This window comes from Benincasa hispida, chromosome 5, assembly GCF_009727055.1.
Source record: "Benincasa hispida cultivar B227 chromosome 5, ASM972705v1, whole genome shotgun sequence".
NCBI classification, from domain to species: domain Eukaryota; kingdom Viridiplantae; phylum Streptophyta; class Magnoliopsida; order Cucurbitales; family Cucurbitaceae; genus Benincasa; species Benincasa hispida.
The window spans coordinates 3,466,796-3,538,884 of NC_052353.1; the positions used below are offsets into that span (position 1 = coordinate 3,466,796).

The window sequence follows — 72,089 nt, forward strand, 5'->3', positions numbered from 1 at the left end:
TGCCTGCTTGCTTTCTTATGCGTTGATAAACCAGCATCCATGATACTTACAATTATAACTCACTACATCCTTTAACTAAAAGTTGCATAGCTCACCCCACTTTAGTAGCCTTTTCAAAATTTGGCAGTTTAAGTTTTATTTTGTGCAAACCTTTGTTCAAACATTTGTTACCGCATTCCTGTTGATTTTGTCTTTAGCTTTGCGGCGAGAGCGCTACCAACCTTTAAGTTTGGGGGTGGCAACGATCTCGGAGAATTGCGTTCTTTACATTGTGATCATTATCAAAAAGAAAAAAAAAGAATTTTGAAAATAACAACTCCACTATCAACGCAATGGGGAAACCCATGTTGATAAGAGTTAAGTTGTGAAAGGCACTTACCCGTAGTTGGATGTCCACATGACACACATGGGAGCAAGCCAAAACGAAGGTAAATCGCCAGGATCAATGCATATGTGAAACTCCTCTGTGTGGCGCAAGCCAAATTAAGTAAGACATGAGTTGAGTTGAATATGGAACGCAACCGAAGTTGGATGCCCGCATGACACACGTGGGGGAAAGCTAAAACGAAGAGCGCAACCAGGTTCAACGATGCACTCTAATAAGAAATCGAAAACTTTGAATTGTTTTGGACGAACGCATTCTCAAAAGCTAAATGCAAAGTTGCAGGGAATGAATAAAAAGTTTTTTAGCAGAGGATTGCCAGATTTTAAATTTAGAAAATATCTCTTTGAAGAAGTAGCAAAAGTTGTGGAGAGCGTGGCTTCCAAGGTTAGAGGTATGGGTGAATTATATTGTGAAAAGCAGGTCATCACAAAGGAAATCTAGAGGATAAATTTTGAATTTCCGAAGTATAAGGCATGCTTGAGGACAAGCATGATTCTAAGTTTGGGGGTGGGATAACTGGCAGAAATGCCAGTTATTATAAGCCTTTTATTTAGAATTATGAGGGCTAACAAGTAGAAAACGCGGTGATAATAATTAGACTTTGTGAAAAAATGAGTTTTGCGTCGATCATAACCTAAATCCTTGCTAACCCCAATATTATGCGTTATTCCGTTTCAAAATGTCTATTTTTGTAGCTATCGCATGAATCAAACGTATGTGCTGGAAATAAGAAATCGCAAAATCAAACGCATGTGCTGAAGTCAGGCGACCGCAAAGACAATCGCATTCGGTGAAGCCAAGCTATCGCATAAACGAACGCATACGTTATCGCATACATCCATCGCATGGAAGTTGTAGCCATCAACTACATGCATCCATCGCATGAAAGTTGCGGCTATCGATTGAATGCGTTCATCACTTGAAGATTGCGGCCACAAAGTGATAACCTTAACTAGAAAGGTGATCGTAAGATGGGTGGAATGCGTTGATACTTCAGTTGAATCAAGCTCGAACGCATACTTAGGGAGTATCAACAAGATAAGATGATGTAATATTGCCCATACTACGACAAAGGCAGCAATGAGACATAACGCAATCATGATTGCTGTCGGCGTTTAAACTCTATAAATAACCCCTTGGACCTTCATTTCAAGGCATCCTAGCTTCTGCCTTAAAGCAGATACTTGCGGTCACAGATGAGAGCATGGGCGAGATATTCTTTGAGGATTCTTCACCTCCATAACCCATGTCGACCAGAGCTTTCGCCAGAGTTAGAGCTCGAGAAAGACGTTTCCACCATCCATCCATGGCACCACCAGCAGCCTTGACGCATAGCCTTACATTTCCTTTCTGATCTCTGTATTGTATTACATTTTGGGCTTAAGATACTTACATTCTGTAATCAATGCATTTCCAAATTCCTTCAACGCCATCTTCTTCATCTTCTTTATCTTTATCATCGTTTATTTATCAAGGGCGACCGCATACTCAATCGTGTAGCTAGAGATAGGACGCATGTAGTAACCCATCGAGAGGTATGTGTTGTGCAAGTATAGTAAGTTAATTCTCTTTGCTTGATGAGAGGCTGTAGCAACGCTTGTCGATGGGCTATTGCAATGCTTGTCTATAAGTTAATTAGCCGCATCTAACTACCTAAGAAGGTAAGAGGTAGACTTCACTAAAGCAAAGTATGCATTGTTTCTAGAGATAGGCACGGTCTTATGCTCGACGCAACCATGCACTATAGAGATATAGTCATACGGCTGACCACCGAGAGGTGTGCAACGCGTTAGTGTGACGAGCTGGGATTACTCGAGCGATTTAAGATAATAAACATTAATATGCGTTAACGTTGTTGTATATCTACTATTCTCATCGTAAGTCTTCCATTGCTCAATCTGTTTAGTTAGGAGTAGGAGCAGTGTGTAATTCATTAACTTATTCTTTTTACTTTTATTCATCGCCTCAAACGCATTGCTTCACAAACGTTATTGAGTTACAAGTCTCTGTGTTCGACCTCAGATCACCCGAGAAACTTGCGTTCTCGTTATACTTGGCAAGAAGGCAAGAAAACTTATGATAGGAACGCATGGTCATTGAATACTAGATGAACGCATACTTTCCATTCCACTGCATGACCTCCGACGCATGGGTACAAACGCATAACATAAAGACATGCATCAAATAATAAAATGCATTCCCCGTGCCCCCTAAAAGTAATTTTATTTTATTATCAACACCCAGCAAGGCAGGACAAACGTCACCAATAGGGTGATCAGATGCCCCTTCATTGGGATGAGACACTCTCAACCATTAGGTAGAGCCAACTCTTGGAACTGCACCTAACAGTCACCATTTGTTCGGTCCAAAACTGTTAACCCTTAACAATTCCGCGTAAGCGTAACCCCTCGTTTTCGACTCCAGAGTCCCGCCCTAATGCTCCCACCGTAGGGAAAAAGCATATTAGAACAAGAGACTAAGAAACCTTATCCTATACAGGAGATCAAATAAAGAAACGTGCAAAACTACCATCCTATAGGGGGACACTCCCAAGGTGCCTCGAGGCGATGCACATAAACTTTATCCAACCTAATGAGAGAGACCGTGGGATATGTTGTCACACATCCCACTCCCACTTACTATGAACATTCTCTCCATCCACCTTGATATTGACCTACCCAAATACCATCCTTTAAGGGGATACTCCCAGGGTGCCACGAGACCAAGGATAGATCTCACGGTGTGAACAATGAAGGAAGAAACGCGAGAGGTTTAAATGAAGCATCAGATGCCCCAAGTACCTCCCACCGAATGTTCGACCTAGGGGTTCATTAACTTAGACAATCCAGCTACTGATTTTAATCTAAGTCCGCTCAATCCGCTAAAAAAAGCACTTTTGTCTTTAAAATTAATCAAGTTCAAGTAGTCACATTAAACTCTGATGGACTGTCCTCAAATTTGCATGTATGCATCAAATCTATCTAATTCACCTTTCCAGGTAGGTTCCCAGGTAGGGGTGTTCCGTTTCCGTCACCTTAAATACCCCAGCCTAGATAGAACCCGCCTTAGACAAAAGGTCCCTTATAGATATATTTGCTACACTTTAACCTTTTATTAGTCATTTAATCCTTTAAACTGACTAAGAGATTAAAGCCTAAGGTTGTTAATCTTATTAGAACCGTGATCTTAAGTCTATCTCCACCAAGTTTTAAAACAATTTTAAAACCATGATTCAAACCTAAGTTCGCATGCATGTCTTTCTTATAGATTTTAGGTCTAATTTCCTTATAACCTTTATAAAAGAAGCAACTAAAACCACATTGCCACACAACTAGGTATTTATAACACTTATAAATTTAACCTGTGTGTCATGCTTCATGCAATATCCGTTCATTACTATACATAACTTTTATATACAAGTAACGAACCAAGCATGCATGCTCCATACATCCTTATACTATAACACTTATAATATAAAGATGATGTATGTTTATGCTTTATGCATTCATAAATATCACTCTTATATAATATGATGCATGAGCATGCTCTTACGTAATTTAAATCATGCTTCTCTAAATCATAACACTTATAATAAAGAGATTATGCATGACCAATGCATAACCTAAGGTGGGATTTCTTCTATATGACATACAATATGACATATAATAAGCATACATCCTATGTACATTCATACGGGATTAATGGACCAGGATAAACCACCTTAAAACCAGAAAGAAAAAATTCTATCTATTACATTTTCCATCGAGCAAACAGGTTCACAGGCGAACCGGGTCTTGAATCACCGGACGAAGCTCCCATCGTTTAGTAAATGCGGCTAGTATACGATCTTTTAGCTACGATCGAGTACCAATAACTATGCGATAAAGCATGAGGTACTCGGTCGTTTAGTGCACAAGACAAAAACACGTGAGTTCTAAACGATCGTTTAGATGACAACGTAGTTGTGAAGCATGATCGTCTAAACAATCACTTAACAAACGATAAGTAAACAATTTACTCCGCGATCGTATAGTCAGGAACTAAGCGATGAAGCTTGCTGAGCTACATGATCATCTAGTGCGCGCACGTCAACCTACTGCCGAGTATTCAATACTCAACGATCGTCTACCCATCGTTTACACGACCCGATAAACACTTGGTCATCTTCATCCTCGAAGAACACCAACCCTTGCCTTGAAGCTTCTTCACGAACGACTCACAGACTAAAACAAATTTGAAAATACAGACTCGATAGTAAGTTAATACGCCTAAAATGTAGGGGCCCTTATAATTAACTTCAAATGTAAAAGTTTAAACAATCCAGAGGATTCGTCCCATAAACTCTATTAATCCCACATCCACAAACTATTTAACGCTTAAACAGAGAGTAAAAATGCTTTTACCCACTGAGAAAGTGAATGTTATTCTTTGCATCAATGAATTTGGAATATCAGAACCTAGCTCTGATACCAATTGAAGGAACTCTTATCAAAGAGTACCTCGGAGCGGAAGCGAGATCGTTCCAAACTCATTGTGACAAAATTAACGCATTCACAATTAAAGGGAATAGATATGCAATATACAACAAATTACCGACATGCTTTGAAACTTAAACAACAAGAGAACAAGAAACATACCAGTTGAAGAACCCTTCTTCACTTTATAACTTGTTCTCGTACAAGGGCTCTTCCTCTTGCTCTCGCTGAGAATGTCCAAGCAATCATCCACCAACAACCCGATCGTCTACCCACAAACGGCCTCCACACGAACACAGCAACGGGGAGGACACCACCACTTAGAACCCTCGGTATTTTTGGTGTGAGAATCCAGAAGGTGTGGGCTCTATTGGATTTAGTAGAGGGAATGAGGAAGAGAAGATCGTATACCACGACCAAGCAAGTGGGAGAAAGGTGATGTCTATCGTATAGACGAGGCTTGATCGTTTAGGAAGAGGTACACGATCATTTAGTAAATAGGTCGCGATCGTTTAGGAAAAAGCTAGACAATCATTTAGAAAATCCTATGCGATCGTTTAGTAAGTTGTGCGCGTGTATACGATCGTTCGTTGAGCTATCATGTAGGCTCTCGGTTTGCTATGCGATAGACAATATACACTTCATGTGAGCGAATGACCGATCTCTTTGCAAAATGAAAACAATTTTCATTTTATTCTTCAATTACGAAAACTGAAAGCAATCTCCCACTATCACACGGTTACGAAGAAAATGTCGGCACAATTATCCCATAATTGTCCAAAAATAAATAATAAATATAATCATATTATATTTATTAACCTATGGTTTAATATCACATCAAGTGCAACATATGAACCATAGTCTTTTCTCTTCCACTAGATATAAATCATATTTATATCCATTTTCCTCCAATTAATGTATCTCATACATAATGTCAATCATATCATATATAATTAACCAGTTTAATCATATCATATATATAATCGAACTCCCTCCTGTCAATTTGAACACTTCAAGCTGACCCAAAAACTAATTCTCAACTTGAATCCATTGAGCTACCAAGGGGATCTTATGGACCTAGGCTCGAAGCTCTAACGGTACGTGAATAGCTTACTAAACTTTTTAGCCACGAGATCCACCATCCGTTAACTGCCAGGCATTCCACTAAAGACCATCAGCTGCATTCTTCTCACCATAGATATATTTTTGTGTCCATTGGATATAACCAATCAACAGTACGATAACCCTTCACATATGCTCATAAGTACAGTTGGACCAACTTACCATTTTATCCCTATAGTTACATCTAACTCCTTAAGTACGACTGATCCCTCTAATGAATAATACAACATAGTTTTACTATGTGTGGACACCTCTNTCTAACTCCTTAAGTACGACTGATCCCTCTAATGAATAATACAACATAGTTTTACTATGTGTGGACACCTCTCGAGCCATGAGAAAGTGTGTGGTGCCACATCATTCAAGCCCCAGAATCAGCCCTTAAGGGAGCAATCTATCTACTTACCCCTGCTTTAGGGAAGGAGTGAATTCCATCTTGTGTAGTTGAGTTCCCAGCTCCTAAATCATACAAATCCCCCAAAGTGGTAGGTTTTAGTCGACGATCTGGCCACTCACACCCATGCAAATCAAATGACCGCCCTAAAGGCAGGACTTTCCAACTCACTCAGAATTAAGGTCATGTTACCTATGGTCATCCTAGTGAAGTGAAGTCTCTGTCATGAACGATGTTATATAACGAGACTATAACACTTCGTGGTCCGATCTTATATAAACTCTTTGTATAAGACGCCCCTGCTCGCATGTCCCCACATGAATGATCAGGATCAGACCATCAGTAGCAAGTCATAACACTTGTAACTATTCTACAAAGCGGGTCGCATCTGTAATGTTACTAGAATAAGGTTTCCCTCATATATCCATATACTATAGACCATTTTGGTTATCACTTAAGACATGATCCACCTGTATGTCTCCACATACATGCTTAAGTTATAAACGACAACCAGGGATCTTAGTTTATTGGTTTGTGGTAAAGCAAATAAAACATCCAATGTTCATAGATAGAAAATATCATATATTATACATCACAAGCGTTTGTTCAAAACTGTGTTTACAAACTACAGGAAACGAGAGTTTAGGGTATCATCCCCAACAAAGCCGAGCATGGATCTCACGTTGTGAACATACAAGCACATAGGAGCAAAACTTGATATAAACATCTCGTTTTGTACTTTTCCTCCCACTTAAGTGTCCTACCATATTTTAGGGTTATTTAATTTAGATAAATCCAGCTAAGACAATCAATCTAAGTCTATGCCTATTATAACTCTTATAAGAAAGGTCTTTACACTATTTTCTAGGTGAGTTAAACCATTTTAACTAACATAGTGACATTACATACTAACATTAAACTATGATTAATTCAACTCATTTTGCGAGTATGTTCCCAAGTAGAAGGTGTTTCGTAAACCGTCAACTTAAATACCTCCAGTCTTAGACGGGAACTTTACCATGCTTTTCCTACTTAGTTCATTAAAACTATTTTAATACTAAGTAAGAAATAATTCTAATCCTATTAGAATTAAATTAATCTTAGGTCTAATTAATTTTAAAAAGTTTAAAATTAATTGATTTATCCTATGATCCTATGTTTGCGTACAATTCTTGATTATAGATTGACAGTTTCTAATCATTAATTTTTAAAACTATTTTCAAATTTTAATGATTGGCCCTATAATTAATGGTTCAATTTAATTAAAAAAACATATTCTAATGAAATAATTAAACCATAAATAATGCATTACATGAATATAATATAATAATTATATTATTACTATGAATGTGTCATGCACAATGCATCTTGATTTTCATATTTAATTAATGTAACTCCTTATATTAAGCTAAACATGAAAATCATACAAGCATGCTCATCATATTGCATTAAATATAACTTTTTATATTTAACCTATGTAATTACATGCTTCACGCTTCATTAACTTCATCAATTTAACATAACCATTATATTAAATAAATCATGCATTATATCATACATTATAACTAATATAATATATAAAAATGCATGATCATGCTTAATCTAAGGTGAGATTATATCTAAATGACATCCATAAAGCATTTAAATAGCATATGAACCGATTAATTGGCCCTTAGGATAAAATCAAAGAATAAAATTACATTTTATTTTACAATTTTTATCCTAAAAAGTCTTCAATCGCTCTAAAACTAGACCAAAATTGCTTGAACCGTCCGAAAACAATTTAAATCGGGCCAAAAATCGCTCGAACCGGTTAAAACCTAGCCCAATCAATGAACTGGATAAAGTAGTTAATGAACTGCTGAACCAGTCAACGAACCACACGCCAAACGCCAAACCAAACCACTGAAGAATCGACCGAACTACTAATTTCCCGCCTCTGAATTCATCGTTCAACTTTTGATTTCCACCGTTTTTGGTCAAATTTGGTCTCGATTTTCACTGATCTTATCTGAAAGAGGCCTAATGTAGACCCAGACTTACATAAGACTTAATTTGAAATTTAAATGTTCAAAACGCAGTGCCCTGACATGAATGAATCACATAAAAAGTTGAAAATTCTAAATATATATATATATATCAGACCATTCTCAGATTTTAAGAACAAATTAACATAGAAAATAAAAATCTAGAAACCCTTACTATCGTTGACGACTCTGGGCTTCACCAAGGATCTATGATTCTGCAAATCACATGAACACCACGAAAATGGTTTGACCACTAATTTCCTTGGTCTAGTGAGGTAAAAGGAGATGAGATCCTTTGAGTGAATTTTTCTACAAAGAAAATTTTTCAAAAAGACTAAAAGAAGAGAGGAAATTTCTTCGTATTTTTTTTCTTCATGATGTTGAGAGAACTACATGGAAAGAGAGGAGAAAGTTTGGAGAAGATCTCCCTCCCACTCCCATATAACTCCCCACGTTGAGGAGTTTGTTATATATATATATACTTACTTATTTAAATTCATTATTTATTTAATTAATAAATTAAATCAAATTTTAATTTATTAAAATTAATNTTAATTAATAAATTAAATCAAATTTTAATTTATTAAAATTAATCAAATAATTATTAATTAATCAAATTAATTAATAATAATTAAATATCTCATATTTAATTAAATGTACATTACAATTATATTCTAATACATTCCTCTCTCATAATCTATAGTTTTAATTCAATTAATTTAATTTGATTTAATTAATTAATTAATTGATGGATTCTCCAATTAATTAATTATTAAATTAAATATCACATATTAATTTAACCTTATAATTGAATCACATTCAATTATTTTTCTCTCATATTATCTATAGTTTTAATGTGCATCTAATGCACATTAATTTTAACCTATAGTTTTAATATGAATTTTATTCATATTAAATTTAATATTTAAACTCCTTCAAATATTTAATTCTCACATAAATTAATTTTGAATCATATTCAAAATAAATCTATATTATAAAGTTTAATTAAAATATAAACTTTATATTATAATGTATCACCATACATTATATTCTTTCCTTTAGTAAATTTGAACATTTCAAATTACTTTAATTACCTCAATACCCTTTATGAGCTACTAGTGGGACCTAATGGACCTACAGATCAAAAGCTCCAACGATAAGAGATTAATTGGCTAAACTCATTAGCCAAGTTAATTAATATTGTTAAATGTGGGTACACTCCACTATAGACCCACAGTTGCACTCTTCTAACTGTAGATATATTTCTGTGTCCACGAATATTAATCTATAATAGCAAGTTAGTTCTTCACGAGTATTCATAACACCAATTGGGTCAAATTACCATTTTACCCTTAGGTTACCTCTATATCCTTAAGTACCAGTGCTCCTTTAATGAACACCCTATTTGTGATCTAACCACTAAACAGAAACCTTTCTCGAGCCAATGAGAGGGTAAGGCCCTTTGCTCAAGACCTGCAGACACCATTTAAGGGAACACTTATCTACTTATCCTAAAGTTGGGAATGAGTGAATTTCATCTTGTATAATTATGTTCCCAGTTCCCCACTCAATCTTGTCCTCAAAATGGTAGGCTTATCGAGTTGGCGAACTGGCCACTTTCACCCATACAAATCAAAGGACAACCCTCGTGAACATGAATCCATAATCCACTCAGGATTGAGACTAAGTTTTCTAGGTCATCCTAGTGAAATAGAAACCTAATTAGTTAACGATGTTGCACCTATCGGTTACTATTTCACAGTCTAGTCTTATGCAAACTCATTGCATAGGATACCTCCAGTCGCATATCCCTCATACGAACGCGTTAGATCATTGTGTTTGTATCAAATAAAAAGTAGGTTGTATCCATAGTGTGACAAGAATAAGGTACCCAGCCTTATCCTTATATTATAGACCCTTTAGGTTGTATCTTGAACATTGATCCCCATATGTCTCCACATACAGTTCAAGATTCATACAACAATCTAGGACGTTAGTTTATTGGATTATGATTATTTAGACAAGATAAAACAATAACAATTTATTGAAATAAACATCAATAACACTTTATTAATGATTGGTCAAATGTTACATTTACCATCTACGAGTTTTAGGGCATAAAACCCAACAATTGGAAGATGAAAGTATTGCCAAGTTCAATGCTCGCATCCTGGACGTTGTAGACGAATCCTTTTCTCTTGGTGAAAAGATGTTTAAAGAAAAATTTATTAGAAAGATTCTGCATTCACTACCAAAAAGATTTGATATGAAAGTTACTACCATTGAAGAGGCCCATGATATTGCTACCTTGAAGGTGGATGAGTTGTTTGGATCTTTGCGAACCTTTGAATTGATCTTTAATAAAAAAAAATAATGTTATAAGAAAGGTAAAGGTATAGTTTTTCAGTCCAATTCTAATGAAGATCAAACTCGAAATAAAGGCAAAGATGCGGAAGAAAATCTTTCTGATACTCTTATATGGATCGAATCATGAGCAAAAGCGTTAGGATTGTCTTGCATTCAATTTTTCCATTTTATATGAAAAAAACAAGACATAAATAGGATAAACAACATACTTAGCATGCATAAAAGGGAGAAACAAAGGGGAAGAACGGTTCTTACTTTTGTAGACTCTCGAGCTCCTCGAAATTTCTCTTGTTGTTGTTCGAATGAACATCTCCTGAACGATCACGTAAACTACCACAAGAATAACCTTATTGTTCTCTATGATTTTAAGAGTTGGATGAGTGGTCTCCAATCCTTGAAAGAGGAAGAGGTAGAGAGATTGTAGAGAGGAAATCTTTTATGGAGGCTAGGGTAAGTTTTTCATAAAGACCAATTTTACTCTAAATGGGCTAATATGATGATTATATAATGAGAAGGGTTCTCTTCTCCAAGTAATTCCCTTATCCTTGGTGCCAATTAATTAAATAACTCCTTATTTAATTAATTGACTCGTTAATTAAATAAACAAATACTAAATCTAATTTAATATATATAGTTAATTAATTAATATATATAAACATCACATGTTTATATTCTTCCACCTCTCTATCATTTCTTAATAAATTAGTTAACCATTAATTAATAAATTAAGTAACTATTTTAAATCATATTTAATATAGAGTTAATTAACATTTATATATTACATATTTATATGTATACATCTCTTTATGAATCTAATTCATATAAATCCAATATTTGAATCTCATTAAAAAATATCTCTCCTACATAATTTGAATTATAGATCACATCTATAATTAATTATATATTAATTACATCAATATACAATTTCCTCAATTGATTTAAACATTTAAAATCATTTCTCATTAATATCCTTTAGTGAGCTAACAAGGGCGACCTGGTGGATCTACAAATCAGAAGCTCCAATCATATGAGATTAATTGGCTAAACTCTTTAGCCAAATTAATCAATATTCGTTAACTGTGGGTATATTCTACTAAAGACCCACAGTTGTACTATTTTCACTATAGATATATTTTTGTGTCCACGGATTAGACCAATAACAACAAGTTAGTCATTCACGAGTATTCGCAACACCAATTGGGTCAAAATACTGCTTTACCCTTGAGTTACCTCCATTATATGTAAACTCATTGTATAGGATACTCTCACTCGCATGTCACCTACACGAATGCGTTGAATTATTACATTTGTATCGATTACAAAGTAGATCATATCCATAGTGTCACCAGAATAAGATACCCAACTTTATCCCTATACTATAGACTCTTTAAGTCGTATCTTGAACATTGATCCCTATATGTCTCCATATACTGTTCAAGACTCATAAGATAGACTTGGATATTAGTTTATTGGATTTAGGATTATCAAGACAATATAAAATATAACACAATCAATAACATTTATTGAAATGACATCAATAACTTTTTATTGATGAAGTAACATAATCAATAACATTTATTAAAATAACATCGATAACTCTTTATTGATGACGGTCAATTGATTACATTTACTATCTAGAGTTTTAGGATATAAAACCAAACAACTTTGTCCTTGTTAACTAAGAAACTCAGTAAAGTTATAAAACACTTGGATAAGGGGTTTGGGAACTTCCATATTTCACATGTCAAAGACAACAGTAGTAACAGCAACTCTATTATGCACAAAAAATTTAAACCATCTAGAAGAAAAAAGAGAAAGTGAATGCTCAGGGTAGCAAAGATCAAAACTTCAAGTGCAGAAAATACGAAGGGTTTCGCCATTTCCAAGTTGAGTGCCTGATGCATTGTGAATATGATGAAATAATGGTATATATTGCGATGGTGGTGTATGCGTTGTACATGCAAATTTTCCTAGCAAAATTCAAGTATAAATCCTACTAGGTTGCCTAGTAAGCCCAAGGTCGAACACGGGGACTATGAAAACAGTGTACAACGGTAATTTTAGATTCCTTTGCGGTGACAAACAAAACAATAAGTTGGTTGGTATGTTTTTTTTAAAATATAAATCCTATGCAACGAAATTGAGAAAAGAGTTAATAACATCGAAAGTTATAATGAGTATGCGGGGACGGGTTGAGAAGGGATTTAACTAACACTTCCTAAGATTGCGTTCAAGTTATGCGATCATGCTACACACATACAACAACAGGTCATCTCTCAATGCAAATGTTATAGCTCCTAAATTTAGGACGCATTCGATGTATACAACGATGTCTATAGGACTTATTTCTAAGCCTCTATTCTTGTCTATGCGATGATGAATGACACACACATACACAAGGTGACCGCATACTATCATATTCTATTTCTAGGGTGCATGCGATGCATGTTAGCAAACAGATCTTATCTCTAAGTTTCTATCTCTTGCTTATGCAGTTCTAATCTGACTTTCTCAAGCCTAGATTCTAACCTAGCTCTCTCAAGTCTAGGTTCTTTCTTTAGACTCTCTCTCAAGTAGCTCTAAAGGGTGATGGACGCATACATAAGACAAGATGATCGCATAAAATTAAGATCTTAGGTTCTGCTACTTAAGTGCTTCTCAACCCATTTGAAGCTTAGTTACTCATGGGTAATGTAAAGAGAGTGAACAGATGTAGAGATGCAAATTCCATTTTATAAATAAAATCAGAATAGAGAATGACAATGGAAGTAGGGATAGTGAGTCTGGTAGCAATGTCTTGCTTCCCAAGCCTTTTACACTGTGATTTTCTCTACTTTGCCCAAAAGAATGTTCTTACTTTTGCAAGAATCGGCCCTTTCCTCGGAACTCTCTCGAGCTAACCAGAAACGATCTTCCGGCGTCTTCTCTCTTCACTCATCTCCGCCTTCTAAGTATAAAAATTACAAACTATGGCTATTTATTATCTCTAAGTATATGGCGAGAAAGAACTCCAGAATTCTGAACTGCTGAATGGAAAAGAACTATTTCAACGAAGGTGGCCTTTGGTATGTATAGAGCTTCAGGGTGAAGGGCTTTTCTCTCAAATGATTGCACTGATGGGATGTCATTAAATCTCTGTCTGATGCGCCGATTAATTGTCACCGAAAAGTTGAGTGTACTTGCTACAGTGTTGTCATTAACGGCTTGTCAACTAAATTCGGATTTGACCGTCATCAGCCTTCTGTCCCATCGTGATTTATTAAGCTTTCACCTTGATGCGCCGTCTCTATACGGCCATCTTCTTGAGTAGATCTTCGCGAATGCATACGATTGCATAGCTTTGCGGTAGCAATCTTCTAATGCGCTCGGACGCTGAATTCCTCCAATGCATTTTCCTGCATAAAATACGTAAATTAACTGCTTTAATGCGATGGGTGCATGCGATCGCAATGTTCTCAATTTAATGCTTTTGGACATGATTTTACATATTTTTACCATCGCAATCCTACATTGTTTTATATCTTTGCGTTGTAATAACATGCATTTCTACCCGTTATCAGTGCCCAAATTATCTGAGAAGACAAAATAGAGGATATTCAGTGTCTTTTTCAGATGATGAGTCTGATTCAAGTAGTGAATTTGATGAGGAAATTAGTTCTTTGACTATTTGTGTTGCATCTAATAGTACTGAAGAGCTTGAGATATCTAATAAAATTTTGAGTAAACACTCAAGGGCATCCAATCATGCTTCCATCTACGTTGATAATTCGTCATTAGAAGAAGTATATGAAAAGTGGAAGAAAAACTTACTAGTTTTAGAGTTGCAGAAGGAACGAAAAGAAAATTAATTAAAGACAATCATCATCTGTTAAGCACCATTTCTGAGTTAAAAAAGGAGTTGAGGGCATCAAAAGTTGAACTTGAATCGATGTCAAAGTTTGTTCGAATGCTTAATTCAAGCACAGATGATCTTAACGAGATCTTGTCCTCTGGTAAACAATCATGTGATAAGTGTGATATTGGATTCAATCAGCATAGAAAATACATTTACAAAGGTGAACCATCATCTATGAATCACTTTGTTCCAGTCTAGAATTCACCAATGTTGACCTCTATGTCTAAATAATAATGAGAGGAAGAAATGGATTTGTCATTATTGTGGCAAAGGACACATTCAACCCTATTGCTTTCGCTTGTATGAAGAATCAGTCATTCATCATCTTGGAATATTCAAGAAAAACATGGTCCGTTACAAACTCTAACAAATATGTGCCTAGAAACAAAATGGAATAGAGGGTTAAAAAAGTGAGTCAGTAGTGTGAGACAAGATGTCAAGTGGCTCTTACTTCTTTACAATCATCTATCAAAGAAAATTGGTACTTTGACAGTGGTTTCTCCATGCATATGACAGGAGAGAAGAATTTTCTAACTGGTATAAAGTCATGCGGTCCTGAACATGTTATTTATGGTGATGCTGTTAAAGGAAGATTTATTGCCAAAGAAAAACTTCAATATCCTGGACTTCCCTCTCTTAATGAAGCTATCTTTGTGAAAGGCTTATCAGTAAATCTCATCAGCATAAGTCAGTTATATGACCAGGGCTTCAATGTTAATTTCTCAAAAGATAGATGTCTAGTGACTGATAGTGATAATTCTCTTATCATGACAAGTACGTGATCTTCTAATAATTGTTACTTGTGAACTTTTGATATTGTTCATCATGTTTGTAACATTCTTTGGCATAATGAATTTGTGCTCTCTCCCCAAAAAAGCAGAATAGTCGAGTGCAAGAATAGTATTTTTCAGAAGATGACTCTTGATATGATGCAACTTCAGATTCTGCAGAATGAGCCTAAAATGAGTATGGTCAGAAAAATTACTCTCTAAGATATAATAATAAACAGATGAAAGTTGTGGCAATAATTCAATTTGAATCCCTCGTGGCATTTTTAGATCTGTGCAAGATTGTCTTATAGTAGCCAAAGATATTTTATCAAGGAAAACCAAAGTGGGTTGATTTAACTTCCATAAGCAGAAAAATGTTGATTGTGATTACTGAAGAAACTAAGGTTGCAAGTGGTGACCAAAATTTTGATAATGTTGATATTACTGTGATAGAGTTTATGAATTACATTGATCTTGTTGTGTCTATTAATTATGTTAACCATGTTGTTAATCATGCTGAGTTGTCTGATATTTTGATTGTTGCTTATGTTAAAACTGTGATTGATCATACTATGGCTGTTGAGATATTTATTGAGACTCATATGTTGTGTGATGACATTAATAATACGATTCTTACTGAATCTTTGGGTAAAGACTTTATGTCTCTTGATATTGCTAAAGAATCTATGGTTTTAACTAGAAGTGTTGAAAATATAAGTCAAGTCACATGTCTATTATTTCATCTGAAAATATAAAGAATGTTAAGTCTCTGATTGTTGATCAAGTTGAATTCAATGCTTATGTTGATACTGAGATTGATTCCCAAGAAACTATTGATCTTGTTGTTTTTTAGGATTTTGATAATACTTCTACTAGCATCAATTGTGTATATGAGGTGAATAAAGTTATTATTGTTGCTTAAACTAGTCAGTTGGATGCCTTTTATGTGAATGTATTAAAGGATGACATTGCTTCTGTTGATGTATCTACTAGTGTTACTACTAAAAATTGGTCTTTTATTTTTGGGGTGACTGAGAATTTGATTGTTGATAGTGATATGGTTGACAAAATGGTTGTGAGCTTTTGTAGTTCATGTGCTAGTAAAAATGTTGTTGAAAATGTTGACAGACTTGTCTCAAATAGTTGCATGATGCTACAAATAAAATTGTTGCTAATCAAGAAGAAACTAAGGTTCTTGAAAATAGTGTTCCTGTTGTTTTTGCGAATGTGGCTTATGATTCTGTTGAGATTAAATGTGTTTATATCGTTACTTCCTGTAAGACTGATAACGTTTCAGAAGATATTCTTGAAAATGTTGTTGCCTTAGTCTTAGTCTATGCTAATATTGGTAATGCAAATAGTTCTGCTAAGTTAGAGTTGTCTAAAAAGGATGGTATTGGTTGTGACTTAGTCAGAGGTTTTCCTCATTTGTCTGTTGTGGTTCTTGAGAATCTGGTTACTGAGAATGTTATTCCATCTGACCCTGGCTCTACTTGTGATGTGTATGAAGCTAGTTCTTCTAAGTTTGATGTTATTGAAAAGAATCTTGAAGATATTGTTGTGACTAAAAAGTTTTTCGTTTGTACGGAGAGTCCCGTAATTAGTCAAACACCTAGTGCTAAAAATATTGTTTTGTCTGTTATAATCATTCTTGAAGTCATGGTTCCAAATAATGTTGAAGAAATTTTTGAAAAAGAAAATGTTGCTAGAGTTGAGCACATGTCTGAGGACATTGAAGAAATTGGTCCAAATATTGTGAAGAACACTGGAGAGAATATTTATGATGATGATATTCCTCTGATTTCCTTTAGTAAGAAGAAGATGATGAAAATTAAGGATATTGATGACTCAAGTCCTAAGGATAGTTTTCATCCTTATGAGAAGAATAGTTATGTACCTCAAGATTTTATCTTTGAGGAAGATATTCTTTGCTATATTGATCCTATTATTCCCAATCCATTGCTCGCTGATGTGAATATTGTTGGGTTTGATACCCTAAATCTCATGGTTTTATAGTTCGTAATTGTATTATACAAAATATTTTATTTATCTAATAAAATAAGAAGTATTTTATTCGACATTTAATTGCATTAACCCATAAAAATAAATAAACTAAGATCCAAGGTTATCAGTTGTAACTTAATCATGTCTATGGAGACATACAGGTGGATCATGTTTAAGTGATAGCCTAAACGGTCTGTAGTAGATAGATAAGGTTGGGTACCTTGTCCTATTGACACTACGAACGACCTACTTTGTAGTTGTTACTGTTGGGGTTGATGCCCTAAATCTTGTGGGTTCTGTAGTTAATTGTAATGTACAAACAATTTTATTTATTTAATAAAATATGAGATATTTTATTCAACATTTAGTAGCATTAATCCACAAAACCAATAAACTAACATCTAAGGTTATCTTCTGTAGCTTAAACATGTATGTAGAGACATACAAGTAGATCATGTTTAAGTGATAACCTAAATGTTCTGTAGTAGATGGATAAGGTTGGATACTTTATCTTGGTGATACTACGAATATGGTATGCTTTGTAGATGTTACAATTGTTGTAAAGTGCTACAAATGATTTGATCATGATCATTCGTGTAAAGACATGTGAGTGAGAGTGTTCTATACAAAGGAGTTTGTATAAGACCGGACCACGAAATGAATAGTCTCTTTATATAACGTCGTTAATAGTAGAGACTTGCATTTCACCAGGATGACCATAGGTGACATGATCTGAATCTTGAGTGAGTTGTGAACTCCTGCCTATGAAGGCGGTCCTTTGATTTGTATGGGTGAGAATGGTCAGATCGCCGACTCAATAAGCCAACCTTTTTAGGGATTCATCTGATTGGGGAACTGGGAACACTGCTACATAAGATAGAATTCACTCTTTCCCTAATGTCGGGGTGAGTAGAGAAATTGCTCTCTTAAGGGCTAATTTTAGGGCTTGAACAATATGGTGTCATACCCTCTTTTAGCTCGAAAGGGGTTTGGTCATAGTTGGACTATAACTTACTGTTCCTTGAACTATAACTTATTTTTTATTAGAGGAATCATTGGTACTTAAGGAGTTAGATGTAACTATAGGAGCAATACGGTACTTTTGGCCCAATTGTACTTACGAGCCAAAATTATATGAGATATAATTAATATAATGTATATGATACATTATAATATAAAGGTTTATTTGAGAGAAAATAAATATTTGAATATGATTCACATATTAACTATATGAAAGTAATTCATATAAATACTATAGGTTAAATTAATATGAATATGGTTCATATTAAATACTATAATATTAAACTAGTGTTATTAATATATGATATATGATATATATATATATATTAATTTGATTAATCATTTGAATTTTTGGAGGAGAGAGGTTTTTATTCTCTTTCTTCCTCATTCTCAAATATAGGCAATATAGAAGGATCCAATTGGTCATGAACATCGTAAGGTGCTGCTCTTCGCAAATCCCAAAAGAAAATCTCTGTACAATTTTCTCCCAATTCAATTTCCTTTCTCTACCAAAATTGAACAAAGCCCACAAAACTTTCGTCCGTTATCTACCCTCCGAGAATACCGAGGTCTTAGCGTGGTGGTGTCCAGTTAATTTGGTTTTGTTGTTGTGTTCGAGAAAGAACGATTTTGTTCGTGACTGTACTGTGAAATTAAAGAGGAACACAAAGAATTAGTCTCCAAAGGTTAGTGAATTCTTTATCCCTTAATTCCTCTTAAAATTTTTGTAGATGCATGTTTAATTAGGAATGTAAATTCTATTTTTCATCCTCTGTAATTTGTATATTTTTGTAGAATTAAATTGGGACTATGATCCGCTTTAGCTTTGGGTGTCCACACATTCTTTCAAATATGCGTGAAGATATTTCAGAGTTGACCGCTTGTGCCAATAATGAATCAAATATTGAAAAGGTTGGTGTTGATTTTGTTATCAACAAATTTGTTTCATATTTGGGCATTGAAAATTTAGGCTTTAAGGGGCTTGAGTAAGTTAGTATATCTAATATTCCTACCGCTGATCATGTTGATGCTGAAGATGTTGTTGATTCTGTTGTTTTCAATGTTGAGTCTGTCATTAGGGATATATCCTCTAATGATACGTTGTCATCTCAGTCCACTTCTACTGAGTGATTTTTTTATGGCAAAGGGGGAGAATGAGTAGGTTGCGATCGTGAGATTAGGGATCGTGATATATTTCTGTTTTAGTTTGTTCGTATGAGTTGTTTTGGTTTTGGTTGGCAGATAATATTTTCTTTATTTATCTCGTCGAATTTTTTTGTTTTTGGCTTTATGAGTAGATTTTTTTCTTTGGTTTGCTTTCCTCATTTGTTTGTAGATCTGCTGGGGTGATTTTTTATGATTTTCTTCTTATCGTGTTTGTGGTGTTCTTTCCTTTTGTGTGCTGAATTTAGAATATTATTGCTTTTGGTTTTAGGGTAATCCGCATATTGATGTGTAAGTTGTTCTACAAAAGTTTATATGAAAGAGATAGGCTCTCTAGAGGTGTTAGTAAGCATTCTCGATCTCAGCATTACTTATGTTGGTGTTAATTTGCTTCACAACATCTTATCGTCTAGGGCATTCCTCTACTGATTGATGGAGATATTTTTCCTACTAATGATTTTATTGTCATGGATGTTGTTCTCTCTTTTTCTCCTTATGTTGGCTATTGTGTTAAGCAGGGGTAGTTGCTGAAGACTCTGAACATGTGTTGGATGATAAGTACTCTGATGACTATATTGATAGCTCCGTTGATGGGTGTATTTTCATTGGGTATTCCATTATTACATAGTCCTATATGATAGACTCTAGAATAAAAGCAACCGGATTGTTTAGATGTAGCTATCTCGTCTAATTGATTTTGTCTTAGTCTTTCCATCATGTGCATGCTTATTGTTAGAGTTAATAACGCTATCGTGTCCAGTTGATTTGATAACAAGAATTGGTTGTAATGTTTTGTTGTAATCGACAAACTTGAAGAAATTAAACTTATCCCAACTTTTTCGAATAAGTAGACTAAGTGCTTGGATGATCTGATTTAATAAGCCTGATATTAGGATTACAATTGGATGAGACTTCTTTGGATTGGGAACCTTGGTAACATTGTTTTTTTTTCTATATTTATCTTAGCTTTATAAAAAAAAAAAACATTTATATATATTAAAAAATGCCACATGACACATTTCAATTGGAAAAAGAAAGTGTCACATAGTACATTTCTATTGAGTTGTAGTTCGGCTGTACAAAAAAAAATGGATGCAACTCAATTGCACCTAATTTTTTTCTTCTACAAATTAGAATAGTAACAAATAAGTCTTTATTTTAGTGTTACTTTTTAAATAAATGATGAGAATATGTGGAAGTTGTACTCCAAAGTTTTAAGTAAAACTAAGATGAATAGATTGTATAACAATTGTTTTAAATCTCACAATTGCAACATTATGGTGACACGTGGCATTGTTTTTTAAAAGGAAAAAAATAAATAAAATTACTCACACAATGAACTTTGATGAGAAACTTGAACATGGAATTTGGCAAAGGGAAACTTCTTTTTACAAAAAGAAGCCTTCTCTTATTCTATAAATTTAGATATATGGAATCTGCTTCATGTTCCAATTTCTTGATAATATCCTTCAACCTCAAAAAGAAAAAATTAGAAATAAAATAATGTATATATCAATTGCTTACAGTGGATGCTGATTCTATATGCTCTTTATATATATATATATATATATATATATTAAAAAAAAAAACTAAAATGATTTGGTTTTTACTATTGTTCTGAAATTGAAATATCATGTTTTAGTCTTTGAGTATTGTAATTATTCACTAGATATTTTTCATTAGAGTTGTTTGTTAAATAAAAAAATTTAAAAACAAAAAAAAAAAAAAAACTTTAACGATACATGAGATAAAGAATCAAATCTTTGACCTTGAAATTACAGATTTTATGTTAGTTGAGTTACGATGATTATGACATTTGTTTATTGATATTAGTTAGATTCATTGTTTCCAAATTTGAAACTAAATCTATCCTAAATTCGATCGGTGCCAAGTAAGATTTCGTTGAAATACACAAAAGAAACTTTCTATCAACCAAAAAGAAAAAGTAATAATGCGAGAATCAAACCAAAGTTTAGACTTAAATTTTGATGTAACATCACCTCACACTTTTAAACATACGAGAATATCAATACTTTTTTAAAATAAAAAGAGAATATATGTACTAATAATAGTAGGTGGTATTATTAGCACATATATTTGGAATTTTAAATACCTTTTTCATGAACAGAGAGAAATCAACATATTTACAATACAATACAAATAGTACGTTTATCTGACTTAAACATAGTTCAATTATTTAGAACATTATTTCGCTTGAGTTTTTATGTAGATGGCCCAAAAAACTCGTGTCAAAATGATATTTGATTTGTTGTCTCAAAATATGTTTTTTTTTTTATTATTCTTTTGCTTGTGTGAGTAAACATTTTCTTAAAAATATTCTTTTTTTCTCTCTCATTTTTATTCTTCCGGGATAATTGTTAGAAATAGTACAAAAAACATTTCTTCTTTTACAAAGAATAACCTTTTTGATGAACTGTTTGAATGATTCATCTCAGTTGCATCTTAGCTAGGATCAACACTGAGACCAAAATTTTTAAAATAATAATAATAATAACAGTAATAACTTTTTAACATTAAATTCGAATCACCAATTTTTGGAATTTCTTGGTAGAAGCCTGACTAAGATGAGATTGAGATTGAACAAAAATGAAGAAAAAAAAGTAAAAATCTTAGTCAATTTTCGTGCGAGAAGAAGAGATTGTTTATTCTATACTATCTTCATCTTCTTTTTTTTTTTTCCCTCAAATTTGGTTTCTAGTGATTCACACTAGATTTCCTTTTCTAAATATTTTTTTTAAAAAAATCAAATTTACCTTTTTCCAAAAAAAAAAATCTCAAAAACTCCTAAATTCTCACAAAAACTTCCAAATCTCACCTAGAAAATTAAAACATAAAATATTAAAAATTGTATTTCATCAGTCTTATATTGGTACTCATCTTGCTCCTTATCATGGTCGAGATTTTCATCATGCACAAAAACGATGGTTCAAACGTGTCATTTTAAAAAAGTTTTATTTTGGTCTCGATAACAATCCCAATAGAGATAGCACCAGACTGTGCTATTAAAGCAATTAGCCATAAAAATGTGTTATTTATAAAAGATAAAAAAAAATTGCATTATTTCTGGCCATTTTCTACTTTTCTTCTCGTTCTCCCTTTAGCTCTAATTTTTCTTGTTACTAGTCTAGCTCCTCCTTCTTTTCTCGCTCTCTTCCTATCTTTTATGAAGAGGATCTTGCTAGAAATTGTCTCTTTTTTTTCTTTTTCTTTTTTGCTTCATCTTTTAAGGTGAAATATTGAATCATAATTGATCTTTAGGTATTTACTTTTATTGAACTAGAAAAGAGAAAATAGAAGAGATACTATAATAATTAATACAAGGTTATATTATAAGTTTAGTCTATGAATTTTTTATTTTTTATTTAAAGGATACTTGAATTTTTTTAATATCTAATAAGCCTCTAAATTTTTAATTATGTCTTTAAGAATCACTTAAATTTCAATTTTTTTATGTAATGGGTTATTTAATATAATTAAAAATAATAAATGAATTAATTTAATAGCTATGAAATTGAATTTTATGTTTAATAAACCCTAGATTTTAATTTTGTGCCTAGTATTTGGTAAAGTTTAAAAATGTTAAATAGGTAGATGACTTATTTAGAGAAAATTTGAAAATTTAAGAGTTATTAGTTAGACAATTTAAAAATAAAAACATTTAAAAAGCAAATAATTCGTTGTAAATAAGATAAATTATTTTAAATGAAAAAATTGTTGAAAATATTTATAAATAATAGCAAAATATCACAATCTATCTGTGATAGTCCGCAATAAACTATTATCTGTATCTATCATGACACAAATAGATATTGATAGCGGTCTATTATAGTCTATTGCAGTCTATCGCAGATAGATAGCGATATTTTATTTTATTTGTAAATATTTTAATTTATTTTTCTATATTTGAAAATTACCTTGAAAACAATATTGTATTTCATATTTTTATATATATATATATTTGTCAACAAATTCATAAATTAGTATCGAACTTGTTTAAGTAAGTTTTAGTAATATATTTATAAAACTTAAAATTAGCTCAACCTACCAAACATTAGGTTGAATATGTACTTTTATTAATTTATTTGTTGTTATAGGTTAAAAATTTTGTATAATTGCTATTATAAAATATCATATAATTTATAACACATTTTAATTTAACCAAAGTAAATTGAGTTTATAATATAATTATGACAATTAAAATTTATCTTTTCTAATATAATTATGACTATTAAAATTTAGAATTCAAAATATGGATATATTAAAAATATAAAAGTGTGCTTTTTTAGAATTTTCACTATTTAAATTACATAATTTAAAAATAAATTTTTTTAGAAAAAAAAATCCATATTACCTACAAAACACATACTCGGTGAATAACTTAATGCAATGAATTTGAAAACATATAGCATAATTCAAATTGCTAAACATACCCATTAGACACAAATATAGAACTTTAAAAATCTATCATATCCTATCAAATGCTCAAAAACCTTATAGATACAAAATCAAAAGTGTAACATAGTTCTCAAAGTTTAAAAACTGAATGGCCACGAGCTAAAAACTTAGGGACTAAACTCGTTAATGTAATAGCTAAGGTCATGACCAATTGATTTTTTGTTTTTGAAAATTATTCTCATTTTCTTACAACTTCTTTACCATAATTTTCATATTTTCCAACTAATACATGAATTCTTAGTCAAATTATAAAAACAAAACAAAAATAGTTTTAAAAATTTTGGCTTGAATTATAAAAACACTCTAAAAAAAAAAAACAGAATGTGAAGTAATTTTTTTTTTAAAGAAGAAATGTGAAGTAATGTTTATGAAGTTCATTTTAAAAAATAAAATGATTTTCAACCATGTCCAAAATAATTATTAAACCAACCTATTTTTTTTTTTAAACATTATGAAAGAACCTAAGTTTAAAGTTTTTTTTTTTTTTTTTTGAAAAAAGAATTCATTCAAGAACTAGCCATAGCCACAAGCCTCCCTGTTAAGGTAGAGGAAATCAAGTATGGAATAATACAAGAAATCTCAACTACTTCTTTAAAAGCTAAAAGAATAAAATGAAACAAAAGAACCGACCCAACCACCATACAACACCCCGCCCGAGCCAAACGGTGCGAAGTCTCGTTCCCATCTGCAGAACGCGCACATCAATCAGAAGATAAGACATAAGCAGACAAGGCCAAACTCTCAATCTCCTCAACAAAACCCGACAACTCCGATACATCAAGACTCTTTTGTGCAATGACATTAATAGGATCACCACAATCTGACTCCACAAAAACATGGGAAAGAGACTCGTGATCAAAACAGTCAATAAAAACATTTAAACCTTTAATCATCACTAGGGCTGCAAGGAGCTTTATGGGCCACTTGAATCGCACTCTTTCACAACCAGCCATGATAAAAGAGCCAAAAGAGTCATAAACTACCCAACTTCCTCGATATCATTCCAAGAAGCGTCAGTGTTGATCTTCTAAAACCCATCAGCCGGCGAAACCCACAACACATAACTCATCGGAATCTCCCTCCTCATTGAGGACTACTTGTCGAGACTACCCCCAGCGACTCCTCCACATGCAAAGAGATCCTATCCAGCAAAACATTGCGCGTTGGAGGCTTATCGCTCAAATTTAAAATATTTATGTAATTCCACACACCTCACATAATGATGGCAATGAGATCTCGATTCGACCTCTTAAGCTCTTTCATTACCCCGGTCCAGCAGTCCGTCGAGCTCCAGCAGTTCGTCAAGCTCCAGCATTCCCTGAAACAAGACAGTAAACCAAATAAGGAAGGAAAGAAAGAGAGTCAAACACTTTTAGTAAATTTACACCCCACAACACATGACTTGAAGATTCAACAAATTTTCTGCAAAAAGAATAAAGGAGGTTAGTAACAATTCCTCTTTTGACAATGTTATTGAGGGTGGGTAGAGAGTTTGAGATAGACTTTCACACCGCAAGCTTAACCCTCGAAAGCACTCCCAGTCTCCATACAGACTTCCAGAAAGTCATATTTTTTAGGAAGTCAGAGCCAAAGACATGAAGCATTGTGTCTAAGCTCATTGTTAAGGAATATGCGCTATTAACAGAGAAACAACCTTTGGGATCTAAGCCCTAAATAATCTCATCTGCTCCTCCGTACTCCCGACAAGGACCACTAAGAATAGACTCTGCATCATTGGGATAAAAATATTTCGAGGTCCGAATTCCAATTCCCATAATCGTTAATAATATCAGTTCGTGTCGAGACCAAGTTACTATTGGGCAAAAACCCTAAATTTAAAGTTTGAGATTATAAATTTGGAAAGTTGTATGCTCATTCGGGAAAAACCTAAAAGATAAAACATTTTTTTATTAGTTTTTTTTTTTCAGGAAAAAGAAACATTTATTATTATTATTATTTCAACGAGTCGTATTGGCCACTAGGACAGAGCAGAAAAATGACAACATTAAAACACTCCCACTCGCATCCTTTCATTTTTGTCCTTCACAGCCAATCATAAACCTTCACTGTACAAACCATTGGTCATATTATTCGACTGCAATCACGCGCCAATGTGAGCGCGTGCGATAATTTAGCTCCGTACATTACAGAAGTGCAAATGATGACAAAGCGGAACCATCACGGCCGTCACCTCACCGTTGCCTTCATCGGCTGTGCCGGTGACATATTTAAATCACCCGCCTGTGACCCAAGAACTTCATCCTCCAATTTCTCACCGCCGAATCATTTTGTGGGTTTTCGGATTCTATTCCCCAGTCTTTTTCTTCAAAGGGTTCCTTTTATTTTTCTTTTTTGCTTCTTCTTCTCGTTTCTAGAGGCTTTCTGTGTGCCTTTTGGGTAAGAATTTTCTTGTTTATCCATTTGATTAGTTAGATATATAATTTAATTTCCATTTGCTGCTGATTGTTACTTGTTTTGGGATTCAACTATTACCCATTTGGCTGCTCAATTGTATGTTCTTATCTGATTCTTTTGTTGTTAATTTGTTTTAACAATGTGTTGTTGAACTCAGTTTTTTCAGCTACTTTATCATTGCTTTCAATAATTAGTCTCCAGGGTTTGATATTCCACTTTTTTTTCTTTTAAATTCTTATTAATTTGGCTGGTGTATGTGTTATACTGGAGTTGAAACTGTAGAAATTTTGTTTTTAAATGATTATAAATTTATAATTGCAAGAGCTTTGATGCTGGTTTGATTTGATGCCAGTTGATGGTAAGAAACTCAGAAAATGGTATTTGATGAGTATTTTGGGAAGGGTTTAACTGAATTAATCTAGGGAAAAAAGTTGTTTTTGCTTTTGTCAGTAATTAAATTGTTAGGTTTTTGGAAATTAGCTCCAAATCCAATCATCTAAACTTTGGTGATTGATGGGTCTTGTATCATTTAGAACAGTGCAAACCCTCTTAATTTGTGATGACTTGTATATGCTTTTGTTCATTAATTTTGTTTCTCTGAAATTATTTTTCCTTTTAGAGATATGAAATTGATGTTTTTTCTTTCCATCTTTCCATTTCTAGATATTGGGCTTAGAGATAAGCTGTAACTACTGAGATAAATTAAGGGGTCAGTTATGTGCTACAATATGATGGATTGCCATGTGGAACTTAAATTACTGCCACAAATAGATGAAATTTGTTCCTTCCTTTGATACAAGGATGAAAATTGAGGCAAGTCCTGCCTTATCGATTCCAAGTTCAAATGCAAGGCAGCATAGTAGTGCAGGAGTAAATAAAGAAATATCTAAATCATTAAGAGTGCTGCTGCCTACTTCTTTGGAGGAGGTATATCCTAAGTTGCCAGATTCTCAACAGGTTTCAATGGAACGTGAGCTGGTATCAAGGCCACTTGTTCATTCCAGTCATATACACTCAAGCAGTGGAGTGGTTGGCCATATATTTTCATCTTCTCCAGGGTTTTCAACAGATCTCCATTACTCGTCTGTTTCGTTGTATGAAAACCAATCTGATGCACCATTCATTCCCGAGTCATCAGCTAATGGTGCACTGTTCCATTCTCACTCAGAACTCCTTTCATCAACAAACCATCCTCCGGGTGAAAATGCCAATTCGTGGTGTTCAGATGCACTGCCAGGTTTTCTGGAGGTTCCTGAAAATAATAACCCTGTTGGCAATAGTCATGTAGAAAACATTAGTTGCAGCTCTCTTATGGTATCAGATGATTTTAGTAAAGAAAATGATTGGCAAGAATGGACGGATAGATTAATAACTGATGATTCATTGACTTCTAATTGGAGTGACCTTCTAGTGGATGCCAATGTTGCAGATTTGGAACCAAAGGTTGGAGTGCTTGCACGATACTATTTATTTTGTTATGTCCATTTACTGGATTGATACTTCTAATAGGGAAATATGAATGCATTGGTCATGTTTATTCCTCAGATGGAGCACCGAGCATCTAAACCATCAATAAAAATGCAGGTGCAGCAATCTCAAGTTCAAAACCAGCTTCCTTCTTCTGGGGAAATTCCTATGATTCCCACCTCAACTCCTTCAAATGGAGCTCCCTCTAAGCCACGAATGCGATGGACACCAGAACTTCATGATGCATTTGTAGAGGCTGTAAACAAACTCGGTGGTAGTGAAAGTGTGTATTACCTTAACACTACCTGTTTCACGTCCCGACTCTGAAAATGATTATTGTAGCTAATGGGCTTACTATTTTCAACTGTCAGGAGCAACTCCGAAGGCTGTTCTGAAGCTTATGCAAGTTGAGGGTTTGACAATCTATCATGTTAAGAGCCACTTGCAGGTATATTTATTTGTACATGAACTTGTAATTGTAAAAAATAAAAAATAAAAGGAATTCAGACATTCATTAGGTGTAGTCTACACAAAGACAGTTGCAGATGCATGGTCCCACCCCTGCACTGTGTGCAGATGTTCAAACATTTTTTGGGTAATAAAAAAAATATGCATTTGTGTGTTTGTATATTAGATACTTATGCAATTGGCTAAATTGCTTCTTGCTTGCAGAAATATAGAACGGCTAGATACCAACCAGAATCAACAAAAGGTATAGAAAATACTTTTCGATATCTAACTTATGTTAATTCTTTGTGTCCTTCATCTTTCAATTATAAACATCACTTTTCCTGAGGAAGAAAAATCAAAATCCAATTTTTTTATGCATGCAAGTTTTTACCCCTGTAATTAAGTACAATAATTAGATCATGATGGCTCATATTATTTGATTACATTTGACATTTTGGAACGAAAATTGCATGAATTTTCATTTTATCTGCAGGAATGGAGAAAAGCACTACCCCGCTTGAGGATATTTCATCTCTCGATCTCAAAACGTAAGTTGCTTGTTTTTTTTCTTTTTCTTTCTTTTTGGAAAACTGAAGCTGTGCGGTTTGATTTTTCAAGTATGGCATAAAGGCTGGTTGCATTATCAGTTTGAGATTTCTAGTCATTTTTATTTGGACTGGTTTGTTCAAGTTGGTTGAGATTTCTAGGTATATTTTGTCTGACTTGTTTAGATGGTTGAGGTTTCAAGGCACATTTAATTGGACTTGTTCATTCAATTCTTTGTTTTTTTTTTCAACTACTCACAAAAGGTTACTCTGAGGGATATGGGTATTTCTTACTTCTAGGGGATTAAACCATTCAGAATGAAATACAGGAAATTCTGTTTTGTTGGGGGATACTGAATGATGCTTGAATAAGCCGCTTAATATATTTCTTAAACTAGCGGATTTGCAGTAGTTCACATGGGAATACTTTTAGGGTACATTTGGTTTGAAATTATTTTTCAGAACATTGTTTTGAAAACCAACATAACCTGTGGCCTTCTGTACTTATGATCTTTCTTGCAAACAACCAAAGTTTCCCAAATATAAAGTGATTTTTCTTGACATCAAACTGGATTTGCATGACAGGAGTATTGATATCACAGAAGCTCTACGTTTGCAGATGGAAGTTCAGAAAAGGTTACATGAACAACTCGAGGTATGTATCTATTCCTTTGAAGCAATTCTGCCGATGAGTTGAGTAAAATCCTTTCCACGAAAGTGTGACCCAAGGATTGCCATAGTAATAATTCTGTTAAAACTACATTGAGTTCAGTCGCAAGAAGTCAGAAGTTTGTTGGAACTTTTTATTGATGATGTTAAAAGAACTTTTAATCTTACCCTGTTTAATGTGGTGGAATCATGTGGTAGCCTCTACAGTTATGAAGTATGCTAGGGAGGTCATGAGACTTTAAGCTATGAAAGAAAGTATCCAGCAAATTATGAGAGAGATGATTTTATTTTGATAGGTGAAATTGCTCGCTGAATCCTGTCCTTTATGATAAGTTGCTCTAGCCAATCATGAAATACGTCTCAGCTTTATAAATTATGAAAGATTGGTATATGCTTTTGATGGTCTAGGAACAATGTCAATAACACATAAGAGCCTAGAGAGATGGAGAGCTTATGCATTGGTCATTCCTTTATGAAACCATCTGGGTCCCAACTTGCCTCGGGTGGAGTGAGTTATCATAGCCCACTCAATGTTTGGGTCTCCCATTATGATAGTTAAAGTTCCCAATTATTATAACTCACACTTAACTACAGTTGAACTATTTGAAAACCTTCTTTGTCGACGGTGTTTAATATTTTGTGACCATCATCTCTCTTCATTTGTATATAGTCTGCACCCTCAAACACAAAATATTAGAGCCCAAACTAAAATATTTTGCACCTCAAATATATATTACTATAACCTACAGACTATAATAACCAGTTCAATGCTGCAAACAGCCTGTTGTGTTTGATGAATGCTGGAAGAAGGGATGTGTTTGTGCATGTGGACGTGAATGCATTAGTCCTACAATGTTTCTTGAACAAGATATATTCTATAGATTATACAATTGTATCCTTGAGTTCTAATGAATACGTTCGTCCCAACATTTGGTCCCTTAAGTACCCCATCCCTCCATTTGATATTTAATGATCCATGAACTAATTCCTTTCTTGTTCACTTTTTGACAGATCCAACGAAATTTACAGTTAAGAATAGAAGAACAAGGGAAATACCTTCAGATGATGTTTGAAAAACAATGCAAGTCGAGCAATAACCTGACAAAGTCATCGGCATCCACTTTGGAGGATTCTCCATTCTCAGATACAGTGCTGGAAACTTCCCAGGTGGAAAATCGCACAGTCCGCACCGATCCATCTGAAGCTGACTCAATATCTGGAAAGGCTACTGACAAAGTAGACGAGAAGCTAGTAGCTCCTCATAAGGATGTCCCGGAAAATCGTGAGGCTGATGTTTCTGAATCTGGTTCCCAGCTATCCAAGCGCCAAAGGACAGAATGAGTAGGCTATGTTTTCTGCATTGTGTCTGTCTTTTGTATTGTCCAAAGAAAATACTGAATCTTCAAATCCCATTGTAGCTTGCGGAAAGAGTAGTCCTTGGTTTTGGCTTTGAGAATCACATAGGCATTAGATATATATGATGTCACATTCTAGTTTATAAGCAAGCAATAACGCTATTCAAGTTTTGGTAACATTATTCTCTTGTATATGGAAATTGTACACTCAGTAGCAACTTTAGCGCTGAGTTGCTTTCAATATGCAAGTGTTAAAGGGTGCTCTGTAAGAATTTTCTGTCCCCATTTGTGTAATTTTACAAAATCTATTTCTAATAATTCAAGATATCTTTTGGAATGACTTTCTAAGTGCCAAGGAAATATTTTTAACGTATATTTGAATTTTTTTCCCTTTTTTAAAAGGTTTGGGATGGCTTTTTAAAGTGCTTAAAAATATTTTCTTTTGTACTTAATCATCATGGATTAGCCTATTGGTAGATAAGGAAACATTCCTTTGATTAAGAGTTACGAGGTCATGGGTTGAGTTGCGCGTAAATTGGCCTAGACACTCATGGATTAAAATAATAATAATTAAATAAAATTTTCTTTTGGACTTGAACATTTTTTCAAGCACTTAAAAAGTCATTTCAAACTGGTTCTTTGGGGTGTCTTCATAAGTTGGTATTGAATAACTCAACATCAATAGTAAATATTATTGAAGTTTGCACATTTGAACTCGGTCTTATAATTCTATACTCCAAATATAGACTTCCTAACTCCAACATATTAACTCCAGACTTTATAACTCAACTCATTATTCCAAACATCCCCTAAAGAATTAGAGATTTTAAAATGTATTGATGGAACAAAAATTCAATTTTCAATACCCCAATTGAGGATCATTTTGATTTATTTTTTGTTTTTTAAGTTGTGTTTTTCACACATTTCTTATTATGGTTTTAATTTTTTCTAACGAAACATTTGAGTTATTAGTCAAATTTCAAAAATAACAACGGTTTTTCATTTAGTTTCTAAAGTTTGGTGGAGATTCTAAAAACTTTCAAAAAGTAGATAACAAAAAAAAAGACCGATAAATGAAAAGTGTCTATAAGCTTATTTTTCATAAACCAAAAGATTAGCAAATGAGTTAACCACTTTCCATAGCAGCTGATCAAAGAACAGCCGATTTGATAACGGAGGCTTACCCCTTTCTTGATAAAGCTGTGATGCTTCATTACACATCCCAGTGTCCGGGGGGACTTAATTAGTTTCCCCACTCTTTACCAATTGATCTTAATAGAAGGTTTGCTCATCTCAAATGATTTCAAGTTATTCAGTATTCCACCCAAGGGCTTGAACTTTGAATGAATTTTTAGAAATATTTCACCAAATATCTCAAGACCCACCACCAGGGGGCAACTTTATTTTTTATCATCACAGGTTAATTGAACATGTTTGACACATCATCAAATCATCCATAATATTTCATCAATGGATCCCTTAAAACAGCCAGTAGGAAAGGAATGTAGATAAGGAAAAAGATTATATATATATATATATGACAGGAAAACGAATGCATTAACTCCAATCGAACAAATGAATATTACAGAAATCAATTCAAATTCACAAAACAATGAAATAAATGTAATGGACACACACCAATACAACTAACTCCTCTCCACACAGGTATCTCACAAACTTATCTATCATACAATGGTGTTGTGTAAGTTGGTAAAAGCTTGCATTCATTCGTTTCTTCAAACTCGAACCTCGATTTATCATCATCAATGACATTATCACCCCTCGAATTCAAACCTCATTTATCAACAACATCAAAGGCACTGTCACCCATCACAAACTGGTTTCGTTCTTCCACAACATCAATCAGAACTCGGCATCGTATCACTCTTATTTCACACACATTTCTCTGTAGTTGCTGCTGGAATTTGACACTCTTTTGAAAGAGGAGGCTGGTCCCGAATCCTCAACAGAGCCAGAGTGACTCCAATATGTGCCAACAGTCCCAATGATTGGCATATTGTCGGCGCTTCTATTTGGTGATTGTCTTGGAGAAGGTGTAGTTGAAAACTGTTTGAGCTCCTCCATAGTTAAGGCTCCCAAAATTGGTCTATCTTCTTGGCTTTTAGGTGAGTTTGATCCTTGTGACTCTGGTGTTGGAAGAACTGAAATGCCTGTGCTAGTCTTGCTTGGAGGTGTAACTTCTGATGAACTCAACCAGTTCGAAAGGCTGGCATCAACAGCTATCTCTTGATCTGAGCTTGTAGGTTGGCAAGTTTTTGACTTATGACCAAAAGAGGATTTCTTAAAACTTGGCTCTGTCCCAAAAGAACGCCTAGGAGCTCCACTCAGTGCCAAATTCTCTTTACAAGGAGGAGGATTCGACCGATGTTTATCCTTAATTTTAACTGCCTTCCATTGTGAGATATTTTCCACAGGCTTCAACACAGAATGAACACAAGCATTCCTATCTCGAGCAGTTCGTCTCACCCCATTTTGAGGTTCGGTCTTTCCAGGACACCCGCATACCGACAAACAGCTATCGACCTCATCAGCAAACACTTGATCAGCAGAATTTTTCTCACTTGATTCTCTGATTCCATCTTCATCATCATAGTAATTGTCATACTCTTCATCCTCAACAACATCATAATCGTTCTCATCATCACCATCTTCATCAGTGTCAACATGATCATGATCAAGATCACTATCAGCATAATCCAATTCATCTTCATCATCACTATCTCTACAATTCTGATACCTATGATTGGGAGGGTAAGACGAAACGCTTGAAACTGTGGAGCCCTCTTCAGAGTATGATTTGCACTGGGATTGAGATATTTCAGCTAGGTCCTTCTCCTCCTTCTTGTTACTATCTTTTTCAAGAAAAGCATCAGCTTCAGCTTCAGCTTCAACATCATCGAGTTCATATGTCTTTACATTGGAATCAAATGTTACTCTCTTTCTAGTACTCAGGTTCAGTTGCTCCTCAGGCCTATCCCTACACACAAAACCCAAAACTTGAGAACCAACCCAACACTAGAAAGAAAGACCTATGCTCAAATAAAACAGGGAGATGGGGGGATGGATTAATTTCTTGTTTAATGCTCACCGAGCTTTCAGAATCGGACTAATAGATCTATCAGAAGCACTGTCTACAGTTGATGGTGAGACCTGAACAAGCTGGGAGACAGCATTAGCCTACAGTAAAATTCAAACATCAATCTCAATTTCAAATGGGATTTCAGGTTTTCACTTAATAGAGCTCTGTTTGGCAAGAAAACTTCGAGAAACCAAACAAGTTCATACAATGGGGAATCATCAAAAACGAAGTTGATACAAATAGAATGAGTCTGTGAGAATCTAAAACATCGCAAAAGGGAATCATCATCGAAAGAAAAAGCAAGCTCATGAGCTTCGAAAAAGTAGAAGATGACTTACAGCTTGTTCTCGTGGCAAAACTTTACGCCGTCTCTGTTTCCTATGCTTGTTCACGTCACTGGATGAGCGAAAACAAGCAATGAAACAACCCATGGTTAAGAAAAACGAAAAGGGAAGAAGATTAACTGAATCTCCTTCTTGGTTGCTCTGCCACTGAGAACAAAGCTCTGATGACTCAGAAATGGCGATTCTGCTAATGGGTTTTCATGATTTCAGAAACCCTTTACAGAGAATGAAGGTAGAGGGAGAATCCGATGAAGATGAGAGAGAAAGAGAATGAATCCTTTGAATTTGCAGTAATGGAAAGAAAGGGGGAAGGTGGGGCAGAGTGAAACGGTCAAGAAAAATTGTTCCTTTTTTTAAAATTGAAGTTCAATGGGGAAACGAGCAATGGAATCAAAGTGACTGTTAGGGCTCAGAAGCCATCGTGATTACAACCTGTAAATGGTTACCCAAGAAAAATAGTAATTTAAAAAAAAGTCATATTATTAAATTTTATGCACTCTTTTCAAATATAAAAAAATAAATTAGTGATACATGATAATAGATTACTATCATATATCATTAATGTATAGATATCATTATCTATTATAAACGATGATATTTTACTATTTTTTTAAAATATTTTTAATAGTTTTACCATTTAAAATAATTTTTCTATAAAAATTCACTTTTTACGTTATACTATAAAGAAAAGCTAAATTACCAATTTAATTCTTATGGTTAAAAATTAAAAAGTTAGAGTTTAGTCCTTATCGTTTTAAAGGCTATAATTTAGTCATTATGTTTTGGTAAAATCTCATAAATAGTCCTTATGATTTGATTAAATCTTTATAAATAGTCCATATCGTAGAGACTATATATGAAAGTTTTATCAAAGAATAGTGACTAAATTATAATTATAAAATATAGGAATTAAATTATTAACTCTCTTCAAACTATAGGGATCAAGTTTACCATTTAACTTAAAAGTAATTAATGTAACATTAAAAAAATATTACTAATAAAAATATAATATAAATAATGAATATTTTAACATGTTTAAAAAGCAATTTATGAAACATTAAAAAAGTAACGAAATGTGACTAATTTAAATATAATATAAGTAATAAATATTTTAATTCATTTAAAGAACGTAAAATGTGTTTGTTTATAGTTCAATTTTCTTTTTCAAGACTTCTTTGTTTCTATATATTTTTTTTGGAAATATTTGTAAATATCAATTTTTTTATATTTTAATTGACAGTTTCGTGAATTTTGATATTTTCATCAATACATATCATATTCAGAGAGAACCAAGATTTAAAACGTTATTGTTGATGAAATTATCAAACTTTTAATTTGATAAAATATCAATATCGTTAATATTTTTTTAAGAAAAGTATAAAACCAAAAGAATTTAAAAATATATTAGATTAATAAATAAATATTTTATAATTTATAAAGAAGTTCATATTTATTATTTTCGTTTATGTTTACGTTATTGATATTTTATTACTTATTTTTTTTTATGTTTACAAAATTGTTTTGAAACTTTTGAAAATGTAAAAATGTTGGAAGAAAATCGAGATGTTAATTTAATACCAAGAAATTCGAAATGAAGCTTTTCAGGCGGGAGTTTGGGTATATTTGATTGATTTCCGGCCGTTAGATTCTGTTGGCCTGTGGGTCCCCCCACCCTAAGGATGTCGTTAAAGTTAATATAATACTAATCCTTTCAATTTTGAAGTGGTTTAACTTTAATATGATTAAATTAACATTTTTAAATTAAATTAAATTATAAACTTAGATTCGTGTTTTATTTGATTCTTGAACTTTTAATGTTATAAATTCAGTCTTTCAATTTTTTCAAAATTCAAGGATCTAATATTTTCATTAGATTAAAAAATTGACTTATATCTAATTAATAAATTAATTTATAAAAATAAAATAAAAAATTTCAAGAATGTATTAGATATGAAAAGTTCGATGATTTATTAGCATGCAATTGAAAGTTTATGAACCTTTTAATACACTTCTGACCACTCATAATCATATAGACATAAATCTCAAAGTTTATGAAGTAAATAATGAATATAACCCGGAAAAAAAATCTTTGAATCTGTATTTACTTGTACTTGTTTAAAAAAAAAAATACTCTCATCATTTCAAAAGTTGCAATAGAACTTTCTATAAATGTTTCAAAACTGTTATTGGAGTAGAAATTTGTTAGAATATTGGATATAGATTGACTTCTAAAATAGGTATATTGGTGATCTAGAATGGTGTCATCATGTCTGCCTTTCGATTTTTTTTTTTAAGTTACCAAATAGTTAGAAATGTCTATTTAACCCAAGACCTCGCCGCGGGAAATGGGAGAGAGAGTGGGAAGGATTTTTTTTCTGTTGGCTAAACGGGGACAAGGAGGAGATTATATTATCCACCCGTCCCCATCTCGATTATATATATATATATATTGTTGAGATTGTGATATTTATATATATTAAGTTGAGGTTTAGATATGTTGTCATAATATTTAAATTTTATTTTTTCTATTAGAAATTATGAAAATCAAACCTTTTAATTATATATGAGAAATTTAATTATTTAACTAACAAATTTTATAATAGTGATTTAAGTGAAATGTTTTTTTTTTAATCAAACGTGAAAATAAAATCGGTAGGAAATCCAACCTCCGCGAATTTTTTGTTGAAAATCTCTGCCCCAATTCCTATGGAAAATTTTATGAGGATGGAGAATGAAATCGGATAGCGGAGTCGTGAACGAGGAAGTCATCTTCAATCCCGCTCCATCTCGTGGACATCTCTACAAATAGTTCCTAACCATATTTTGTTTAACATTTTATTGTGAATTTCTCCTCCTTGGTAATATTATAACTTTTGGGAAAAAAAAATATATGAATTTATTTAAACAAATGGAAATGTATTTTTAAAGGGAAAAAAAAACCCTCCTACTTTAAAAAGGAAATATTTATAATTTTTTTATCATATATCTAGATTTATTTTTTTTTCATTTTTCAGATGGAAGATTAAACTTTCAAACTTCTTTCAATCTAAATCTATCTAAACTTGAATACATTTATTTTTTAGTATTTATTTCTAATGTTCTTTTTTTGTTATATGCATTTTTAGTATAACACTTTTGAAATGTTAATATGGCATTTTATAGATAAAATGTGAATGAAATTACATTTGTTCAATGCAAATTATAAATTTTGATTAAAGAGTAAACTCTAATTACAAGATATAAGTCAATCTAAAGCAAACGTGAGTTTGGTTATGTGGTTATTATGGACTAAAAAGACCAAATTCAATGTATAAAGATTATAAGTCAATCACTCATCTCCACAATTATTGACTCGAAAAAATAAGTCAATCCAAGTATGTGAATTAAAGAGATCAGGTCTATTATATAAAGACAAAGTTTATATTTTTGGTTCCTTTAGTTCAACGATACGTGAGAATGAATGAATTTGAACTTCAAATTCCTTAATCAATGATGTATACCTTTACTGAACGAGTTGTGCTCACTAAAATTCTATTATAATTTAACTTGTTTTCATATTAGGAATGAAAACGGTTCGGTTCGGTTCGGTTTGGTTGTCAAATTGAACCAAACCGAACTTTCTAATATGTAAAATCGAACCGAACCGAACCGGTTTATTGGTTCAAATCGAATTGAATCAAATTGCACCTATGCAGTTTGATTCAGTTTCAAATTCGGTTTTGACATTTTTTTAAAAAATCTATGTTATATTTTTTAAAATTAAAAACAGTTCGGTTCAGTTCGATCTTAATTTCGATTTTGTTCTTTAAATTAAAAATGGTTCGGTTTTAAATTCGGTTTTATTTTTTAAAATTATATAAATAAATAAATAAATAAATAAATAAATAATAATATATATATATATATATATATATATATATATTATATATATATATATATATAAGTTAAAAGCGGTTTGATTCGGTTTTCGAAATTGAAATCGAACCAAATCGAATTAATTCGATTTCAAAATTTATTCAAACTAGATCGAACTGCATTTTTCAATTTTATTGAGTTTTTAGTCCGATTTTTAGAAATGGTTTGATTTTGAATGACCATCCTTAATTCATATGGATAGATTGCATACATGGTGGTAGGAGAAAAAAAAAAAACGTTTATTTGGAAAGATATTTTGACATTTTCCATTTGAATTTCAAACAAGCGAATCAATTTGGAATTTAAGAATATGTCAATTGTTGTACCCTCCATTTAACTCGTTGTGGGGTCATTTTCCCCCTCATTTATTCTATGTTCAAGCAAACAAACAGTGCAGGGTAAAAAGACAAAATAATAATAATAATTGATAATAATTAAAAAAATTTGCAGTAGGGAAGAAAAAGGCTAAGATTAAGTATGTTTTTTTTTCAATTTCTTAAGTGGGCTTGCATTTTTATTAGGTAAATGATTAAATTATTAGCCAAATTTCAAAAATAAAAATAAATTTTTAAAAACTATTTTTTAGGCCCGTTTGATAAACATTTCTTTTTTGTTTTTTATTTTTGAAAATTAAGCATATTTCCTCTTAATTTCTTACCATAATTTACATATTTAAGTACAAAGGTTGAATTCTTAACCAAATTCCAAAAGTAAATACAAGTTTTTAAGAAGCTAGTTCTTATTGTTTTCAAAAGTTGGCTTGGTTTTTAAAACTATTGGTAAGAAGTAGCTTATAGATGAATAAATTTGGAGATGAAAATAATATCTATAGCTTAATTTTTAAGGACAAAAAAATAAAAAAAAAAACTAAATGATTATCAAATGAGATCTTAGTTTTCAAGGTTTGATTTGATTTTTCAAACAATGATAAGGAGTATACAAACAAAGCAATAAATTTACAAGCGAAATGAATTTTTAGAGACTTAATTTTAAAACACTAAAAGCAAAAAACGAAATGATTATCAAACGAGATCTAAATTATAAGTTTAATTTTAAACTTTCAAATTTCTATCCAATAAGATCTATACTTTCAATTTTATAGGTAATAAGTCTCTAAAATATTTGAAAATATTTAAATCAATTGATCTATTAATCATAAAATTGGTTTTATCGTCTAATAAATTTATAAACATTACTTTTTGCGTATAAAAATATAGTACAAGATCAAATATTTATAAGACAATTTCTACTTTTTAGAACTAAAAAACCTATTGAATATAAAATTAAAATTTTAGAAAGCTAGATGTAACCTTACAAGTTTGAAGAATAACCTAGTGCAAATAGTTTGGTAATTAAGATGAAAAAACAGGTTAAATTTCAAACTTAGTTCTTTAACTTTGAATTTATGTTGTATCTAATTAGTCTCTAAATTTTTAAAATAAAAAATATAGTCATTTGACTTTTGAATTTTTTAAAAATGCATGGATCTACTAAACTCAAATTTGAAGGTTTAGAGAACCAGCAAACAGAAAAACCAATTTTATATCTAATATGTCAATTAAATCTTGAAAATATGAAAATTTTATAGACCTAATGACACAAAATAAAAAATTTGGAAATCTGTAGACATTTTAAAAAATTTAAGGATCAAATAGACACAAATCTCACAATTAAATGACGAAATTTGTAATTCAACCTAAAAAATAAAATTTTTTAAAGTTAAACAGTTATGGGGTAAATTCGTTATTAAAAATTTTGAATATTCCAAAGACATATTGACATCAAATTAAAAGTTTAGAAATTTATTAAACACTTTCAAAAGTTTAAAAATAAAAGCTAAAATTAAAAAATTAAACTTGTAATAAGGAGAAAAAAAAAAAGAAAAAGAAAAAAGAAAGAAAGAACAATAGAGATAACAAAGACCAAATGGATACAAAGTGAAGGAAATTTGTAACTTAACTAGAAAAACCTTAAATAGGAAAATTATACATATATATAGGATAAGTTTATTTTAAAAAATGGTTGATTTTACAAAAATATTTTGACACAAAATTAAAAGTCTAATATATTGACATATTTATAAAGTTCAATTTAAAAAAAAAAAAACTTTCAAAGCTTTAATTTAAGAATTATTTTAGTGTCGGGATGATATTTTATTATACTTAAAATATTTATATATATATTTTTTTTAGTAGTTTTACCATTTAAAATTATTACACTTAATTTTAAACAAAAATGAATTATAAAAACTAAATAGACACATTCCTCAATTCTCAAATCTGTTAGGCCGAATGAAATTAATATTAAATACAATATATTTAAAAGGGTAAAATATATATAATAATAATATCATTTAAAAAGAGAGAGAGAAAGAAAAAGAATGGGGTGAGAGAGGCTCGAACTCTCGACCTCAGGATATCTCGGAAGCTATGAGACCTACGCGCTAGCCAACTGCGCCACCACCCCATTTGATGACATCGAAATTATTTTTAATTTATATACAATATATAAATAATATTAATTAACCGACATCGTTTTCATGGAACCCTAGCCCCAATTTCCCTCCTCGTACTCTGGCGCTCATTCCCCTTCCCTCCATTTCTCTCTCTACTTTCGTCGATCTCTCGGAGCTGACCACTATAAACTCCTAACCACATCGGCCACCGGTAACCACCTTCAAATTCCGGCACTCTTTCAGCCATCGGAGACATGGACTCCGACGAGGGGAAGCTTTTCATTGGAGGAATAGCTTGGGACACCTCCGAGGAAAAGCTTAGGGACTATTTCTCCCAATTCGGTGAAGTTATCCAAGCCGTTATTATGCGCGATAAGACCACTGGCCGTCCCCGTGGCTTTGGCTTTGTCGTCTTCTCTGATCCTTCCGTTCTCGATCAGGTTCTTCAAGATAAGCACACCATCGATGGCCGCCAGGTTTTTTTTCCCCCTCGCCTCTTCTTCTGCAATTTTCTTTCTATCTGCATTACTTCGTTGTATGTTTTGCTTTTTGTTGTTTTCATTATGGGGATTTTGGGAATCATGTTGTTGTAGGTAGTAGTGGTGGACTGTTGATTACTTTAATTTAGGACATCATTATTAACAGTGGTTCTATAGTAATACTACTCGCTCTTGGTCCTTCTTGTATTTCATTAGTTCGTAATTGGCTTACTGTTATTGACTCTGTCCTTTGAGATCTCTCAGAATAGTTTATTTGGTCGTTTGGTTTTTTCGTTTTCTGGAAATTCTCTTTTCCTCTTTCAACTGCAAAAGGGAAGTCGAAATTATGCAAAATGCGGATCATTTTAGTGTAGTTATCAACCGTTTTCTAAGGGGTCTGGACTGGTAGTTTTGTGAATACTTTATGTTGGTTATGTGGGCGATCATTCGTTTGATACTGGGACACATGAACGGTATCCTGTCCGGCTGATATTGAATTGTACCAGATATTTAGCTTCTTGTTTTTTTAAGAGAAACCTGTATGTGTGAGAAGTTGACCAGGAGATGCCTTCCTGGTAAAAAGAATATAAATGGCATACTACTGTCATTGTTTTATCGGGTTAAAAGTAATAAATAATTATGGTAGTCTGCTTCATTGCACTGTGTGCTAGTCAATTTAGGTTTGAGATACAGGACAGTGAGGAAAGCGATGCATATCAACTTGACAGTTGACCCATTATGAGATGATAACTTAATATTGTTGTTGAAAATCTTGCAAAATTTTATATTTTCTTGCTTATTATGATAACTGGTAAGGATGATGGCTTGTGCATATGTTGAGTTGATTATTTGCATTTGTGCTGAGTCTTTTCGGCAATTTCAAGTTGTGCTTTGTTGACACAGGTGGAGGCAAAAAGGGCACTATCAAGAGAGGAACAACAAACTTCCACAAGAAGTGGGATTAATAACTCTGGTAGAAGTTCTGGAGGTAGTGGATATTTTAGGACCAAGAAAATATTTGTGGGAGGCTTACCTTCGGCACTAACAGAAGATGGGTTTCGGCAGTATTTTGAAAGTTATGGTCAAGTAACTGATGTAGTGATAATGTATGACCAAAATACTCAAAGACCTCGTGGATTTGGTTTCATAACATTTGACAATGAAGATGCAGTTGATAGAGTACTTTATAAGAGCTTTCATGAACTGAATGGTAAACTTGTAGAGGTGAAAAGGGCACTTCCTAAAGATGCAAATCCAGGAAGTGGTGGCCGTGGAGGCTATCAAAATTATGGTGCTTCTGGCACTAACGCTAACAACTTTGATGGTAGATCGGACAGCAATAGATATATGCAACCTCAGTCTACTGCTGGTGGTTTCCCCCCATATTCTGGATATGGTGTATCAAGTTATGGTTATGGAGGACCAAACAGCGGTGTCCCTTATGGAAGTTATGGTAGTTATGGTGTTGGTATGTATGGTGGTGCCAATGCTGGATTTGGTGGTCCAGCTGGACCATTTGGAAATCCAAGTGCTGTCAATGCTGGTTATCTAAGTGGAGCACCTGGGGCCATGAAAAGTTCTTGGGCCAACCAAGCTCCAGGATATGGTGGTCCTGGCTATGGTGCTAGTCCAGGCTTTGGGGCTGCAGCTCCTTGGAGTGCCTCAGGTACTGGTGGACCTCCTTCTGCCCCAAGGGGCCAATCGCCTAGTGGGGCTTCTGGGTATGGTAATCAGGGTTATTATGGTGGAAACGATGGTACTTATGGTGGCTATGGAGCCTCTGGTGGACGAGGTGCAAGCGCTCCAAATAGCAATGTCGGTACCGGTCAAAGTGGAGAGCAACATGGCATGAGTGGTGGGTACATGGGGAGTGGCTATGGTGACACTAATGGAAATTCAGGTTACTCCAGTGGTGGCTGGAGATCTGATGCTTCACAGACTCCGGGTGGTTATGGTGGTGGATATGGTGGCACTCAGTCCAGGCATGGTTAACCCTGTCACCACATGTTTGCACATGTCATCCTTTTCCACGTGCAAAACATAATGCTGGATGGGAACAAATCCTGAGAATGGTTGGATCTCTTCATTCTCAGTACTATCAGACAGTAGTAATTCTGTAGTTGAATATGTCCATTGCTTTCTAGCAGTAGTAATATTTATTTTTAGGCTTGTTCTCTTGAGGTTGCTTATTGTTGTGAGCATTTGGAAAATTGAAAACATTGATACACTTCTTTTATGTTTTTTTTCTCTCTCTTAAATCTTATGTAGAAGCTAGAATAGTATCTATTTACTTTTCTTTATGTTGATCGATGTCTTGATGATGGGTGGTTATGAGGATATTCTATATACTGTTATTGTATTGCAAGTTAATTGTTTTCTGTGGTAATTTCGGTAATTTTATAGTGCTACTCTTTTATACATTCAGTGTTTTGCTAAATACTAGGCTTCTGCAGTCCTTGGTAGATGTGGCTTTCTTATGGCAGTCAAGATAGAGGTAGGAGATGCTATCAGCTTCTTCCTGTTATGGGGAACCTTTACAACTTGGTTTGTTTCAACATGTTTGAAAGCCACTTAAACATCATTTTAGCTGACATTCTCGAGATCGAGAACTATTTTGATCTAGCGTTTTTGTATGAGGAAAAGGATAAGTTTTGAGTTTCAATTTGTGGTTAGCACAAGGTATTAAATGGGATTTTGGCATGAACAGGAATTTCAGGTGGAGTACCGGAGCTGCTGAGTGCATTGTTTAACAGACCTTTCATGCAGCTAAGGGACTAAGGTTTGGATATTCTTCCACCGCCCATCTCTGTTGCGGTATGTCACCTTGACATTCTTATGGGCTTAATTAGGTCTTTTTCTTTGATTCTCTAATTTAACTTTCATTCCCTTTTTCTTCAATTTTTGGTATATCGCATAATGTTAGATTATTAAGGGAGTTGGTTTGTTTGACTTTGTAAAATCGAACTTAGTAACTTAGGTCTCGTTTGGTAACCATTTTGTTTTTGGTTTATGAAAATTAAGCGTATTTTCTCTCATTTTCTTACCATGGTTTGTATCTTCTTAAGTACAAGTGTTCAATATTTAGACAAATTTCAAAAACCAAAACAAGTTTTTAGAAAATACATTTTTCAATTTTCAAAATTAGGCTTGGTTTTTTAATACATGGTAAAATATAGATAACAAAGCAAGAAATTTAGAGCGGGAAGGGGTATTTGTAGGCCTAATTTTCAAAAATTAAAAACAAATTACCAAATGATTACCTACCAAATAGGGCCTTAGATATCATCTTGATCAAGAGAACCGATTTCTTTCTTCTCTGCCATCTATAGGATCAAATAAGAAATCACAGTTGTATGCTGTAGAGGTTTGGTATTGTGTGACATACTTTTTTTTTAATTATTCTAACCTCATGTATGAACTGTCATCCTAACCTTCTATTTATGGTTCAATATTGAATGTATGATCCCAGATTATGCTCAAATATCAGTGGTATAACAAGTGCTTGGCGAGATAGGGCAGTCAAATAGGCGGCAACACTTTCTTCCATCCTTTAGTTTCTGGCATCCATTTGCTTGGTTGTTTTAATACTTCTTTTTTCTTTTCATTTGTTATCTAATGTCATTTACTTTTTCACTCATAAATTGACTTGACAATTAAAATTTCTCCTTTAGGTTAAAACTATTCTCTTCTTGATGATTCTCAGTTTCGTTTATATGATTAACTGCTTTTCAACATTGCAATATTTGACTGAAATAACTTCTTTTTAGCAGATAATTCCGTTTGCCTTTTGGTTGGACTCCCACACAAGAGTTGAGAAAATGTGTTGGCGACATATATTTTTATCTTCTCCATGTGCATCTTAATTTCTTTAGTCTCATCTTCGAGAAATTGGCAATTGCCAAATGAGGCAATTTGGGAGCAACCCTTTATCTTGTACTGGAATTTTTAGATTTATTTTCTTATTAGATTTTTTTTTAAAAGATTTTTTTTCTTCGTCTTTGTTGATATTCTAATTTGAACTTAAACTAATTTTCCTTGGCCATTAGAAGTTTCATCTCAAAGCAAGTGGATCTTTAACATCAAGGATTTAATTTATTTGTTGAATACCGAAACAGTCAAGATATAGAACCAAAAAACGTGTCATAGACATACATTAACGTTTGATTGGCTTCAAATTAAAATTTGAGTTTGTGAAGCTGCAAAATAGCTTTCTACCATGTTAATTAGCAATCTAATGCATAGTCTGCATTACTTGAAAATTTGGCGACACTCGTATTATTGCAAGCATAGATTTAGTGTTCAACTAAAAAAAAAGTGCTTAAAAGTATTTTTGAGTACTTACTTAAAAAGTTACTTTGTGTGACTTCTATAAATTGGTCTTTGATTTTAATGGCTAAAATCCATTCTTAAGCATTCCCCAAATTAAGATTTGTGGTTTTTACACAAACCCTTGGTGCTTTTTATGCTTTCTCTAATTCCATTGAATCCACAGAGTCAATCTTATCTTTGTGACTTTGTCATGGTTTGTAAGGCACTGTCCATATCAATCCCTTTTCTATTAAATGGGAGCCCAAGAGTAGAGATTATAACCCTTTTTCATCTCTTTGCCTAAGTTTAGGCAATTTGTTGTTTAACTAAACTTGGTACAATTCTTGTGTGCAAATGCAGTTGGACAATCAGAGGGAAAAGCTAACTATCTCAAACATAGAGAAGAAATGATTAAGGATTAGTTGAAGAATAAAACTGAAATTAGAAGGTAAATATTTGCTTTAAAATTGCAGTTAGTCCACTTCCTTCTCATGACAAAACTCAACAGACCAATTCTTGAAAGATTAGATGAAGCTTCATATTTTATGAAAGATTTTGCAAATATAGTCAATTATATATAGTTTTTCAAATATGGAAAATGTGGCAAAGGTTAATTTTTAATGTGGAAGGTTTAAAATTCCATACCCTTGTACTAAAAAAAATCTTTCGAAAAGTGAAATAGTTATGATATATAAGGAAATTCATACATAGTTTTAATATGATAATATCTATATTGATATATGGAATGTGCATTGAGTATTTGTAAATTAATTGGAAAAAAAAAGAAATTTGTTTCTCACATTCATTTTCAATAAATTGTTATTAACCATTCTGGGAACTCCTCAAGGATGTTTCTGCATTTAGTATCACATCATACAACACAATCTAACTATAATATGTCAAAATAAGCATAATTCAATTGACATCGTATTTGTACTATCAATCTCGAAATTAGTTTAATTTCTTCACCCTACGCATTTAATTCAATACCTTTGTAGTATATATATATATATATAATGAGAATGTGTATGAACCTTATTTTCTTCTAGAGGTAACAAAAAAAAAAATGAAACTTATGGTTTTAAAAAAATAGAAATAATAAATTCTAGCCAAGCATCTTATGCCGACTTTAAAGATAACTACAAGCAAGGAAAGTTTGTAATATGTGTTGCCTGCACCGGTTTTTCTTATTAAATTATACATTTTCCTCAAAATTGTAAACATAATAAATAATATATTGAGCAAACCAAATTGTGAAAGTGACTGAAAAAGAGTTGCCTATTTGCTTTTAACTTGAAATTATGTCAGCTGCAATTCAATTCGTTGATTTAGAGGCAAATTTATCACATTAGAGAGAAACAAACAAATATTACAATCCATATGATAATTGTAGAGATGAATGAAAGAGATTTCTCAAACAAAAATGACTTGCATGTCTTGAATAAATATCTAGTTTATGAGTATTAATAATTTAGGTTTGATAATTGTACTAACTAGAGATGTGCAGCAGTTGGTCAGAGTTGGTTTCCCTACAAAACTGTCATTGAACCAACTATGGTCTATTTAATGAATGTTTAACCCGATCCCGACTGTCTAGGAGTACAAACCTGCCGGCTGCCATCAGTCGGTCGGTTTAACTCTTTAGATTTTTTTTGAAAAATATTTCTTTGATTTTTTTTCCTAAGCCGACACCGACCGACCAACTTCGGTTTGGATGATCGGCTCGATTTTTCAATTTATCATGCTTACCCTCTAACTAAAAAAAAAAATCCTTTAAATCCACCTTTTACACTATTTTTATAAATCATAAATCATATAAGTTGTATAAAACCAAATTTCTAAAACTCAAAAATTTCCAATTCTAAACATTTTTATACCATAACCAGCATGCCTAATTTACATACTTTATATATTAATATTATTAAACTTCACACTAAATAAGTCTGGGGGTGATTAATAAAAATTAGTTTATTTTTTATTGGGGAGGAGGGGGGGTTGTTTAAAGATGTATAGCTACCTTAAGATTATATAAAAAGGTAAAAGAACTCACATGAATTTCAACGATTTCCTTGTAGAAAGTTCCTTTGTTATTTCTCTGCTTCTCTGTTGTTTAGTATAATGGCACAGGTGGAGGAGAAAGGCTCTGCAAATGGAAGAGATGATTACACACAAGATGGAACTGTGAATCTCAAAGGTGGACCTATTTTAAGATCAAAGACTGGTAGATGGAGAGCCTGCTCCTTCATTGTTGGTAATCTTCAACAAACTTTCCTGTTTTGTTTTGTTTTGTTTTGTTTTGCTTTGCTTTGCTTTTGCTCAACCTCTTCTAGCCTGCACACCAGCTCACCTTTTGAAAAATACAAGTAATGAATTCAGTTTAAGAAGATACCCTTTACAGGAAAATCAAACAAAAAAGAAATTAGTTTTTGAAAAGTCCTAACAGGAAGCAAAATAATCACTTCACAAAATGCATTGACATCTAGAAACTACCTTGTTTAAAAACCTATGTCAGGTGTTTGTTCTTTGAGGTCTCAAGATGTTGGTTTCATATAGCGTACGAGGTGTTTGAGAGGATGGCATACTATGGGATTGCAACAAACTTGGTGGTGTATTTGACCGACAGACTTCATCAAGGCATTGTGACATCCGCCAATAATGTCACCAACTGGATTGGCACTGTGTGGATGACACCAATTATAGGTGCCTACATCGCCGACGCTTATCTCGGCCGATACTGGACCTTTGTCACAGCTTCTGCAATTTACCTCGTTGTAAGATTCCAAATTCTGTAACTGAATTACATGGTATTGAAACTCATTTCCCTAGAATGAGAATAAAAAAAAAGTCAACTTATTCAATCAAAGTGATGACGTGGGCTTCTTTTGATTCTGATTTAACATAGCTCTAGAATCACTGAAATAAATTCAGAGAGAAATGAAGGGATGGAGAAGAGAATTTGAGTATTTACTTACATGTTAGATTCATCCAACTTGTGTCACGTAGGGAATGGTCCTGCTTACCATGGCAGTTACATTGCCAGCGCTGAGACCACCACCATGCGGCAATGAGGGAAAAGACGGTCAATGTGATAAACAAGCCTCACCTCTCCAAGTTGGCATATTCTACAGTGCATTGTACATTATCGCACTCGGAACTGGTGGTACAAAACCAAACATCTCCACAATGGGAGCAGATCAATTTGATGATTTTGAGCCCAAGGAAAGAACCCAAAAGCTCTCCTTTTTCAACTGGTGGATGTTTAGCATTTTCTTTGGCACTCTGTTCTCCAACACCTTTTTGGTTTACATTCAAGACAATGTAGGTTGGGGCCTTGGATATGGGATTCCAACGATCGGGTTTTCAGTTTCTGTGCTGGTTTTTTTGATAGGCACTCCATTCTACAGGCACAAATTGCCTTCAGGAAGCCCTTTCAACAGGATAGCTAAGGTAATTGTAGCTGCTGTGAAGAAGCGGAATGTGCCAATTCCTGATGATTCAAAGGAGCTTCATGAGCTTAATCTGGAAGATTACACTAATTCAAAAAAAAGTAGGATTGATCATACTCATTCATTAAGGTAATTCTATCAATCTGAATGTAAAATGTCAGACATCAACCATAAAGTTCCAACAGATTATGATCAACCTTTCATATCATGATTAGAATTCTATTACCTGCAGATTCCTCGACAAAGCAGCAGTTCGGAGTGCAACGAGCTCAGCATGGACACTATGCACTGTTACTCAAGTTGAAGAAACAAAGCAAATTATTAAAATGATGCCAATTCTGGCAGTGACATTCATACCAAGTGCACTTGTTGCACAAGTGGGAACATTATTTATCAAACAAGGCGCCACCCTAGACAGGAGCATGGGTCCCCATTTTGAAATTCCTGCAGCAAGCCTTTCAGCTTTTATAACAATCTTTATGCTGATCAGTATCGTCGTCTATGACCGTTTCTTTGTTCCATTTGCTCGACAATTCACCAAAAACCCCAGAGGGATCACATTGCTGCAAAGAATGGGTATCGGACTTGTGTTGCAAATCACTGTCATGGTCGTAGCATGTATTGCTGAAAGAATGAGATTGAAAACCATTAGAGAAAACCACACTTTTAAGCAAAATGACCAGGTTCCGCTCACCATTTTCATTCTCCTTCCTCAATTTGCTATAACAGGAATAGCAGATGCCTTTGCAGAAGTAGCAAAGCTTGAGTTCTTCTATGACCAAGCGCCAGAAGGCATGAAAAGCCTTGGCACCTCATATTTCACCAGCAGCTTGGGAATTGGACATTTTCTGAGTAGCTTTTTACTGAAGACCGTAGCTGATATAACTACAAAAAACCATAGCAATTGGGTTCTGGACAATCTAAACGTTTCTCATCTAGACCACTATTATGCATTATTAGCCATCTTGGGCGTCATCAACTTTTTCTTCTTTTTGGTAGCTGCAAAATTCTATGTTTATAACGTTGATTGTGCAGAATCCAAAAAGGAAATAACCATGGCATTGCTAAATACAGAAGTTGCATCTCATCAGGTCTCAAAAATCCAACCGGCCTGATTATATTTTAGGCATAGCACAGGATTATCATGGCATACTTCATGGCAAATGCCCAGAAAAAGCCAATATTGAACTTTACCAAAGTTATTATCAGTGTAACTTTTTGCTATACGATCAGAATATCTAACATGTAATATTATCACCTTTTACTTTCAAGACCTGCCATGAATGTCAAAAGGGATAGGCGCAGTTATTGAGGATTTAGTAGTATTACAGATAAATCATATACAATCTACTGCCCAAGTTGAGACTTTCTGTAGATGTTTTCCTATTTGTAGGATAAGAATATTATTCTTTTTTTCTTGTGACATCCAAACCCAATGAAGTTGGTGGCCCAATCAAAAACTACTCAGATTAGCTTCAGTTTGTACATGAGCCTACTACGCGTATATGGCTACATTAATTACTTAAATACATCACTAAGATTAAAGTCATAGTTAGCAGCTGACAAAAGGTTGCAAGTTACTCGCTGCAATGGATTCCACAAGCCATGTATGACCGATGACTTGGGCTCCAAGTTTAGCAGCTATTCCCTCTGCCTCATTCATTCTTTGCCAGAGAATAGAAACCTCCTCCCCCACTTTGCATCCTCCAGGAGAATCGAGATTATAAACAACCAACACCTTTGGTGCAGCCTGGCCATTACAACTTGTTGCTGCCAAATCTTCGTTCTCTAATACGGTACCTCCAGCAGTTATTATCAAATCTTGAAGATCCTCCTCGTAGGCCGGTGGAAAATCACCAGTGAAATAGAAACTCAAGCCAATGAAGAGTTTGGGTTCCTGTAGATATGGTAAATAATCATGTCTTAAATCACCAATTGGAATCATTACAGAATAGAAGATGCATTTGACTACACTGCATCCTTAGTTTTTGTACTTTTTTTTGGCAACTAATCAACATCTTACCAGTGCTGAGTTCCTGGTACCCAGAATGTATTTATTATATTATAAGACATCTATTAACTTAGCAGCAACATAACTGTACTATACCAATGTAACAACAGCAAAAAAGATTAACCATCAATCTCCATGCATCCAATGAGTTAACTTACTTTGTTTAGAACCCTCAGCCTGCCAGACTTGGGACCATCAGTACACCCGTAGTTGTCAAGAGCAATTTCATAAGCTTCCTCATTCAATGGACGCTTTTCTTTCATGCAAGCTTTTACCCCTAAACACTCCAACTGTCAAGTTAGAAAATGAATTGAAAAAATCCCATTACTAAGCAATTGTTTGCCAATCACATTACCTCGCAGCTAGACTATCAGTTTCTATGTTCAGAAAATATATGGTCAAACACAGAATTTTTTTAAGAACCAAATTTCATTGATAGATGAGAACTAGTAAGATGCTCTAGAATAAAAATGATGATTACTTCAAATTTCATCCAAATAAAAGCAGAATTTCAAGGGACGGAAAAAACATCATTAGAATTGCAACTTACAATCCATGTTCAGAATCCATATTCCATTCAATATGCCCATAAGGACTTTATATGTCCGAGTACATGCACCATTTTCATCTGTGGACGCAATAACATGAGTCACATCTGGCTTCCACAATTTGGAAACTGTAGCACCAGATAGCTTTGCAAACTTGACCAGAATATTCTGAAAAAAAAAATAGAAGATTCATTAATTTATTGAGATGTACACAAGATACATTCCTTATGAAATGGACGGGATTAGATCAACCATTTGAACTTAGTTATGGCATAATTAAACATTTTCATCTATACTAATAATTGGTAACTGATAACTTGAGTATTACATTCTGAATGTAGTTTCATTAATCAAACAATATAAAGAAACGATGACCTATCAACAACTTGTGACACACAAGTAGTTAGAGGTTTAAAAGTAGTAAAAAAATTTAATATGTTTGTCGGTTATAAGTTAAGCAATACAAGCTAATCAACTAACCCTTTCTTCACCAGACAGAGCTGACCCACAAAACGTCCATTTGTTTACCCCATCTGGTGGAGATACCCAATTGCTCAAATCTTGCTGGTTCCTGGAAGAAAAAAACATTAAACACATCAAAGTCATTGTCACGGAGAGAATCTCTATTTAATACAACACTTCAAATAAAAATATTCATCGTGAAACTTAAAATGAGTATTACAAATGCAAGTTGAACATTTCAAAGCAATGGGAAAAGGATAAAATATTTTACATTTGAAATGGTGAAGCCTGATTTCTTGCCATCTTCCTAGGCTTAGACCTTTCGTCTGGAAATCTTGTGGACGTATGTGAGGGGCAAAGAAGAAGAAAATTATCCTGTAAAATTTAGAAAGAAAAATAAATAAATATACTACTGCTTTACGCCAATAAAAACTAAGAAAACAAAGATTATGCCAAGTCTACAATTCTCGAGCAAGTGCATTTACCATGTCCCAACGGCACTCCTCTATTTCAAGTGCACAAGGAACATGATAGCTTCTATGGCAAGACTTCAAATAACAACCAAGGGCTGCTCCTTTTAGCCCACATTTACAGCACTTAAGCTTTGAACCCCTTGCCACTTCAGCCTTCAAATTATGGACATCATCACCCTGATAGTATGCCTGCGGTGCCCTGCATTGCAAATCAGTATGTTATATCATCATCATAACGATAAAATATAAGACATAACACAGCACTATTAACATTACACACTAAACCGATTGAAAAAACCATCAATAAAAATTGGTCAAGCACATGAACAAATAACAATGACTAACATCCAATCCTTTTCAAAAACAAAAAGTAACAAATGAAGAAATTTAGAGATGGAAATAATGTCTATAGGTTAAATACCAAAAACTCAAAACCAAATAGTTATCAAATAGGGCCTAAATAAACAAAAATAAGAACTACAAAACAAAATAAAAACTGCTAAGCTTCGACCCTACAAAATTGCAAATTGTTTAAATTGGCTTCCCATTACAACGCAGGGTATGTGGGGGTGGAGATGGCATACCAATCAACACAAAGTTTGTGAACATGTATGACATTTGGATTTGCTGCCTCAACTCCATTAACCAAGCTGCCATTCATATAATGTAGGAAAGGTCCAGTATCCTAGAGTTAATAGAAAATTTAGAAAATTAAGATAAAGATACAAATAAGGCATTATATAACTCATCACCAATTATCCATTACGTGATATAGAGCAAACAGAGATAAAGATAACAAATAAATGAAGATCTATAAAATTCGTACCTCTGTAACTTTAGATGACTGGCAAAATGCACATTTGACATTTCTCACAATGGCATCTGCATCAGCAAGAGGCATGCTGCTAGCAACAGTTACTTGAGTTTTGTGTTCCATCTCAGAATTTGAAGTCTCTGAATTTCCAGGCTCAGAAACTGGAGGATGGGTTTGATCAGCACTGCTTATGCCTAACTTTAACTGATCATAATTCAACTTTTGTCTCTTGAGGTCCCTCAGGTGTCCTGCCTCTTCAGAAGCAGAGCTCATACACTTTGACAATTGCAGCTTATTGTCATCAGCATTGGTTATAACAGATATCCGGTCTGAAGTGTTTTTAGATCCCTAACCCATGTATACAGCTCAGAATAAGACTTGTTATAAAGACAGAGGAAATGGCACAAACACCCACAAAGCAACAGTCGGTCATTTCTAATTCAAAAACCAATACAACAGAGTTTAATATAAAGATCGATGAAATGGCAACCACAAAGCAACAGTCATTAGTCCTAAATCATAAACCAATAACCAGAATGACAAGAATGACATATTCCTGACTTTAACTGACCATAATGAGTCATTTATCTAACATCAATGTTGGGAAGCTAATCCAATGAGAAAATTTATAGGAAAGGTTTTCTAGCAGTTCAAGTAATGGTATTTCAATTCATGGTGAATCTACATGATACATACATACAAACACATATACATATAGGCAATTGGCAACATGTGTCAACAACACCTCACTTCAGACACCAGTATGCAATTCCTATATTTGCAAAAAAAAAAAGAACAGAAAAATAACCAAAAAGAAGAAAGGGGGAGGAGATAGGGAGAGCATCAAATCTCACATGACCACGGCACTCATCACTACTGTCATCTGACACCTTGCCATCACCGAAGTAAGGTGGGCTTCCTGCTGATAACTGGTCTGCCTGACTTACAGGTGGCATTCTACAATCTTCACTCCTCCCATATTTACCCTTTCTACCATCGATGTCAAGATTTTCACGTTTACAGTCAACAGGCTTGCTGCATCCCTCAAACTCCTTGCAGTTGTTGACAACATAAGAAACAGACTGACCAAAACGTGATTGCTCCACGTCTGCCCCAACGTCTATTGTAGTTAATTGAACACTTAAGAGCAGCTTAAAATATGAAAAATCCTCAGACCCATGGGATCTAGAAGAAAGCAACAAGGTAAAAACCAAGAATGTGGGTTGAAAAATTACTTAAAGGCTGCAACTAATCTTTCTTTATCCTTAGTAAATAAATTATTCGGAGCCTTCAAGAAATTGTTAGTCCATTTCCAAATATGTGCATTGTGATTTTAATGTACCGTGGGAGTTGTGACCAATTAAACGTATAATTTATTTGGCACTTGTTGTTACCTTCATATTTTCTTGTTTCAATTCTGGTTCTCTTATTATTTTTTTTTTAACACAGACAACATAAATGAGAAAGTTGAGTAATTTATACCAGTTGAAACTAGTTTAGACATATTTGTAGAGAATGTCGCATCCAGACTCCTGTAAATTGACACCATCTTGTCCATGAAAGGAGCAGGCCTCATGTCTGCATAATGAAGTATACCACTAGTAACATTTTAAGCATAAATTCTAGAGGAAAAAAAAAAAAAAAAACTGAACAACCACCCATATTCTTATCAGTCAACAAAGACAATGTTTGTATACTCTCTTCTTGTTAACAAGCATCATATATTCTGAAAAAAATGTAATCTTAAAGGATCGGGAACCAGAGGTAATTCAAGACCTCGCTACTCTTGAGAGAGCATTAGTTCATACGGAAATCAATGTACAGAACACAAACACGCATCCAGAAATGAAGGGCGTCAAAAGTAGAAATGCAAGAAACAACATTCAAAAGGACTACAAGTAGCCTAAGACTAATGGAAGCACTACCTCGGTCGACAAACCCTGCTTTGCATAGAGGGCACACCGATCCAAACTGGGCTGCAAATGGCATGCAACTCCTGAAACGAAGTAAAAAATGCATCTAGCAACTTGAAAAACACTAAGCAAGTAATAATAATAATAACGAAATGATGAAGCATACTTGCAAAAGAGGTGATTGCAAGGAAGCAGAACTGGATCATCAAAGAAGTTCAAGCTGTTAATCCCACAAAAAAAATACAAAACGACAGAAAATCGTTAGATGAAAGAGTAATGCCGGCAACGAACAAGTAATATGAAGAAGAAGAAAGATACCAGAGAGGACACTTGAGTTCAAGTCCCATTTTCTGGAAATGAAGAAGCCAAGGGTTCAAGAATCTGGTAGTATTAGCATTAGAACGGGCATTGGTTGAGAAATCCGCCATTGTTGATCGGATTTGAGCTATGGAGATGAACGGAGAGGAAAATGGAAGTTCGGAGTAGAAACTGAAAATTTTCGGAGGGGGTTTGTGTAGAGAGGAAGGAGGAGATTTTATGACAAATGGGGAGTGACACGTGGACGGTGTGGATTATTTTTCAGTGGAAATTGGAAAGCGCGGGTGATTATTTCGGGTGGCGGAAGAGTGACGTTTCAAATGCGCGCTTTCAATTTATGTTTTTAGTTTATGAAAACTCCCGCCATCACTGGCTTGCTGATGTCATTTTCTCGGTATACGATAAAATGGCAATTTATCCACACGAGTGTTCGACTTCTTTAGTAAAAACAAATTTTATACTATCCCCACTTATTAATCATGTTAAAGCGTTTTTAAAAATGGAGTGAGATCTATTAATTTCAATGGGAAATTCACAAATATTTATGAAATTAAATTTACAATACGAATAAGAGAAGTATAGTACTCATGTATTACTAAACAAATTCTCACTTCTTCGTTAGTGAATATTAATAATCATTTAAAGCGTTTTTAAAAATAGGATGCGATCTATTAATTTTAGTGTGAAATTCACAAACATTTATGAAATTAAATTTACAATGCGGATAAGAGAAGTATAGTACTTCTGTATTACTAAACATATTCTCACTTCTTCATCAGTGAATGTGATGGTATTGAATTTCTTATTTATATTTTGTTACTACTAAATTTTGATTTATATGCTATTTTGATATTTGTATTATTGGTTTTGATTCGTTTTGGTTTTTATACTTATGTTTATTTTGATAATAATGTTCAATTTTTGTTCTTTTTTGTCTTTGGATTTTTCAAATGTGATCGTTTCTATCTCTTAATCATGAAAATAAATTAACTAAAGTGTATATTTTTTAAGTATAGTGACAAAGATAAATCAATGTTAAAAGTACAATTACGAAATGAATAATTTTATGGTATGTGAATCTAAATGAACTAAAATTGAAAGTAGAATGATCAAAATTAACAAAAACAAAAAATATGAGGAATAAAGTAGCATTTGGTATTGGGTAAATTTCAAATTTAAACTATAAATAACTGGTTACCATGTTTGGTAAATTAATACTAACTTAACGTGATTTAGTTATATGAATCAAACTAGACTTATTATTTCAATTGCATTTATCTTAAATTTAATTTATAGAGAACTGGTAGTAAATGGCAAGATTAGTTAGCAAGTAATCTGAGACCCGTTTGAATTGACGAGAAAAATGTGTTTTTTGAAAAATACTCATTTTTATTTAAATACTTTTGATAATAGTCGATTAAAATACATTTAAAGAGCTATCTGAAGAGCTATTTTTAAGTGATTGACAAACACTCTATTTTATTCCAAAAAAATGACTTGTTTTTTTAAATTAAACACTTGAAATTGTATTTCAAACCTACAACGTTTTTTTTTCTAGTTAATTCTAGATTAACCGTTACCATAAGTAGAAATTGTAGACTCCTATTACACTTCTACCACTAATAAAATTTTATATATATAATAAGTCAACCAAACGTAATAAGCAATGGTATATCGATGTTATTGAGATCTTTGCATTTAATTGTTGAATGTTTCTGTGGGTTTTATATAATATAACCATATAAAATATGGAATTCTATAAATGATATTAGTCTATCACTATAACAAGATTTCATCACATACAAGAAAATGTTGTCACTATTAGGATGTCACATTTTCAGTCCACTAAAACATTATATCTATCCATTAAATACGTTGTTTACAAAAGACTACACATATATAAAAGATAACTAACCTCTTATGTAATAAATTGTGCATGATTGAAAGTACGACTAATAGGATTTTGTTGATGATAGACTTCTATGGTTGATAAAACATATAAGTCATAGATTGCTACCAACTTGTAAAAATATATAAGCAATTGACTATATCGATGATATGAGTTTTATCACTGATGAAATATCTACTGTTAAAATGAGAGCAATTTAGTGATTTTAGGGATTTTTTGATTCATAGTTTGGTATAATATAATTATTTAAAAGTTGATATGATTAAAATTGCAACTAAATTTGGTTAATCTAAATGATTTTATAAAAGTTTAAGAAAAACATTTGTTATAAAATTTGTACCAACCACAATTTCACGAGAAAATAGATGTGAAAGAATATATTAAGGAAGAATGATAAAATTGAAAATTGAAAACACCGTGGAAGGTGACAAGTTTTTAGACACCCAACTCTAAAAGCTAATAACTATTAACTCGCACGTTAAACTGAATTAAGAAGTTATTATGATAGATGAACAAATAATTTGATTTAGCAAAGGACCTAGGCAGTTATTGGGAGGAAACTTTTAATTTGTTTGCACTAATGGATATGTGTTGATCTGATGAACATGCAATATGAATTAATCGCATATGCAATGATTATGCGTTCCTATCACAAGTTTTTTTTCTCTCTCGCCAAATATAACGAGATCACAAGTTTCTCGAGAAGATTTGAGGTCGAACACGGGGACTTGCAACTAAGAGATGATTGTAAAGTAATGCGTTTGAAGCGGAGAATAAAAATAAAAAGAAAGAAGATGATTACTATGTGCTACTCCTACTCCTAGTTGATTACTATGTATTGATTACAAAATGTATTAATGTATTAAGTCAAAATGTAATACAATACAGAGGTGAGAAGAGAGATGAGTGGCTAGATGTAGGTAATCTCTTACTTCCATCAAATGTGTGTTGAGGCTGCCAGTGGTGCAATGGATGGGTGGTGGAGTAGTCCCTCTCGAGCTCTATCTCCAGCGAAGCTCCGGTCGTCGATCGAAGGAAGTTGTGGAAGTGAAGAACTTTCAAAGAATTCCTTGCCCATGCTCTCGTCTGTGATCACAGGAATCTACCCAAGGCAAAAATCCTGAATGCTTGATCTTGGACTCCAAGGCTCTATTTATAGAGCCAAATGCTAATAACTTTGATAATCCTGCTCTGAATCACTATCATTATTGACGCGGTAGGTGAGAATGTCATCATGATCTTATTTCTTTGATACTTCTGAGGTATGCATTCATACTCACTTCTTCTATAGGATCAACGCATCTCACCTTCTTTTTGCGATCATACCTTCTATTGTGGCTATCACTCTGTACTTGCGGCAATGCATGCGACCAACTTAGCTTCATTGAGATCAACGCATGCGATCAATTCCTGCGATAACTACAAAATAGACATTTCGACGTAAGATAACGCATGATATGGAGTTAACGGGGATTTTTAGTGTTGATCAACGCAAGTTCATTATTCTACATGAATTCTTAGCAATATTAACGCATATTCTGTTCATCAACTCTCATAATTCTAAGTAAAATGTTGTAATAGCTTGTATTTCTACAAGCTATTAGTAGTTAACTTAGTTTAGGATGAAGATAATTCGTTGAGCAATCGTGCCTTTATATTGAAAAAGAGTGTGATGTGAACGACGTGCCTACCAATAAGCTTAAAATAGTCAAAATCATTTTTATCAAGATCAAGATCATTAAAAAAATGCATTTAGACCCTGCTTGGTTTTTAACAATTAAGCTTTGTTTTCTCTTAATTTTTGACGATATTTGCATTTTTTTAAAGAATCCGCTTCTTTCTTATATGTATAAGAATTGAATTCTTAGTCAAATTTTAAAAACAAAAACAATATTTTAGAAACTACTTTTTTTTCCCTAAATTTTTCTTGATTTTTAAAACATTTGTAAAAATTAGTTAACAAATCAATAAACTTAGATGTAAAAAAGGTGTTTGTGGGTTTAATTTTAAAAAACAAAATGGCTACTAAACGTGCCTTTAGTAATTCAAATTCAATTAATGTTCAATTTCACACCGTTTTCATACCATCGTAATTATTTTGGTAGACTATTGTTTAGCACGGGATCACTATTTGAACACAAATGATTTAAATTACAAGTTGGCATAACTACTTGTGTAGTCCACTTCACCGTTGATCTTGAAGTCCATAGTTCGGCTCAAGTCGAGCTCAACCCAAAGGCTATATCTTATTGAGGGAAATAATATATATAGACTAAATATACTAACAAACTTATTACATCTCAACTAGATACACTGTATATAATAATAATGTCCAAATCTAAAAGTAGGCCAAATAATATAACAATGTTTATAAATTGAAATAACTAAGAACCTCAAGGTATTGTGGAGATGTCAATAGGTTGTTGAGGTACACTTATGATAAGCGTTTTTTTGGAGATAATTATTCGCTCTACACAGACTGTAAACAGACTACAACGATCATCTCAACAAGATAGAACGACCAACTTAGGTAGAATTGCAACCTTGAATTATTCACATATGACAAAACTCTTGAATACTTGCTATCACTCAACTCAAGATCAAAGGAAAAAATGAAATGAGATAATTTTTCACTTTGAAATAGGATGCTACAAGTGAAAAAACAAGTTACGTCTATAGGCTAGAAACTCAGTAAATTTTCAAAATATAAAATAAAATCAAATAAATACAAAAATTGAAACATTTGTCAAATTTAACTCATATGAGTTGTTACTTGACCAAAATCAATCATAACTCATTCAAATTGAAGAAACTACAAATTTAACGTTCACATATGTTAAATTTGTTCATGGAATATCATCTAATTTAAAGTTTCGATCAAATTTGAAATTTCCAACAATTTATTTGTGCGATCGGTATGACGACCTTAGAAGGGGGTGAATAAGGTTTAATTAAACTAATGAAACTTTTTCTCTAATGTGGGCCTATCAAATAAAACTATCAATGTTTTGCTACCAATTAATTTAAACAAGAACTCCAAGCATATAATATCAACTTAAAATAATCCAGAGACATAAACAAATCCAACAAACTGTAGCAATTAATTTTATGCAATGAAATATATCAATGAATTAATTACAAAATTAAATAGGAAAGAGATAGAGAAATTGACACTGACAATTTCATAATGGTTCGACACAACCGACCTACATCCACTTTCCGAGCTCCTCTTGGGTATGTCACTGCGAACTCGACTCTTTCCACGGCTTATAGTTGAACCGCTATAATGTTTCTTTTCCAGACGCAAGAATAAACCTGATCATTTTCATGGTTGAGGATCAAACTATTACAACATTCATGTTATGGATTCAAGAGTAACTCGAATGAATAACAATATGGGGGAAAAAACTCTCTTAAATAGTAGATTTTCAAATTTGAGCACTCGACATATAAATCCTCACAGTACATAAATCTCTCAATAATAAAATGAAAATAAAAAAAATTAAGAGATTTGAGAGAATAACAATGATGACTTTGAGGTTGTAAAAATATGTAATTATTCTTAAAATTTTGGAGAAAATGAAGTATTTAGAAAAAGAGGGAAGTTGGTAAAAATCACATTCAATATGGGACATTGGATATTGGTAAAAGAAAATTAAATGGTGAATATTTAAAGCTCAACTAGTCGTTGGATACAATGAAAAAATAACATAGCAATATATATCTTTTAAAATCATTTCTCTCAAAATCCAACAAAAAAACAAATGTCAATCATGTGTCCAAAACTAGCTGTTAGACACAAACATAAAATAATATTAAATTCATTTTCTTTTTAAAACCAATCAAAAAATCAAAAGCCCATCATGTATCGCTCCTCCATTGCTCAAAGTGTCACATTTCAGTTGGTCCACTTTGATGAGAAAGTTTTTTGTCATGTCATCAGCTCAGAATTTTTCGGTTTAAGCTATTTTTGGTCACATCTCCTTCATTTGAACTTCGATTTGAGTGATTCGAATTGCAATAGAATCGTTGTTATGAACTCTAAGCAATAGATATTTTAAAACACTCAAATTATTAATACATTAATTTAATTTTTTATCGTCAAAACATTAACTAATCAATAAAAAAATGACAATTAAGAAAAATAAACAATGACATGAAAATTCTCCTTAAAACATGAACACATAATTTTGCATTTCTTCTCCTACATGCCTTCTAAAAATAAGTAACATTGTAAATTCAAGAGATATCATAAGCAATCAATCAAGCTTAAGGTGATTCTATTTAAGAATAATTTCGCAAATTTCTCCCTCTTTTGAAATCAATCAAACACTTCCCCTAAGGGATAAAAAGACATGTAGTATATATTCAACTTGAGGATGGAAATATCAAACAAATTCTTAAATGAATCATAATTTTACTCCAAAGATAATTACTCCTTTTAAAAGAATAAATAAACAATATGCATAATATGGGTACACAAAAATAAAGGAATATGGAGAATCGATATCATTCAAACATGAAATTCATATGTAAAAGTGTATAACTCCCCTTAAAAAAATAATCATTCTCCTTTTAATAAGAAATATCAATTAAAAACTAAGGAGATTAGATTATTCAAGTAATTCAAACAACTAAGTTCCCAAAATATCAAATATTATAAAAACCAACTGTTGAAAAACAAATAATGATACCAAATAAAAGCAAAGTCACATTGGTAAATAAATATAAGCATGGTAGCATAACAAATATATTTATACCAATTTTGAACAAAACACTAACAAGGATCGAGAAAGTAAACAAATTCAATAACTATCTTCAAAACAACATTCTCAAATATCAATTCTTCTCGTGATAAGATAAGTAACATGCTCAAAATAATTTTGATTCAATAAGGTAAGCCATAAAATATGCATAACTCATGCTCAAATGATATTTAATAAACTCTAATCAATTTCAATCAAAAGATAAACAACATATTCCAAACTCAATATATCCTTTGTTTCATACTTAGCAAGAAAATTACAATAATAGATCAAACATCTAATTTTACCAAAAAGTCGAATAATAAGCCATAAAGACAAATGTCACATAGGTAGATATATAATTATTTCTCATGGCATTAATTCTAATAGTCAATATAATTCAAGAGCTCAAATTATAACTTTCCAAAACCATTCAAGTGATATATTTTTCACAAAGATACTAAAAGAAATAATTATCTCAATAATTCAAAACACGAAAGTTACCAAGATAAATTATTTTCCTTTGTTAGATTCAAGCAAGCCATACTAGTTGCTCCTGAAAAAAAAAAAAAAACAGGTTATCTAACACATGACCAAACTTGTAACATAGGATGTTACAGTGTTTCTAGTTACATCATAAATAAATGCAGAAAACTAAAAAACCATAACAGAATACAGAGTTTGGTAATCCAGTTTGATGCACCACATGTGTCTAGGGGTATCGTGCCCGTAGAAGGATGTATTCACTAAAACAGAGTCAAACAATTACAACGATATACCTATCTATAAATAAACGACAATTACAATGACACTCGAACAACAAAACTTAGAGAACGATCACTTAAGCTCCCCCCTGAAAATGAGACTCCCTCCCAATGAAACTTAAGCTTCTCTTAAGTGTGAGATCCCCTCAACTTCAACTAAGGTTGGAAACGAGGCCGGGTTGAGGCGATGGTGCATCCCCCGTCCTTGGACCCGTGGGGGAAATTCTCCCCTATCCCCGCCCTCGCCCCCGCCCCTACCATTTAAAAGCGGGAACAGGAACGGGGATTCCCCGGGAAACAGTTCCCGCGGGGCCCCATTCCCCGTTTCCCGCGGAGATTCCCCATTTTTTAATTAAAATTTATATTTAAAATATGATTAAATTTTGGGCTTGATTTGGACTTAGATTTAGAATTTAGATATTTAATATTGGGCTCTACAACACTATAAGTTTATACGTTATAAACATACATATAAATAAGTTATTTTATATATTATAATATATATTTATAAATATAAAATATAAAAAATATAAATATATATTTATAAATATAAAAATATAAATATATCAAATCGGGGTCAGGGTCGGGGCAGGGATACTGTCTTCGTTCCCATCCCCAGACTGGGCCCCGAAAAATTTCTCCGGTTTGACCCCATCCCTGGTCAAATTGGGGATTCCCCGCCTCGATCGGGGAAGGGCCCGCGGGAAATTTTGTCAACTTTAACTTCAACATACTTAGGCTCCCCCTAAGTATAAGAATATTAGTTAATGGTCACTTAGATTCCTTTGAGTTTGAGATTCTTTCTTTACCAATAACTTTCTACCTTCTTGTGAAATTCTCTTCACGTTATGAACATAGGGTCCCCCTGAGTTAAAGAATCTCTTCTCAAGAGATGATGTCTCAGGCTCTCCCTAAGACCAACCAATCTTCTCACGAAGCACGCTTAAAAAAAGAACAATGATAGAACTTCAAGATCAACAAAGATTCTGAATCAAAATTCAACCACCACAAAAACATAACTCATTTTGAACAAATCAATAAGATCCAAAGAATCAAGACGTATGCATGACGTATGCTCGGGATTGAGAGGTACAAAACTCAAAGCTCAGGATTGAGAGGTACAAACATGCACGACATATGCTCCAACATGAGGAGAAATATGAGAAGCTCCACCGGAGACATCGATGGTCATAAAGCAAAATTCATACACTCATCTTCTCAAAGTTCATTTCACCTCCAGATCTTTCACCCTAAACATCATTAGACGTGTCCTCAACAATTAGAGGCACATCCTTAACTCCAACACTTTCTCTATCATTAGGATTAACAAAACTGTGGTCTTCCGAACCAACAAAGACATTTGACCCAATATGAACCGAGAAGAAACCTTTGCAACAACTTGATTCTCAGCACACACACCAAACATATTGGCCAAAAAACTAGTCAGATCAATATTAGCAATAATTTTCTCAGACAACTCTAACTTAGCAAGGTTATTAGCAGAATCATTACGAGTAGAAACTAGGACAGAAGCATCAATAGTTTCACGAACATCTCATGAAATAACATCGGTCTTACATACTACTGGAACAATAGGATCATGCCCAATCAAAATAAAGTCCCAAGCCATATTCACAAAAACAACAAGAATTATATTTTTTTAGAACCTCTAGCTTTTTCTTAATTAGAAGTAGACTTATCTACAACTTCATGCAGGATAATATTTGATTCAACACTATCGACATTTCCAACAACCGTATTTTTACTGGCATATTGATTATCGATACCTACAATCATTTGATCAACTAAACCATTATCAACATTCACATCCTCAGGCACATCTAAATCAACAACAAACAAAACATCTCATACTACACCCTTGGTAACAAAGTTTCTTAGGGATCAATATTAACAGCAACAAAAGCAGTTATTTCAATTTGATCAAAAAATAGGGATTTAGCATCCTCTATATTTTCAGATGTGGCAATGAGCAGAAGACTCACATTTACAACACTTCCAATTGGAACAATAGATTCAACAATAGTATCATGAGATACGATGGCTTTACCCACAAATTCAACAAGAGTAGTAATATCAGCAACGACTTCACATAATACTCAGTATGATCAACAACACCGTCAACAAAGTTCACATACTTCATCATAGTACTATCAACATTATAGGTAATTTGGTCAGCATATACAACCTATCTTCTTTAAAACTCACATGCAAGCCAAGAGGAGTCACATTTCTGGACTTCTCCACATAAGTGCTAGATATAGTAGTAAATGTATTACCTTCAAGTTCTTTGGGAGAAGCAGTGAGCTGAATTAAAGTATCTATAGAAACATACTTAGTGGACTGAGTGATATGTCTTGTGAGGTTTTCCATTGTTAAAATACCATGTTTAACATCACGCATTTCTTTCATTGCTACAAGTCAATTTTGCAAAGATCTAAAGTTGCCCTCATTTCAAGCACGGCCTGCCTGTATCAAACAAAAAGCTTCACCATCTTCTAAGACATCTCTCTGAAAATAGGATCATAAACATAAATTTGAAAAATGCTTAGCTTTCCTTTTGACTTCTTGATAAACAGTGCATGCTTCGGTTTGAATATCTGACACGCTTGACCGTTGACAAAATATCTCAGAAAAATACTGTAATTACTTTTTTTAACCTATTTTTGTCTCAAAACACAATTGGTCAGAATATAACATGTGCTGCCAAAAATATGAAAATATCTAACATTAATAAAATTGCTCCCCCTCTATATTCCTTAATTCGACATACCACAGTCCAAGAGTAAGATAATTGAAACTATGACAATCCACAACGATAACTTTAACCCAAGAGTGATATGATAAAGTTTAGTATGTTGCATCAAATCAAGAGTTATCTTCTAAATTAAATTGTATCTGCTCTCGATTATTCCATTTCGTGGGGAAGAAAGTTCATGTTGGATTTCTTTAGATGCACAAAATTCACCAATACTTTCAAACATAGCAGGACCTATTAAGTCCATATGAATACTTTTGAGTGCACAATCGTGGAAAGTTGAGAAAGATTCTTGGGAGCAACTTTGATTTGTGTTCTAGCTTGACCAAGTCTCTTAGGCAAGTGCATAGCTTTACAGTGCTTCGAGAGGATGCAAACATGACCAACCACATTAGCAATCCATGAGTAGCAATTATCATAAGAATACTGACATTATGAGAGATTTTTCATTGTCCATCACCAAACATTTGTCTTTCGAGAAACTATTATTTAAGCCTTGGTCACATAACTGATTGATATTGATAAGATTTTTTGTCAGACCTTCTACTAGCTTATGACAACTTAGAGAGAAGAAATACCAAGATATTGGATTTACCTCTTTCCAAGAAACTTTCTTTTTTTCCCATCACCAAACACGACATGACTAATTCACAAGACTGAATATTTGCTATAAAGGACTTCTCACCTGTCACATGTCTTGAGCATCCATGGTCAAAATACAAATCATCTTTCATGGAGGATTGAAAAGATGTAAGTACCACATTGCATCAAACACTTATTTTTATACGCCACTTATGTTTCAGCAGCGAAGATACATGCTTTAAAACTTAATCTTTTATGACATGTGCAATTGATGACCAGGATAAATTGTTATAAAAACCATGCAAGTTAAGATAGTAAGGTCTAATATGACATTTTATTCCACAGTGGTGACATATCCACACCCTCTTGAGATGTTTTACAAACCTTTAAGAGGATGTATGTACAAGTGTTGAGGACACGTGTGATGATATATGCTTCTGATTAGTATGGGGTTTAGATGAATCTAATATATTTTTAGGAGTATGTTCAGGTTTCCTGACAAACTCAATTTTTTGTTTCCCTTTCTTCGAGCAATGACTTGCACCTTTTTAAGATCCGGTGAAGCTAATGCCAGATAGATCACCAAAAGTCTTTCCATTTTTCAAAATCTTCTCCAGAGCACCAATCTCTGAATTCAACATTCTCACAGAATTGCACATAGAGTCTTTTTCAGCCCTGATATACTTTAAATCACGCTTAAATTTTGAGATAATAGTCATCAACCTATGATTATCTGCAAGAAGAAATTTTATCCTCTTCTTTTGGACATTTATAACCTTTACATCCACTACCAGTTGTTGGTGTAAGTTACGATAAGAAGTTTTAATCGACTCATATGCATCTTCTTTTTCATCATTACTATCCGTACACACATTTTCTTATTTTTGCCTCTCTGAATGTCCTCGAAAATGTTACTAACAAGGGCTTTGACGTCTTCTTCATTTTCACTAGTATCTTCATAGTCTTTATCATACAAAGTTAACATTTAGATATCATTCTGCCGTTTGAGGTAATTTGTGTTGAGGTTAATGTCTTAAATCTCGTGGTCTCGTAGTTTTAAATTATATTTGTACAAATATATTATTTATCTAATAAAATAAGTTGTATTTTATTTTACATTCAGTTGCATTAACTCAAAAACCAATAAATTAAGATTCAAGATTATCTGATGTAACTTAAGCATGTATGTGAAACATACAGGTGGATCATGTTTAAGTGATAACCTGAATTTTCTGTAATAGATGGATAAGGTTGGGTACGTTATCTCGGTGACCCAATGGATACGACCCATTTTTTAGTTGTTACAATTGTTGCAAAGTGCTGCAAATGATATGATCCTCTGATCATTCACATGGAGACATATGGGCGAGGTTTTTTATACAAATTTTTGTATAAGACCAGACCACGAAATGAGTCTATCTTTATAACACCATTACTAAAAAAGACTTACATTTCACTGGAATGGCCATAGGTGATTTGACCTAAATCCTTAATGAGTTGTGAACTCTGCCTATGAGGCGGTCATTTGATTTGTATGGGTGAGAGTGACCAAATTCGTCGATTCAATAAGTTTACTATTTTGAGGATTCTTCTGATAGGGGAGCTGGGAATACAGCTACACAAGATGGAATTCACTCCTTCCATATTGTTAGGATAAGTAGATAAATTGCCCCTTTAAGGGCTGATTCGGGTCTTGAACAATGTGACGTCACACCCTCTCCTAGCTCGAAAGGGTTCGGTTATGGTTGGACTATAACAAATTGCTCATTAGATGGATTAGTGGTATTTAAGGAGTTAGATGTAATTACATAGGTAAATCGATATTTTTGACTCAGCTATACTTACGAGCAATTTGTGAAAGATCAACACACTGTTGATTGGTTATACCTAATGAACACAGAGATATATCGATTTTTTCAATTAGTTGAAAATTTTAACCCCAGTTTAAGTGAGTATAGGTAAAATGGTTTATTGATATTGGATTTGATCAATGCAATGAATTGTTTCATCATAAGACCGTTCTTAATTAAATTGATGAGCCCCATCCTAACGAAATTCATTTGATTGATACATGTACACCCACGAATTGTCGATTCTGTTCCACTTAATCCCTATTTCATGGCCACATATTTTTTCCGGCTAAGGAGTGCGGCTGTCGATCTTTAGTGGAGTGACAATTAATGAATGTTGATTAATTTAATTAAAGAATTTAATTAATCAATCAAGTATCATTTGAGCTTCAATCTATAGGTCTATAAGTTCTTCTTGTTAGCTTAATAAGGATTAATGAGAACCAAATTAATTTTGGATTAATTTGAATTGTTCAAATTAATTAAAGAGAATTAATATTGTATATGATACATTATAATATAGAGTTTTAATGAGAGAAATAAATATTTGAATATGATTCAAGTATTAATTATATGAATGTGATTCATAGAAAAACTTTAGATTAAAATTGATATGGATATGATTTATATTAACACTATAGGTTATATGAGAGAGTAATAAACTATAGGTTATATTATATGTGATATAATATAAACTATAGGCTATATGCTATATATGATACATCATATAGTTTAATATTTATATATATGTTAAGTTAGTTAATATATATATTATTATTTCTTAAAATTCAAAATTTTGAATTTTGAATTTTTTGAAATTAAAAAAAGGGGAGGGATTTATTTGATGACTCCCCCAACCCCTTCAACTTTTTGATATACGTGTTGATACATAGAGAGATGAAACAGAATGTGAGATTGGGTTTTTTTCCCCACTTTACAGTTTTTCATCTTCCTCACATATCCTTTCAAGAACTCTCTGTGTAATTTCTCTCAAAATAAAAACTTTCCCTTCCACACCAAAATTAATCAATAGAAGCACACACTATCTATTGATTTCCATCCTTGAGAATAACAGGGAAGAAATTGTGGTAGTGTCTTTTGATCCACTGTATGTTTTGTTTGAGTTTCTAAGTTTGAAAGATCACGAGGAGTTTTGCTCGTGTTTGTGCTGCGGAGCAAAAACGTGAAAAGTTGAGTTCTTCAAGGGTAAGCCTCTCGATCCATTTCTCCTTTCTGTTAAATCAGTAGAAAGCATACTTAGTCTATCCTTAGTTTCCATCCTCTGTAATTTGTATGTTCTATAAAACGAAAACGGGACATCATGCATTTGTTTGCTTATACTCCGGGGCATTCCAAACCCTTCAATTTAGACATTCATATTAATAATGATCATATTGTTGCACTTTTGAATGGTGTTATGAATGATAGCCTTATGTCGTGCTTTGAAACTTAAATGAGATGAATAATTTCCTTTAAACACAATGTTTTCCTATTTAGTCCCAAATGTAAGTCTAAACAGAGAGTCTCGGTGAGGCCCGAGGTCGAACATAGGAACATACGACCAAAGTGCAATGAAATGATTGTTTGACCTTAACGCAGTGGGTTGTTTTCAATTATGAAGCGAAAATGTTGTTTCCTAACTAGAATCACTTACACGTATGGTGAAGTGGATGATGCCAATTTTATGAATGGCGATGTGCTGACTGATGGTGAATGTGTGATGATAATTACAATCACTATATGAAGTAGCTGTTGAGGATGATGCCCTAAATTTTGTAGGGTCATATAGTTAATAAACATTGTATGAACAAACTTTTATGCGATTAATAATATATGATATTTTATTCACTTTTGTCTATAAAATATGTGATATTTTAGTTGCATTAACCATGAACCAATAAACTAACACCCAAGGTTATCGTTGTAACTTAAACATATATGTGGAGACATACAGGTGGATCATATTTAAGTGATAACCTAAATGGTTTGTAGTAGATAGATAAGATTGGGTACCTTATCCTGGTGACCCTACTGTTAGCTTTAGGGCTTCAACTAAACCAAGTATTTTGATGATAACAAACTCATATTTTTTGTACTAATACTTTCAGTTTTTTAGAGTCACTATCTTGTAGAGCTCAAAAAGACGATTCTAACACAATTTGAATCGCTTAAATTGGAGTTCAAACGAGAAAGTTATAAGCAAAAGAAGATTGGAGAGGAAATTCAACATGGCAGTGACACGTGGCACCTTGCTGACGTGGTACACAAATGGTCCATATTGATGATCTGGCAGCTGACGTGACGCTCCAACGGGTCACTTTTTGCTGACGTGGCGATGACGTGACACATGATGTGGCGACCACGGACGAATGAGATGATGATAAGTGGCGGTCACCCAGCTTCACGCGCGGACGCGCGTGTGCGCCGCACGTGCCTGCGATTTCTTCACAGAATGTAGCACATGACGCTCAATCTCCTCCCCTATGTGCATGGTGCTCATATCATCCGGCTATTTTTATTTTCTTATTTTTCTTTAATTTTCTGATCCAATTTTCTTCAAATTCTCACCAAATTTCAGCATTTTCAAATTTGATTTCCTTCCTAAATTGTCATCCTTCAAATCCTTTTTTATTATCCAAATCTCAATAATTCCAATCTTTCAAAATTCCTCTCTTAATTACAAATCCTTTCCTTTTCTATTTTTATTCAATCTCCACCCTTCATTTGCAATCATATCCAATGGCCAAAATTTATCCCTCCGCCTATAAATTCGACTTGATTTTACTCTTCATATACACACACCAAAAGCTATCAAGTCTTAAGCTCTCAATTCTCTCTACTCTCAAATTCTTGTCCTCTTGCTCCTAAATTGGCCTAGAGTTATTTTTATGAATTTTTTTTTTTAGTGCTCAACTTGTGTCTTTAGCCTTCAAGAGGTAATATTGTGAGGTTTTCTTTTAATTTTTAGGAATTGTATTAATGTGTGGGTACACCTTGGGTTGTGAGAAAAAGAAATTGGTTTGATCCTGAACTAGTAAAAAGGATATTGGGTTTCTCTTTAGCCTAGGAAAAAGAGGGTAGTGTGTCGGTTTGGTCCTCACCTGCAAGAGGATCACTTAATGAAATACCCAAGAAGGAGTCTTAGAGAGTGGAATAGGCAATTTGCCGAACCACTATAATTCTCGGTGTTTTCTCTTCCTCTCTCTTTTATTTCTTGTTTTCAATTTTTTGCTTCTTGTCTCAGTTATTTTTTTTTTTAATCTTTCTAAATTGCATGATTTAATTTATAGTGTGTTATTTAAATTTATCATTGATTAAATTGTCTTTAAATTTAAAGTTATCATAGCTTGCAAGATTTAAGTTCTGTCTTGCATAAATTTTCTTTAATCAAATTAGTAGGTTAACTTTATTGAGCATTGTTTGGAGATAAAATTATTTTTTAAAAATTGGTAGTCAACTCTATTCATCCCCTCTAGTGTTGCCTTTAGATCCTACAATTGGTATCAGAGCGGGTAGCTCGGTTTTCTTATTTCAAAAAGCTTTTGTAATTTTTTCTTGATTTTACATTCTGTTTTTTTTAATCTTATTAAATCTGAAATTTTTCTAATTTTTGCAAAAAGTTTAAAAAATTGAGTTTTAAAAGCTGTTTTCATTAGAATTTTTTTCTTGAAACTTGGTTATTAAAATCTTATTTTTTTTCTACTTCTTAACCTTTGAAATCTTTTTGATTAAAATCTAAATTTGGAAAAGTATTTTTCTTTATAAAAATCTTTTTTTTTTAAAAAATTATTATATTCTCTTTCTTTTTCGAAAAACTTAATTGTTTGAGCTTATGGCAACTACTGGAATAAATGGGTATAGTGAAGGTCAATCTACT

General features: G+C 33.2%; 5 protein-coding genes and 1 non-coding gene across 19 annotated transcripts; 3 read left to right on the forward strand and 3 right to left on the reverse strand.

The window, feature by feature from the left end:
- The first annotated feature begins 26,338 nt into the window (after positions 1-26,338).
- LOC120077982 (protein PHOSPHATE STARVATION RESPONSE 1) lies at positions 26,339-31,272 on the forward strand. Of its 3 annotated transcripts, none has more exons than XM_039032130.1 (8): positions 26,339-26,496; positions 27,178-27,957; positions 28,060-28,264; positions 28,353-28,429; positions 28,654-28,693; positions 28,925-28,979; positions 29,562-29,631; positions 30,657-31,272. In XM_039032130.1, the coding sequence occupies exons 2-8, from the start codon at positions 27,286-27,288 to the stop codon at positions 30,984-30,986; spliced, it is 1,449 nt and encodes a 482-aa protein (XP_038888058.1). In that variant the 5' UTR covers positions 26,339-26,496; positions 27,178-27,285; the 3' UTR covers positions 30,987-31,272. The 3 variants fall into 3 exon arrangements, with proteins under 3 accessions (XP_038888058.1, XP_038888060.1, XP_038888059.1); XM_039032132.1 differs by having other exon boundaries at positions 28,099-28,264; XM_039032131.1 differs by lacking the exon at positions 26,339-26,496 and adding an exon at positions 26,508-26,610.
- A 1,237-nt stretch (positions 31,273-32,509) lies between these two features.
- LOC120077603 lies at positions 32,510-34,779 on the reverse strand. Of its 2 annotated transcripts, none has more exons than XM_039031540.1 (3): positions 34,439-34,779; positions 34,110-34,171; positions 32,510-33,998 (listed from the first exon to the last, which is right to left on the reverse strand). In XM_039031540.1, the coding sequence occupies exons 1-3, from the start codon at positions 34,529-34,531 to the stop codon at positions 32,888-32,890; spliced, it is 1,266 nt and encodes a 421-aa protein (XP_038887468.1). In that variant the 5' UTR covers positions 34,532-34,779; the 3' UTR covers positions 32,510-32,887. The 2 variants fall into 2 exon arrangements, with proteins under 2 accessions (XP_038887468.1, XP_038887467.1); XM_039031539.1 differs by having other exon boundaries at positions 34,110-34,198; positions 34,439-34,778.
- A 5,961-nt stretch (positions 34,780-40,740) lies between these two features.
- On the reverse strand, positions 40,741-40,825 carry TRNAM-CAU. Its single transcript is given in 2 exon segments — positions 40,741-40,776; positions 40,788-40,825. It is a non-coding gene; the product is annotated as a tRNA-Met (tRNA).
- An 87-nt stretch (positions 40,826-40,912) lies between these two features.
- Positions 40,913-44,971, forward strand: LOC120077627 (heterogeneous nuclear ribonucleoprotein 1-like). 4 transcript variants are annotated; one of them, XR_005481796.1, is made up of 5 exons: positions 40,913-41,290; positions 42,197-43,365; positions 43,719-43,787; positions 44,001-44,107; positions 44,763-44,971. XR_005481796.1 is itself a non-coding variant. In XM_039031575.1 (2 exons), exons 1-2 carry the CDS (start codon positions 41,069-41,071, stop codon positions 43,283-43,285), a joined length of 1,311 nt encoding a protein of 436 aa, XP_038887503.1. In that variant the 5' UTR covers positions 40,913-41,068; the 3' UTR covers positions 43,286-43,679. The 4 variants fall into 4 exon arrangements, 1 of the variants encoding a protein (XP_038887503.1); XR_005481795.1 differs by having other exon boundaries at positions 43,737-43,787; XR_005481794.1 differs by lacking the exon at positions 43,719-43,787.
- On the forward strand, positions 44,072-50,191 carry LOC120077625 (protein NRT1/ PTR FAMILY 5.2-like). Of its 7 annotated transcripts, XM_039031568.1 has the most exons (7): positions 44,072-44,107; positions 44,763-44,868; positions 45,064-46,049; positions 47,716-47,852; positions 48,155-48,372; positions 48,605-49,176; positions 49,280-50,191. In XM_039031568.1, the coding sequence occupies exons 4-7, from the start codon at positions 47,720-47,722 to the stop codon at positions 50,160-50,162; spliced, it is 1,806 nt and encodes a 601-aa protein (XP_038887496.1). In that variant the 5' UTR covers positions 44,072-44,107; positions 44,763-44,868; positions 45,064-46,049; positions 47,716-47,719; the 3' UTR covers positions 50,163-50,191. The 7 variants fall into 7 exon arrangements, with proteins under 7 accessions (XP_038887496.1, XP_038887497.1, XP_038887499.1 ...); XM_039031569.1 differs by lacking the exon at positions 44,072-44,107 and having other exon boundaries at positions 44,732-44,868; XM_039031571.1 differs by lacking the exons at positions 44,072-44,107; positions 44,763-44,868 and having other exon boundaries at positions 45,122-46,049; positions 48,114-48,372.
- A 373-nt stretch (positions 50,192-50,564) lies between these two features.
- On the reverse strand, positions 50,565-55,764 carry LOC120077624 (BRCA1-associated RING domain protein 1). 2 transcript variants are annotated; one of them, XM_039031566.1, is made up of 13 exons: positions 55,587-55,764; positions 55,435-55,488; positions 55,281-55,351; positions 54,838-54,933; positions 54,210-54,463; positions 53,368-53,703; positions 53,126-53,226; positions 52,554-52,740; positions 52,340-52,443; positions 52,087-52,177; positions 51,609-51,774; positions 51,217-51,335; positions 50,565-50,944 (listed from the first exon to the last, which is right to left on the reverse strand). In XM_039031566.1, the coding sequence occupies exons 1-13, from the start codon at positions 55,694-55,696 to the stop codon at positions 50,600-50,602; spliced, it is 2,034 nt and encodes a 677-aa protein (XP_038887494.1). In that variant the 5' UTR covers positions 55,697-55,764; the 3' UTR covers positions 50,565-50,599. The 2 variants fall into 2 exon arrangements, with proteins under 2 accessions (XP_038887494.1, XP_038887493.1); XM_039031565.1 differs by having other exon boundaries at positions 54,210-54,475.
- Between the last annotated feature and the right edge of the window lie 16,325 nt (positions 55,765-72,089).

Bases quoted from the DNA above. Each gene is read 5' to 3' on its own strand.
- LOC120077625 (XM_039031568.1), top strand. From the start codon at position 47,720: ATGGCACAGGTGGAGGAGAAAGGCTCTGCAAATGGAAGAGATGATTAC. The intron at 47,853-48,154 runs GTAATCTTCAAC...GGTTTCATATAG, and splicing joins AGCCTGCTCCTTCATTGTTG to CGTACGAGGTGTTTGAGAGG. The intron at 48,373-48,604 runs GTAAGATTCCAA...TGTGTCACGTAG, and splicing joins CTTCTGCAATTTACCTCGTT to GGAATGGTCCTGCTTACCAT.
- LOC120077624 (XM_039031565.1), bottom strand. From the start codon at position 55,696: ATGGCGGATTTCTCAACCAATGCCCGTTCTAATGCTAATACTACCAGA. The intron at 55,489-55,586 runs GTATCTTTCTTC...TGGGATTAACAG, and splicing joins GAACTCAAGTGTCCTCTCTG to CTTGAACTTCTTTGATGATC. The intron at 51,336-51,608 runs GTAAGTTGCAAT...TGGAGTGTTTAG, and splicing joins ATGGATTCTGAACATGGATT to GGGTAAAAGCTTGCATGAAA.
- LOC120077627 (XM_039031575.1), top strand. From the start codon at position 41,069: ATGGACTCCGACGAGGGGAAGCTTTTCATTGGAGGAATAGCTTGGGAC. The intron at 41,291-42,196 runs GTTTTTTTTCCC...TTGTTGACACAG, and splicing joins ACACCATCGATGGCCGCCAG to GTGGAGGCAAAAAGGGCACT.
- LOC120077982 (XM_039032130.1), top strand. From the start codon at position 27,286: ATGAAATTTGTTCCTTCCTTTGATACAAGGATGAAAATTGAGGCAAGT. The intron at 28,694-28,924 runs GTATAGAAAATA...TTTTATCTGCAG, and splicing joins CCAACCAGAATCAACAAAAG to GAATGGAGAAAAGCACTACC. The intron at 29,632-30,656 runs GTATGTATCTAT...ACTTTTTGACAG, and splicing joins GGTTACATGAACAACTCGAG to ATCCAACGAAATTTACAGTT.
- LOC120077603 (XM_039031539.1), bottom strand. From the start codon at position 34,531: ATGGGTTGTTTCATTGCTTGTTTTCGCTCATCCAGTGACGTGAACAAG. The intron at 34,199-34,438 runs GTAAGTCATCTT...ATTTTACTGTAG, and splicing joins TTTTGCCACGAGAACAAGCT to GCTAATGCTGTCTCCCAGCT. The intron at 33,999-34,109 runs GTGAGCATTAAA...TTTTGTGTGTAG, and splicing joins AGTCCGATTCTGAAAGCTCG to GGATAGGCCTGAGGAGCAAC.